The following is a 72,089-nucleotide window of genomic DNA, read 5'->3' as shown; positions in this document are numbered from 1 at the left end:
CTACCGAGCATACCACTTCAATATATAAATTTGATCCCATAATAGTTTCCCTTTTTCTGTCAAGCGATAATCCCTAAAGTATTCACGTTGATCCAACGTTACTCCCATTACCAAATTGAATGGGATTTTCTCTGGATTATCAAATTAGTACATAATATCTGTCACATAACGAGCATCGAGGGTTTTAGGAGGTTCCTCATCTCCATGAGTAGCAAGTACACCTAATTTGTTTGGTATTTTGTGTTCCATATCCATAACTAAAGATAAAGAAAAACTAAGAACAGCAAATAAAAATTACTTAGTGATAAAGCAAACAAGCACACACGAGAATATTCACCCCACGCTATTGCTCCCCGGCAACGGCGCCAGAAAAAGGTCTTGATAACCCACAAGTATAGGGGATCAATTGTAGCCTCTTTCGATAAGTAAGAGTGTCGAACCCAACGAGGAGCTAAAGGTAGAACAAATATTCCCTCAAGTTCTATCGACCACCGATACAAATCTACGCACACTTGACGTTCACTTTACCGAAAACAAGTATGAAACTAGAAGTACTTTGTAGGTGTTTTTGGATAGGTTTGCAGGAATATAAAGAGAGCGTAAATAAAAAGTAGGGGCTGTTTACATAAAGACACAACTAAATTAGTTTTAGTAAAGAGCTTTTTGTCACGAGAAAGTTATTTGTCCCTAGGCAATCGATAACTAGACCGGTAATCATTATTGCAATTTTATTTAAGGGAGAGGCATAAGCTAACATACTTTCTCTACTTGGATCATATGCACTTATGATTGGAACTCTAGCAAGCATCCGCAACTACTAAAGATCATTAAGGTAAAACCCAACCATAGCATTAAAGTATCAAGTCCTCTTTATCCCATACGCAAACAACCAACTTACTCGGGTATGTGCTTCTGTCACTCACGCCACCCACCATAAGCAAATCATGAACATATTGCAAACCCTACAGCGGGAATCCCTCACGCTTGCGCGACAAGGAGAGCACCATAGGACAACACCAATAATAAAACATGCAACTCAAACCAATCTTGATCATCAAATAACCCATAGGACAAAACAGATCTACTCAAACATCATAGGATAGCCATACATCATTGGGAAATAATATATAGCGTTGAGCACCATTTTTAAGTAGAGATTACAGCAGGTAAGAGAGAGGTTACACCGCTGCATAGAGGGGGGAAGAGTTGGTGATGATGGCGGTGAAGTTGTTGGTGAAGATTGCGGTGATGATGATGGCCACGGCAGCGTTCCGGCGCCACCGGAAGAGAAGGGGAGAGGGGGCCCCTTCGTCTTCTTCTTCCTTGACCTCCTCCCTAGATGGGAGAAGGGTTTCCCCTCTGGTCCTTGGCCTCCATGGCGTGGGAGGGGTGAGAGCCCCTCCGAGATTGGATCTGTCTCTCTGTCTCTCTCTGTTTCTGCGTTCTCCTCTGCTGCCCTTTCACCGTTTCGTATATATATGGAGATCCGTAACTCCGATTGGACTGAAACCTTGGCCGTGATTTTTTTTACCAAAAATTAGCTTTCTTGCGGCCGAAGAAGGGCATCAACCGCCTTATGGGTGGCCCAGGAGGGTCAGGGGCGCGCCCAAGGGGGCAGGGGTGCCCCCTGCCTCGTGGCCACCTCGGGCACCGTCTCGCGTGGATTTTTCTTCCGGAATTTTCCAAATATTCCAAAAATAAGCTCCGTCCGTTTTTATCCCATTTGGATTCTGTTTGATATGGATATTCTGCGAAACATAAAACATGCAACAAACAAGAACTGGCACTGGGCACTGGATCAATATGTTAGTCCCAAAAATAGTATAAAAAGTTGCCAAAAAGTATATGAAAGTTGAAAAATATTGGCATGGAATAATAAAAAATTATAGATACGACGGAGACGTATCACGGGGCGGCGCGGCGACGGTGTCGGGGCAGGGGCGGCGCGCGGCGACGGCGTTGGGGCAGGGGGCGGCGGCGCGGCGACGGCGACGGCGTCGGGGCAGGGGCGTGCGCGGCGATGGCGTCGGGGCAGGGGAGCACGCGGCGACGGCGTCGGGGCAGTGGGAAGAAGAACTGAACCGAAAATTTCACAAGTGTGGCTTATATAGACAGACCTTTGGTCCCGGTTCGTGGCAGCAACCGGGACCAAAGCACCCCTTTAGTCCCGGTTGGAGCCACCAACCGGGACCAAAGGTCGCTTTTCAGCAGCCCAAAGGGCGGGAAGCAGAGGCCTTTGGTCCCGGTTGGTGGCACAAACCGGGTGTAAAGGCTGCGCATTGGTACTAGTTGTTGGCATGAACCGGTACCAATGTACGCCTTTAGTACCGGTTGGTGGCACCAACCGGGACTAAAGGCCTTGTGCCGCCCGCATCGCGGCACGAAAGTTTAGTCCCACCTCGCTAGCTGAGGGAGCTCGAGAGTGGTTTATAAGCCCCACTCCCGCTGCCCTCTCGAGCTCCTCTCAATTGCAGGTTTCGGGCCTAAACACACTGTATCTGCCTGTGGGCCTATTGGGCCTTCTACGGGCCAGCCTGGCCCATGGGTGGGTTTCTAGTCGTATTCAAGCCGTGGTGGCCCAGTAGGTGGCGTTTTTTTATTTTTTCCCAGTTTATTTCTTTTCTTTTTTGCTTTATTTATTTTATTTTGTTTCTACTTACAACAAAATACTTATTTATTTTATTTTATTTTTTTTCTAATTACTTATTTATTTTATTTTATGATAATTCTTTTTGCTATTAAAGTTTCTAACAAAAAAGTTCTTTATGAAAATTCTTTTTGCTTTTAATGATTTTGAACAGAAAAAACTTTGATAATTTTAGTTGCATCAATTTTATATAATTTTAGTTTCAGTAATACTAGAGGTTGCTTATAATGTTTTGAACAAAAAATACGTTGATAATTTTAGTTTCATAAATTTTATTTATGTTATTAAAGTTTATTTTATTTTGTTTCTAGTTATATATTTTATTAAAGTTTATTTTATTATGTTTCTAATTACTTTTTTTTATGATATTTGTTATTTTTCATGCATTTACTGATTATTTTGAGCTATAAGACCCTGAAATTGAAAAGCACTACAAATGAACTCTGAAAAGTTTGAAAGTTGGCATGGTATCATCATTTCACCCACATAGCCTGTGCAAGAAAGTAGAGAGGGTTACGACAAAAACTGGATGCATTTCGTGTACAAAACGGACAATCTCTTTCGAAGTATGAGGGTTTCATACGAAAACTCGTCTGTTACAAAGGGATTTTATTTTTTAGAACTTATTTGAACTCCATAGTTTTTCTGTGTTCAAAATGCACCATTCAAAGCCACATCATCAATTTTCAACCCTTTCTGACTTCATTTGTTATTTTCCATGCATTTACTGATTATTTTGACCTATAAGACCATGAAATTGAAAAGCACTACAAATGAACTCTGAAAAGGTTGAAAGTTGGCATGGTATCATCATTTCACCCACATAGCATGTGCAAGAAAGTAGAGAGGGTTACGGCAAAAACTGGATGCACTTCGTGTACAAAACAGACAATCTGTTTCGAAGTATCAGGATTTCATACAGAAACTCGTCTGTTACAACAGGCATTTCAAATGAACTACGAAAAGGTTGAAAGTTGGCATGGTATCATCATAATAGTTGTGGAGAGAAAGTCTTCACTTTTTTCGCTTGTGTTCTTTGCTTATTGCGCCGTAATCATGGATAATCTTCATCGTTTATCAGGATGCTTGGGTCAGCCTTGACTTTGAAGGGAGGAATTTCATGAAACTTTTCATAATCTTTAGACATGTCTGTCTTGCCCTCCACTCCCACAATGTCCCTTTTTCCTGAAAGAACTATGTGGCGCTTTGGCTCATCGTATGATGTATTCGCTTCCTTATCTTTTCTTTTTCTCGGTTTGGTAGACATGTCCTTCACATAGATAACTTGTGCCACATCATTGGCTAGGACCGTCAGTGTACCCAAGATTGTTCAGATCCACTGTTGTCATTCCGTACTATGGGTCTACCTGTACCCCGCCTCCTGACAGATTGACCCATTTGCACTTAAACAAAGGGACCTTAAAATCATGTCCGTAGTCAAGTTCCCATATGTCCATTATGTAACCATAATATGTGTCCTTTCCCCTCTCGGTTGCTGCATCAAAGCGGACACCGCTGTTTTGGTTGGTGCTCTTTTGATCTTGGGCGATCGTGTAAAATGTATTCACATTTATCTCGTATCCTTTGTAAGTCAATACAGTCGAAGATGGTCCCCTGGACAACGAGTACAGCTCATCACAAACAGTGGTGTCACCTCTGAGACGTGTTTCCAACCAACTGCTGAAAGTCCTGATGTGTTCACATGTAATCCAGTCGTCACACTGCTCCGGGTACTTGGAGCGCAGACTGTTCTTGTGTTCATCGACATACGGGGTCACCAAGGTAGAGTTCTGTAGAACTGTGTAGTGTGCTTGAGACCAAGAATGCCCGTCCCTGCATATTATTGAGTCCGCTCCTCGCGTGCCTTTTCCAGTCAATCTCCCATCATACCGCGATTTAGGGAGACCTATCTTCTTAAGGCCAGGAATGAAGTCAACACAAAACCCAATGACATCCTCTGTTTGATGGCCCATGGAGATGCTTCCTTCTGGCCTAGCACGGTTACGGACATATTTCTTTAGGACTCCCATGAACCTCTCAAAGGGGAACATATTGTGTAGAAATACGGGGCCCAGAATGACAATCTCGTCGACTAGATGAACTAGCACGTGCGTCATGATATTGAAGAAGGATGGTGGGAACACCAACTCGAAACTGACAAGACATTGCGCCACATCACTCCTTAGCCTTGGTATGATTTTTGGATCGATCACCTTCTGAGAGATTGCATTGAGGAATGCACATAGCTTCACAATGGCTAATCGGACGTTTTCCGGTAGAAGCCCCCTCAATGCAACCGGAAGTAGTTGTGTCATAATCACGTGGCAGTCATGAGACTTTAGGTTCTGGAACTTTTTCTCTGGAATATTTATTATTCCCTTTATATTCGACGAGAAGCCAGTCGGGACCTTCATACTGAGCAAGCATTCAAAAAAGATTTCCTTCTCTTCTTTGGTAAGAGCGTAGCTGGCAGGACCTTCGTACTGCTTTGGAGTCATGTCGTCTTTTTCGTGCAAACGTTGCAGGTCCTCCCGTGCCTCAGGTGTATATTTTGTCTTCCCATACACGCCCAAGAAGCCTAACAGGTTCACGCAAAGGTTCTTCTTCACGTGCATCACGTCGATTGAAGAGCGTACCTCTAGGTCTTTCCAGTAGGGTAGGTCCCAAAATATAGATTTCTTCTTCCACATGGGTGCGCGTCCCTCAGCGTCATTCGGAACAGCTAGTCCGCCGGGACCCTTTCCAAATATTACGTGTAAATTAGAGACCATAGCAAGTACGTGATCATCGGTACGCATGGCGGGCTTCTTCCGGTGACCTGCCTCACCTTTTAAATGCTTGCCTTTTTTCGACATTGATGGTTGGTCGGGAGAAACCGACGATGACCCACGTACACATTCTTCCTGCATCTGTCCAGGTATATAGTTTAGGTGTCAGCGAAACAGTGCGTGCATGCGTGGTATCCCTTGTTTGTCTGTCCTGAAAGGTTACTGAGAGCAGGCCAATCATTGATGCCCACGAACAGCAACGCCTTTAGGTCAAATTCTTCCCCCATGTGCTCATCCCACGCACGTACACCTGTTCCATTCCACAGCTGTAAGACTTCTTCAATTAATGGCCTTAGGTACACATCAATGTCGTTGCCGGGTTGCTTAGGGCCTTGGATGAGAAACATCATAATGAACTTCCGCTCCATGCACATCCAAGGAGGAAGGTTATACATACATAGAGTCACGGGCCAGGTGCTGTGATTGCTGCTCTGTCCCCGAAAGGCTTAATGTCATCCGCGCTTAAAGCAAACCATACGTTCCTTGGGTCACTTGCAAACTCAGCCCAGAACTTTCTCTCGATTTTTCTCCACAGCGACCCGTCAGCGGGTGCTCTCAACTTCCCGTCTTTCTTACCTCACTGTGCCATCGCATCAACTTGGCATGCTCTTTGTTTCTGAACAGTCGTTTCAACCGTGGTATTATAGGAGCATACCACATCACCTTCGCAGGAACCCTCTTCCTGCGGGGCTCGCCCTCAACATCACCAGGGTCATCTCGTCTGATCTTATACCGCAATGCATCGCATACCGGACATGCGTTCAAATCCTTGTACGCACCGCGGTAGAGCATGCAGTCATTAGGGCATGCATGTATCTTTTCCACCTCCAATCCTAGAGGGCATACGACCTTCTTTGCTGCGTACGTACTATCGGGCAATTTGTTATCCTTTGGAAGCTTCTTCTTCAATATTTTCAGTAGCTTCTCAAATCCTTTGTCAGGCACAGCATTCTCTGCCTTCCACTGCAGCAATTCTAGTACGGTACCGAGCTTTGTGTTGCCATCTTCGCAATTGGGGTACAACCCTTTTTTGTGATCCTCTAACATGCGATCGAACTTCAGCTTCTCCTTTTCACTTTCGCACTTTTCCCTTGCATCAACAATGACCCGGCGGAGATCATCATCGGGCACATCGTCTGGTTCCTCTGGATCTTCAGCTTCCTCTTGATCTTCAGCTTCACGCGTTGCAGCATCACCGTATTCAGGGGGCACATAGTTGTCATCGTCCTCTTCTTCTTCGCTGTCTTCCATCATAACCCCTATTTCTCCGTGCTTCGTCCAAACATTATAGTGTGGCATGAAACCCTTATAAAGAAGGTGGGTGTGAAGGATTTTCTTGTCAGAGTAACACCTCGTATTCCTACAATTAGGGCATGGACAACACATAAAACCATTCTGCTTGTTTGCCTCAGCCACTTCGAGAAAATTATGCACGCCCTTAATGCACTCAGAGGTGTGTCGGTCACCGTACATCCATTGTCGGTTCATCTGCGTGCATTATATATAATTATGTGTGTCAAAAGTAAGAAAATTAGACAAGTATCTATCTAAAGTAAGATTTTTTTTCTTTCAGAAAGAAGATCAGAACAAGAGGCTCACCACGGTGGTGCCGGCGACGAGATCGGCGCGGGCGATCGACGGTGATGAAGACGAGGACGGGGCGTGACGGACCGCTTTACCTAGACAAATCTCGGAAAAAATGGAGCTCGGAGGTCGAGCTTCAAGAGGAGAAAGCTTAACTAGTGTGGCTCGGGCATTTCATCGAACACCTCACATGCATAAGATGTGAGCTAGAGCACCCAAATGCCCTTCCTCGCCGGCCAGCAAAAAACAGAGCACTGTGGAGTGCTCTGCTCGCCGGCGATGGGGTATATATAGGCAACTAATTTGTCCCGGTTCGTGGCTGGAACCGGGACTAAAGGCCATCCTTCTGTCCCGGTTCCTGCCACGAACCGGGACCAATGGTTGTGGGCCAGGAGCGAGGCTCATTGGTCCCGGTCCGTGCCAAGAGCCGGGACAAATGGGCCCAGACGAACCGGGACCAATGCCCACGAGGCCCCGGCCGGCCCCCTGGGCTCACGAACTGGGACAAATGCCTCCATTGGCCCCGGTTCGTGGCAGAACCAGGACTAATGGGTTGTCCAGGCCCGAACGAAAGCCCCTTTTTCTACTAGTGATGTTGCGACATGTCCGGCCATTTATCAGCCTTTATTCACCATAAAAACTCCATAAAATGTCGAAAACCCAAACAACTTGATGTGGTACCTTGAATTGGTCATACAAGGCCATGAAATAAAATTAGGCCATTTTAAGGATGTCAAGAAACAACATGCTCTCGGATGGAGCTTTCTGGCCTACCCGAACACTCCTCGTTCAATGAGGTATATTTTGGACATCCTTCAAATGACCCCAAATTTTGCAAGCAGGTGGGCCCATGGTAGGAATTCATGTCAGATTTTAATGATTTCCATACCGCATGCGAGTTGCGCCACGTCCGGCCATTTATCGATCTTTTCTACCGAGATTCAATTGGGGATTGGAGCCCAAGCGATAAAGAAAAACATTATGCTTAATAAATTGGGGACTGGGGATTGGGGGGGTGGTGCATGTGTTGGTTCAAACATAGCGTGTGATTTTGGGTTTGGTGTTTGAGTTTGCAAGTGGATCGTCGATCTATAAGTTTCTTCCCTAGTTATGCGAGAAGTTTTGAGATAGAGGTTGTTTGTAAATTGAAGAGTTGTTCTTCATCTAAATGGATTCTACTAATCGATGTGGTCCTAGTGCCGCGAAGGTTTAACTGGAAGGAGTTGTGGTGTATAAGGTGGGGTTGATGAGCAATGTAGGACACTCTTCAGCCTTCACCAGAAGGAAGAAGCGTGACTCTTCTTATGTAAGGGAGGCCGAAGAGGGGTCTTCGGCCCAACAGAGTCCGAAAAGGACATCTTCAGGCCAAGCAAGGCCGAAGAGTCACTCTTCAGGCTAAGGGAAGCTGACAGGTTAATGGAATTGTAATTTTAGAATTTGAACATATAGTTTCGGATTTTTTTTTAAGGAATAGTAATATTTTTTAAAAACATTCCAGCATCCAGCACAAACCCACTTGCATTAATTAGAGCAAGATTAATTATGGATCTGTCTAAAACTCAATCGACTTAGACTTCGCGAAGTCTAAGTCGACTGATGCCAGCGTTCTGCAGATGCCCCGTTCGATTTCTCTGCAGATGCCCCGTTCGATTTCCTTGTCGTTCCTTCGTTTCCCTTTGGACTTGTCTAAAGTGTACAGGGCTTTCTTTTTGTCTTTTTTTTCTTGTCTTCTTAGGTGGGCTGCTTTTGTCCTTTGTTTTGTTCTTCCAAATTGCTTGTCTCGTGTTGGGCTTTTTATTTCTTGCTTGTACGTGGGCAGCCTCCTATTGTTTTTTGTTCTCTTTCTTTTAGATTGGTTTATTTTTTTTCTTTGTTTGTATTTGTGCTGTCAAATATATGGGTGTCTGTGTCAGCTCTCCCAGTCGATTTGCACTGTAGTGTGTCTCAAACAAACATAATTCATACAAAAAGTTTAGTTGTTCTAAAAAAATATAGCGTGTTTGTATTTCTTTGAGCACATATTTTTGCCACAAAAAAGAAGAAAAATAAATTAAGAAAAAAATGAGTGGTCCACGTGTGCGCAAAATCGAGTGGCATTATTTTTTAGATAAATATCCAAAACATCACTAATTTAGAAAAGTAACACAAATCCAAAACGTAAAAATAAATAGAAATAAAAACAGAAACTACAAAATCAAAAATGAAAAATTGAAAATAAATTCACATACTGGAGTCTGGAGGGGCGCCCACGTCGCCGAGCATCTTGTCACCGGCGACTTCCGCCGCGGAAAGCTTCGATGTGCCCACCCCCGTGATGCGGCTTCCTTCCTCGCCCGTTCTCTCTCTGTCCCCGCTCGTCTCTCAGTTCAAACAGTACCGTTGGGGTGGCCTCTAGAAAGATGTTGAGCATGGATCCACATTCCAGAGACTTCAAACAGAAAAAAGAGCAGCACATCGTCTATCGATACTCCATTCCACCACAACAAACATTTATGTGTCCATGGATCTAGACAAAAGTAACTATTTCAGCTTTAATATGCTCTTTTGTCCACAAAATAAATTAATTTTTTGTTCTGGTTCCTTGGGAAAAAATACTTTCAATGCAAAAAAAAATTGTATATGATTTATAAAAAAATACAAAAAGATCAAAATATCTTGAAAAATGCCCACTCCCCACTGTGAGAAAATAACAAAGCTAGTTGTGAGATCAGTTGCGTGGCTATAGTTGGACATGCTTCTCTCTTGCCGCTGCCCTCTCTGACAAAACAAAGGTGCTTGCAAAATGCAACCAGGTTAGAAGACATGCAGTTGCGTGCCTATTCTGCGACATCCAACTGGCCCCTCACCTCATCCGACAAAAAAACAAAAATGTCGTGTTGCAACCAAGTTAGAAGACACATACGTAGTTGCAACCATATTGGAAGACATGCAGTTGCATGACTACATTTAAGCATGCAAGTGCCCCCTGTCACTTGTCATCGCCCCCTCCGACAAAACAATGGAAGCCGCTTACAGTTGCAACCAAGTTAAAAGACATGCAGTTGCGTGCCTAGCGCGGGACATGCAACTGGACCATCTCCTCATCCAACAAAAAAGTAAAAAAAAATGTCGAGTTGCGACCATGTTGGAAGACATGTGACTGGCCCCTCTCCTTGCCCAACAGAAGAAAAAGTTGAGTTGCGGCCAAAGTTAGAAGACATGCAATTGCATGACTACATTTGAGCATGCAAGTGCCCCCCCCCTCTCTCTCTTGATGTCGTCCCTCTGACAAACAAAGGCCCCAATTGCAACCAAGTTAGAAGATATGCAGTTGCGTGCCTAGCATGGGACATGCAAACTGGTCCCTCTCGTCGTCCGACAAAAACAAGACGGGTTGCAACCAAGTTTGAAGACATGCAGTTGCGAACATGTTGGAAGACATGCAATTGCATGACTATAATTGCCCCCCTCCCAACCCCCGCCCCACTCTCTTGCCGTCGCCACCTCTGACAAAACAAAGACGCTTACAAAAATGCAACCAGGTTAGAAAAGACATGTAGTTGTGTGCCTATTCTGCAACATGCAACTAGCCCCTCACCTCATCTGACAAACAGAAAAGGACGAGTTGCAGCCAAATTATAAGACATGCAGTTGCGACCATGCTCGAAGACATGCAGTTGTGTGCCTGGTGTGGGCCATGTAACTGGGCCTCTCTCTCTCTCTAAGAAAATTAAGGTCCCCAGTTGCGACCAACTTAGAAGACATGCAATTGCATGTCGAGTGTGGGACATGCAACTGGCGCCTCTTCCCGTACAACAAGAAATGGAAGTCGAGTTGCAACCAAGTTATAAGACATGCGGTTGCGACCAAGGTAGAAGACATGCAGTTGCATGCCCAGCATGGGACATGCAATTGGGCCCCATATCTCCCGACGCCTAGTATCGGATATGCAACTGCCATCCCTCTCCCGCCGTCCTCCGACAAAAACAAGACCAATTGCAGCCAGGAGGGAGACATGCAGTTGTAGATGGGGCGACACTAGTAGCTGCAAAGCCTAGTGTCGGACATGCAACTGTACCCCTCTTGCATAACCCACTTACAAAAAGAAAAAACAAAGGTTAGTTTCGATCGGGGTGTGTGGGCATGCAGTTGCGTGCCTAATGACAAACATGCAACTGCCTCCCTGAACAAAACAGCAGAGAGTTGCGGTGGGAGTGACACTTGCAGTTACGTGCCTAGTAGCAAACATGCAACTTCTCCCTTCCCGACAAAATATCACAAAGTTGCAGTCGCATTAAACACATGCAATTTCACTCGGGGACGACACTTGTAGTTGCATGCCTATTGATAGACATGCAGCTATCCCAATCTCCCGACAAACAAACCGTTGAGTTGTCGTTGCGTCGAAGACATGCAGTTGTAGTCGGGGACGACCCTTGCAGTCGCGTGCCTATTGACAAACATGCAACTACCCCCTCTCCAGACGAAAAAAGGAAAAAAGAGAGAGAAATATACGCAAAGGCCACTCCTTCACCAATTGCATGTGTAGTAAGACGTGTTTAGTTGTGCATGGATTAACGGACATGCATAATGTAAAGTTTTCCTTCGAGGCTAAAGAATAACGAATTAATAAAAAAAACATAGTTACACGCGGATATGATGTGTGCAGTCGCATGTGGATAGATGTACATGTAGCTGATAGTATGGCTACAAAATTGACGACAACAAATGTGAACAGTTAAGAATTAATAAAAGCCAAAAAGTAAAAATGAAAAAAGCACACGAACATATTTCAAAGAAGGAATTATGAGAGAAAAAGAGAACAAGAAAAGAATGAGAAGAATGAAAATAACTAATAATTTTCAAAGGACAAACAAAAACAAACAAAATCAAAAGGAAAACTAACCTGCAAATCCAAAATGAATTGGCTCAATCCATTTTGAAAAAAATATTACACAATGTTGCGACTGAAAAAAGGAAATGCAACACAAATTTGCACGAATCTTGGCGCATAGATTAAATGGTTTATCACATTACCAAATATTATACGAGCAAACCTTGACCCACATCGTGGAGGAAAATAAAAATGTTTATTGATTAAGACATGCTAAAAGATATAGGGAAAGATAGGACAACATGACGACACACTTTGCACTTTGCATGGTCTATTTCCATCCACAACCCAACAGACAAAAAAAACAGGCTGGCCGGCCGCGTCATCCTAGCAGGCCGATTAAACGTGACAAGCAACTAGCATAAAGAAAATCAATCGAGGGATCGACTGAGACTTCGTAAGAAATCAGTCGACTGAGTTTTAGTCGTTCCGATTGATTATTGGTAATGTATCAGCCGGCAGGATTGATTACTTGGGTAAATATACTGTATGACAGCAACTCCCCAACAGCTTTGCTTCGAAATGTACACCCTTGTACTACACTCGTTCCGCGCGCGTGCGAGTCAGCGAGCCAGGGTGAAATACATGTCGAAGACGACCACGATGGAGGTGTCCGTGGAGTTGAGGAGGCTGCTGACCATGTACCCGCGCGCGAAACGAAGCTTGCCCGTGCCGCCGACGATGCTCCGCTCCGCCGGGCCAGACACCCCGATGTGGCCCAGCGTCGCCAGCGTGCTGCCGCTGTACGCGCCGTAGTCGGAGAAGAAGAAGGTGATGGCCGTGAGCCCGCCGGACTTGTCCAGCGACGCGTGGAGCGCCAGGCCCTGCGCCCTGCCCACGAGCCGCGACGCCCGGTCCGGCCCCGCCCGCAGCGCGTTGTCGAACACGTTCAGGTCCCCGAACGTCGACGAGTTCCTGCGCCATATTATTCCACGTGAATATACATGTGATATGCGCCAGCAGATGCATACAAAGCTTTGGATGCTTACTTGTGCAGGCTGGCGACGTTGAGGACGGTGGCGTTGGGCGTGCCGGCGTTGACCTCATGGAAGTAGAAGTGAAGGTGGATGAGGCCTTCTTCGTCCGCGGCGGACGCAGCGCCACCGCCGCCGATGAGTACCACTACTACTACTACCACCACGCAGAGAGTAGGGAAAGAGGGGCACCAAGCAGCGGCCATGCTCTGGATCAGGCTCCTGTGAGAGGTTGAGCTATCCTGCTTGTTCACCCGCGGTGGTTGCTCTGTTTATCCCAAACGCACCCAACTGCTTGTACATGTTTTCAGTGGGGAGTCTCTGTCCTGACGTGTGTGGCTCTTACCAACCAAATGCACTATGTAAGTAAATCGGATGGAACCATCGACACATCATCAATCCCCTATGCAGATGGAGTTGATAACCACTGATATTGTTGGAATCAAAACAAGAGTGAGCCAGCCATGATATCTCACTCTCCGCTAGCTGGTCCAGTGACCTACAAAGCTACTCTTTTTTTGAGAAAAAATCTCGCCAACCTTTATTGATTCAAAGTAATGTCCATATGTACAACTGTTGGATCAAGAGGATTGCCAACCAAACATGTCTACCTATAGCAAGATTAAAAGCAAATTTGGTGAGATTACCTGTGCCGAGTCCTCATCTCCGTGACGCATGCAACTCTTATTACCAACCAAAATGCACTAAATCGTAATGAACCGGCACATCGGCAAGTCAGCTCTTCGAATGTTGCAACATCCGCCTTTGATACCTCACCCACAGAGCAACTCGATGCTACTTTCATGATAATGGAACTGGAGCTGTGGGAGTTGTTCTTCGAAACAGCATTGGAGAAGCAATTGCTGGTGTGGCAAGTCCTTTGTCTCAAGTCCTTGATGCGGCTACTGCAGAAGCCCTTGTGCTCCAAAAAGGTATTGAACTCTTAGAGTCTCTGGTTGTACGAATGTCACTATTGAATCAGACTATCTAGAGATCATCAAATTATGTGGAGGAGAGATGGAGGTGTTTGGTCCTTATGCAGCAATCCTCTCAGATTGCTTTACCCGAGCTCAGATGATTAATGGAGTTTCTTTCCAACATGTCCCAAGAGAAGTGAATCAGGTGGCGCATCGTTTAGCTAAATTTTCTTTTGAGAACCATGCTCATCTTAGTTAGGATGGTAACCCTCCTAATTTCCTGTTGCCTCATGTACTGAATGATGTAATCTTGTTGACTTCTCAATAAAATGCCACGAGGCAACCTTTAAAAAAAACTCTGGCAGAGTCGCCGCACCTATCGCCATATAATTGTCATTACGACGATTTTGGCTCAAAGCACACTCTAGCAGAGTCGACATCCTGTCCTCAGCCGTCTTTTTGGAGAGCAGTCCACATAGCCGGCGAGCCTCCATATTTCATTGTGCGGGTTATTTGGAGCGCTCTATATCAAGAAAAAGGCTTAACCGGAACGACATTTTCCATCGATCGACCAGATCTCGAGTAGGAGGATAGTTAATTAGCGGTACTATTCACCTAAAGAAGTAACCCCCACCCCCCCCCCCCTACCACCCCAACTTAATGTGAATCTGAAAGAAAGAAATAGGCCCATGTAAAAGCCCACTATAGTGAGTCATTTTCAAGCCTTGCGAAGGTCAGATTGGCCTCTGTTAAGTGCTTGGCATTCTCTCCGTGATTAGTGTATGCGTGCGGATTAGGGCTACGCCGCCGCCCTCTGCCCTTGCCAGCTCGCCTTTGCTCCCCCTAATGATCTGATTCACATGGCAATGCATGAGGATTTACTCGCGAATTCTTCAGGCTTCAACCAACTAGTAAAGGTTAATACATCACACTATCTGCTAATCTCTCTCAATTCTCTTGTTGTTCATCAGATTTTAATTATTATTATTATGCATTGCTCCCCTAGGGCCCAGGCATCCACAATCATTAGAAATTGCGGTAACTCGCAAAAAAGAAAAGAAATTGCAGGTATGTCAACGGCGACGAGCCGATCTACCTTGATCTAGTGGTAGAGGGGACTAGCAGGGGCTGGATTTGATTCTCTAGGTATTTCCTAATATAACAACAAAATTTCATAATACAACCAGTGATGATTTTCCAATCAAACACTAGTAGAAAAAGAGGCTTCCATACGCCCCCATTAGTCCCCAAAATAATCGAACCGCGACAAAAGGGGTCTTTAGTCGCGGTTCGGGAGGAGACCCGCGACCAACTATCTGGGCCCAGCGCGCTCGGTCGACAGCTGGCGGACGGGAGGGGCTTTAGTCCCGGTTGGCCTGGCCAACCGGGACTAAAGGTCCCCGAAGGCCTTTAGTCGCGGTTGGCCAGGCCAGCCGGGACTAAAGGCCCATCCAGCTGGCGGACGGGAGGGGCTTTAGTCCCGGTTGGCCTGGCCAACCGGGACTAAAGGTCCCCGAAGGCCTTTAGTCGCGGATGGCCAGGCCAACCGGGACTAAAGGCCCATCCCTATATATAGGACTCAGCTCACTTCACTTCACTCAGCTCACTTCACAATATTCAGAAGGGGGTGGTGGGTTTGCTTTTGGTTCCTCCTATGCACACAAGGTGTTCGATGAAATGCCCGAGAGCCTGAAACAAACATGATATGAAGTGTCCGAGCCACACTTGAGCTTTCTCATTTATTTTTCCTCCGCGATCGCGGTTAGCAACTTGAACCTTTCATGTGTCACTGATAAAATATGCATGTGTGTAGTTCATTGTTTAATTTGTATTATTTCTAGCTAGTTAGTTTAACAAATGCATGATGGTTAATTATATACTTTATATAATAATAATGCAGATGAATCGGCAATGGATGTACGGTCCCCGACTCTCCGGCGGGTTCACTACGGGTTTGAAAGATTTCCTCGTAGTGGCAAATGCGAACAAGCAGCAAGGTTTTATTATCTGTCCATGTGCTGTCTGTAAGAATCAGAAGGGTTACTCCTCCTCAAGAGACGTTCACATGCACCTGCTTCGGCACGGTTTCATGCGAAGCTATAATTGTTGGACCAAGCATGGAGAAAGAGGGGTTAGAATGGAAGAAGATGAAGAAGGGGATGATATTGATGACAACTATCATGATCATTTCGGTGATACTTTCATGGAGGATGATGCTGAAGGTGGGGAAGGGTTAGGTGAAGGTGAAGAAGAGGCACATGATGAGCCCGCTGATGATCTTGGTCGGACCATTGCTGATGCACGGAGACGCTGCGAAACTGACAAGGATAGGGAGAATTTGGATCGCATGTTAGAGGATCACAAAAAGTCGTTGTATCCAGGATGCGATAATAGTCTGAAAAAGCTGGGTTGCACACTGGATTTGCTAAAATGAAAGGCACAGGAAGGTGTAGGTGACTCATCATTTGAAAATTTGCTGAAAATGTTGAAGAATATGTTTCCGAAGAATAACGAGTTGCCCGCCAGTACGTACGAAGCAAAGAAGGTTGTCTGCCCTCTAGGTTTAGAGGTTCTGAAGATACATGCATGCATTAACGACTGCATCCTCTACCGCGGTGAATACGAGAATTTGAATGAATGCCCTTTATGCACTGCATTGCGTTATAAGATCAGAGGCGATGACCCTGGTGACGATGTTGAGGGCGAGAAACCCAGGAAGAGGGTTCCCGCCAAGGTGATGTGGTATGCTCCTATAATACCACGGTTGAAACGTCTGTTCATGAACAAAAATCATGCCAAGTCGTTGCGATGGCACAAAGAGGACCGTAAGTCCGACGGGGAGTTGAGACACACCGCTGATGGAACGCAATGGAGAAAGATCGACAGAGTGTTCAAAGATTTTGCAGCTGACGCACGGAACATAAGATTTGGTCTAAGTAGTGATGGCATGAATCCTTTTGGCGAGCAGAGCTCCAGCCATAGCACCTGGCCCGTGACTCTATGAATCTACAACCTTCCTCCTTGGTTGTGCATGAAGCGGAAGTTCATTATGATGCCAGTGCTCATCCAAGGTCCAAAGCAACCCGGGAACGACATCGATGTGTACCTAAGGCCATTAGTTGATGAACTTTTACAGTTGTGGGCCAGACCTGGTGTACGTGTCTGGGATGAGCACAAAGGAGAGGAATTTGACCTACGAGCGTTGCTTTTTGTAACCATCAACGATTGGCCTGCTCTCAGTAACCTTTCGGGACAGACAAATAAGGGATACAATGCATGCACGCACTGCTTACATGAGACTGAAAGTGTACGTTTGGTTAATTGTAAGAAGAACGTGTACATGGGTCATCGTCGATTTCTTTCCCGAAATCATAACGTAAGAAAGAAAGGCAAGCATTTCAACGGCAAGGCAGATCACCGGCCGAAGCCTGCGGAACGTACTGGTGCTGAGATATTTGATATGGTCAAGGATTTGAAAGTCATCTTTGGAAAGGGTCCTGGCGGACAATCAGTTCCGCGGGGAGTTGACGGGCACGCACCCATGTGGAAGAAGAAATCTATATTTTGGGAGCTAGAATATTGGAAAGTCCTAGATGTCCGCTCTGCAATCGACGTGATGCATGTTACGAAGAATATTTGCGTGAACCTGCTAAGCTTCTTGGGCGTGTATGGGAAGACAAATGATACAAAGGAAGCACGGCAGGACCAGCAACTTTTGAAAGACCCAGATGACCGGCATCCGGAATGGTTTCAAGGTCGTGCCAGCTACGCTCTTACCAAAGAAGAGAAGGTCATTTTTTTTGAATGCCTGAGCAGTATGAAGGTCCCGTCTGGCTTCTCGTCGAATATAAAGGGAATAATAAACATGGCGGAGAAAAAGTTCCAAAACCTGAAGTCTCATGACTGCCACGTGATTATGACGCAATTGCTTCCGATTGCTTTGAGGGGGCTCCTACCGGAAAATGTTCGAGTAGCAATTGTGAAGCTATGTGCATTCCTCAATGCAATCTCTCAGAAGGTAATCAATCCAGAAGATCTACCACGGTTACAGAACGATGTGGTCCAATGCCTTGTCAGTTTCGAGTTGGTGTTCCCACCATCCTTCTTCGATATTATGACGCACCTCCTGCTCCACCTAGTCGAAGAGATTTCCATTCTCGGTCCTGTATTTCTACATAATATGTTCCCCTTTGAGAGGTTCATGGGAGTATTAAAGAAATATGTTCGTAACCGTGCTAGGCCAGAAGGAAGCATCGTCAAGGGCTATGGAAATGAGGAGGTAATTGAGTTCTGTATTGACTATGTTCCTGACCTTAAGCCGATTGGTATTCCTCAATCGCGGCACGAGGGGAGACTAAGTGGAAACGGCACGATCGGAAGGAAATCAACGATATGTACGGACGGTCATTCTATGACTGAAGCACACCACACAGTTCTGCAAAATTCCAGCTTGGTGGCTCCGTACTTCGAGCAACACAAGAATATTTTACGCTCGGACAACCCGGGGAAGCCTGAATCCTGGATTAGAAAGGCCCATATGGAGACTTTCGGCAGTTGGTTGCGAAAACATTTAATGAATGGCAATGATGTTGGAGATCAGCTGTACATGTTGGCCAAGAAACCATCTTCGACTATAACGACTTTCCAAGGGTACGAGATAAATGGGAATACATTTTACACCATCGCCCAAGATAAAAAGAGCACCAACCAAAACAGTGGTGTCCGCTTTGATGCAGCAACCGAGAATGGGCAAAAGGTCACATATTATGGTTACATAGAGGAGATATGGGAACTTGACTATGGACCCTACTTTAAGGTCCCTTTGTTCCGGTGCAAATGGTTCAAGCTAACAGGAGGTGGGGTAAAGGTGGACGAGCAATACGGAATGACAATGGTGGATTTCAACAATCTTGGTTACCTTGACGAACCATTCGTCCTTGCCAAAGATGTCGCTCAGGTTTTTTATTTGAAGGACATGAGTAGCAAACCGAGGAAACGGAAAGATAAGAAAACGATCAGTACATCATGCGATGATCCAAAGCGCCACATTGTTCTTTCAGGGAAAAGAAACATCGTGGGAGTGGAGGACAAGACAGACATGTCAGAAGATTATAATATGTTTGGTGAAATTCCGCCCTTCAAAGTGAACACTGACCCAAGCATTAAGTTAAATGATGAGGATGCTCCATGGATACGGCACAATCGTAAGCAAGCAGGGACACAAGGGAAGAATTGATGTGTAATAATTTATTGTACCAAACTTTGTTGAATGGATCATGTGAATTTTTTTGATATATTATTTGTATTTTTAAGATTTTCAAATGAATTAGTTTTATTTTTCTGATTTTTTTGATATATTATTTGTATTTTCAAGATTTTAAAATGAATTAGTTTTATTTTTCTGATATATTATTTGTATTTTCAAGATTTTAAAATGAATTAGTTTTATTTTTCTGATTTTTGATATATAATTGTATTTTTAAGATTTTAAAATGAATTAGTTTTATTTTTCTGTTTTTTTGATATATATAATTGTATTTTTAAGATTTTAAAATGAATTAGTTTTATTTTTCTGATTTTTTTGATATATTATTTGTATTATTAAGATTTTAAAATGAATTATTTTTATTTTTCTGAATTTTTTGATATATTATTTGTATTTTCAAGATTTTAAAATGAATTAGTTTTATTTTTCTGATTTTTTGATATATTATTTGTATTTTCAAGATTTTAAAATGAATTAGTTTTATTTTCTGATTTTTTTGATATATTATTTGTATTTTCAAGATTTTAAAATTAATTAGTTTTATTTTTCTGATTTTTTTGATATATAATTGTATTTTTAAGATTTTAAAATGAATTAGTTTTATTTTTCTGATTTTTTGATATATAATTGTATTTTTAAGATTTTAAAATGAATTAGTTTTATTTTTCTGATTTTTTGATATATTATTTGTATTTTCAAGATTTTAAAATGAATTAGTTTTATTTTTCTGATTTTTTTGATATATAATTGTATTTTTAAGATTTTAAAATGAATTAGTTTTATTTTATATGAAAAAGGACCTTTAGTCGCGGTTGGGGAGGCGGACCGCGACTAAAGGTACCCTTTAGTCGCGGTTGGTGTCCCCAACCGCGACTAAAGGCTCTTTCTGCGCGGGAACGAAAGCGGCGCCAAAACCCTTTAGTCCCAGTTGGGGAGGCGGACCGCGACTAAAGGTACCCTAAAGCTCTGTCTATATATAGAGCACTTAGCAGTTTCCGCCACCTCCCATTCTCCTCTCGACGCCGAAGCCCTGCCCCGACGCCGATCGCCGCCCGCCGCCGCCAGGCTGCTGCCCCGACGCCGACGCGCTGCCCCGACGCCGCCGCCCCTGCTCCAGTGAGCTCCGCCGCCCCCCACTTCCCCTGCCCTGCGCGCCGCCGCCCCTGCCCCAGTGAGCTCCGCCGCCGCCCCTGCACTGCCCCTGCGCCTCGCCACCGCCCCTGCCCTGCCCCAGTGAGCTCCGCCGCCGCCCCCGCCCTGCCCCTGCGCCTCGCCGCCGCCCCTACCCTGCCCTGCCCCTGCCCGCCGCCCGACGCGCTGCCCCTGCCCCTGCCCGCCGCCCGCTGCCCTCGCCCTGCCCGCCGCCCGCCGCCGCCTGCCTGCCGTCCTCCGCCTCCCGCCGCCGCCTGCCGTCCTCCGCCTCCCGCCGCCGCCAGAAATGAAGGAAAAAACAAAAGAAAAGAAAATCAGAGAAAACAAAGAAAAACAAAAGAAAAACAAAAGAAAAATAGAAGAAAACAAAGAAAAACAAAGAAAACAAAACAAAAGAAAAACAAAGAAAAACAAAAGAAAACAAAACAAAAATAAAAGAAAAACAGAAGAAAAACAAAGAAAACAAAAGAAAAACAGAAGAAAACAAAGAAAACAAAACAAAAACAAAAGAAAAACAGAAGAAAACAAAAGAAAAACAGAAGAAAACAAAAGAAAAACAAAAGAAAAACAAAAGAAAACAAAAGAAAAACAGAAGAAAAACAAAGAAAACAAAACAAAGAAAAACAAAAGAAAAACAAAGAAAACAAAACAAAAACAAAAGAAAACAAAGAAAAACAAAAGAAAAACAAAGAAAACAAAACAAAACAAAAGAAAAAGAAAAGAAAACAAAACAAAACAAAACAAAACAAAAAGAAAAACAAAGAAAACAAAGAAAACAAAACAAAACAAAACAAAACAAAGAAAACAAAACAAAGAAAAACAAAGAAAACAAAACAAAAGAAAACAAAACAAAAACAAAACAAAACAAAAGAAAAGGAAAAACAAAAGAAGAAAAGGAAGAAGAAAAGGAAAAAGAAAAGGAAAATCAAAATACTTGGCAGTGCTCAATAATCTTATTTTTTAATTCCTCCTCCTCTATGTCCCCTTAATCTTATTTTTTAATTCCTTTATACTTAAAGAATTTTTACTACATGCAGGAGTGACATATGGCGGACGATAGAGCCGAGCCGCTTAGGGATCCGGAGGCTGAACGTTATTTAATGGGCATCATCAACAACGAGATTCCTTATGTGCCGGGCTCAGAATATGAGCAAGAAGAGGATGTAGTCTCTTCTTTTCTGAACCTTGACGGTGGAACAGACATTGTCGATGATCAAGAAGGTGAAGGAACGGACATTGTCGACGGAGGTCAACCGTCAACAAACGACGATCTCGAATTGCAAGTAGCAACCACCTCCGGCGAGGTATATATATACATTGAGCCTCTCGTGATACAAACTTACTGAAATGTGAATACATATGTATTAACGCGCGCGACTCTCTTTCTTTTTTTAGCCCTCGGCCGGATCGAGTACGACAAAGCGTGGCAAATCCAAGGCGATGAAAACAGGAGAAACATATGCCATTGAGTTTGTCAGTGAAACCGGCAAGCCCCTACAGCACACCTCAAAGTTTATCAACCAATGTGGAGTCGTTGTTAGAGACAACGTCCCGATCACCGTCCAGGAATGGAAGGAGCCAAAGAAGGCACGTCTTGGTTTCAGTTTTGTCGACAAGAGAACGAAAAAGGATTGCTGGAGAAAGCTTATGGAACATTTCATTCTACCTCCAGAATACAACAAAGTCGATGAATTCGGTAACGAGGTTCCGGGTGGACGTGAGAGGAGGAGGCTAGTTAAAGAGTTCGCTCTTCAGAAGATGGGCGAAGCATTCCGGAACTTCAAGAAAAATTTAACCCGTGACTATGTCAACAAGGGCAAGACTCCGGATTTCAATGGACAACATGAGAAACTGAAAGATGATTGGCCAGAATTTGTGAGGCAAAAGCAATCGGAGCATTTCAAGGAAATATCAAAAAAAATAAGGATAATGCGAGTAAGAAAAAGTTCCATCATATTATGGGGCCAGGAGGATACCGCCTTTCGGAGCCTAGGTGGCAGAAGATGGAGGAGGACCCGAGGGTGCGAGGAATCCCTCTAGGTACAGAGGGATGGGGCCCAAGGGCCAAAAGCTGGTGGTACGGGCATGGGGGATCGCTAGACCCAGAGACAGGGGTGTGTGTTCACCGGCAGAAAAAGTTTGCTCCCACCCAAGCCCTTATTGACGCAATGACCCAAGCTCAAGAGGGCTTGATCAAGTTCAACAGAGAGAAAGACGCACTGACAACAGCCCTCGGGAATGATGAACACGGAGGACGTGTACGAGGCAAAGGCAAAGTTCCGTGAAAAGTAGGGTTTTCCCAGGACAATGACCCATACTGTTACAGAAGCCGTAAGAGAAAGACGGACCGGGATGCAGATCTTATGGCGAAGTTTGCATCGGAACTCCATGAGTTGAAGCAGACCGTGCATGAACTAGTAAAAGAAAAATCGGCTGCAGGGCCGCATGAAGATCATGAAGCGGATCGCGGAAGCCAGCAGCGGAGAAGCAGCGTGGCTTCCACGGATGCCCCGCCTGGTGCTAGTGCATCGATGATCGAGATTCGTGCACCGGAGCCTCACTACCCCGTGGATGATGTAAAGGAGATGAAAGAATGTGATCTGCATTATCCCGTGGGGAACGTTTCCACGAAGGTAGCTAGCGGCAGTGCTTTACCCTGTACACCTGGAGCACTCCACCACAACAACCCCATTGCATATGGCTATGCTCGTGTCACGGTGGAAGACATAGTCCAAGGGTTTGAGGACCTGGAGATTGACAAAGCTACACCCGAAGGGGAGAGAAGACTTGGAGATGTCAAGCGCCAGATCATTCTATGGAAAAAGAAGTACATAGTGTTTCCAGGCGAGGCGCCAAGGCTAGCAAGTCCACCCCCCTCCGATGGTGGTGGTGGTGGCGGTGGCGGTGGTGGCGGTGGTGGTGGTCGTGGTGGTCGTGGTGGTTCACCTACACCTCCTTCACGCCATTCGACGTCGTTCCCCGATCCACAACCTCCGGCGGGTACGACGCCCCCCAATCCTCCTCCGGCGGGTACGACGCCCCCCAATCCACCTCCGGCGAAGAAGCAGAAGCAGGCGGACAGCAAGGAAACCCGCTCCTGGACTATTAACCTGGACCCTTATGTACCTAAGACCACAAGGGTACCGGAGCCATCACTGAAGCCTCTCCTCCCAAGGCCTTGGGAACTTAGTGAAGCTGAAACCAAATTGGCCGCGTCTGCTGATTATGAGAAATGGAAGGCGGATATGAAGGCGATAAAAGAGCCTGAGCCCAAGCAAGTATTCACTGAGAAGCAAAAGAAGTGGGCTAAGGATTTTTTGACGACACCGTCCCAAGCCGAGCTGAATATGCCTGACGACTATGGACATGAACTTCGTAGGCAAGCAAAAATATTGAAGGAGGAGAAAGAAGAAAGTAAAAAAAGCGGGAAACAAGTTGACCAGCTCGGGATGCAGAAGAAACAATCGATCCCCCAGCTCATAGTGAAAGCCGGTCCGGAAGAGGACCCCGAGATCATAGCAGCTGCGGCGGCACTTGGATTGACTGTAGCGAGTGCCATGAAACAAGCGTCCGAGATGGGTTTGACTCTTCGTGCCTTCTTAGGCCTTGAGGATGCGCCAGTATGTGAGATAGCATTACAATATGTGCGGAATGGGCCTCTCGTCGAGCCTGCGCGGGAAAAGAGTCTACCACCACAAATGCGAAATCTGCTACGTTGGTACAAGCAATTCATAACATGGGCCGACAAAGAATATGTTTATGCGGATGTTACAGAGGAGCATCACACCAAACGGTACTCTGTACAAGTTCATATGAGTGAATTATTCCAGCTGTTCAATCTGCGCGACCTCGACAAATCTATGCTGAGTTGCTACGTTCTGTAAGTGATTTATTTCTACCTCATCTCGTTCTTCATTGCCTGCACTATATATATATATATATATATATATATATATATATATATATATATATATATATATATATATATATATATATTGTTGAGTACGCTATTATGTTGTTGCGTACGCTATTATGCAGATTGAAGATTTGGGAATGCAAAATAAGAAACATCCATGATGTTGGGTTCATTGACCCACATATCGTTAATGGACATGTGTTACAACATCACCTCGAAGACGTGGAGAAATACTTGTACAAGTTTCTTAGAAAGCATCAACTCAAAAGTTATATTCTATTTCCTTACCATTTTGGGTGAGTGTTTCTCTCTTGTGCCCATTCTCTTTTGTTTACTCCATGCATGGTATGTCTAATCGATGAGTTATGCATGACTGTGCATGTAACGTGTCCGCAGGTTCCATTGGATTCTGCTAAATATTGAACTTCACACCTCCAGAGTTCTAATCATGGACTCTATGGATTCGGATCCAAAGCGTTGGGCCGACATGAGAAAAATGCTGCAAAAGTAATTATTTTCAATCATTTGAGCTCTATATCGATCGGTCTCTTTCGTTCATTTCCTAATATCAAGTAACTAATAACTCCCTTGTTCATTTAATTTTCTTTGCCCTGTAGGGTTTGGAGACGGTTCTCAGAAGAAATTGTCGGTGAATTCAAACATGAGCTAGATTTTAGAAGGTTAGTTAATGTGGATAAGCAGCCACCGGGGACCAATCTATGTGGATACTATGTTTGTGAGAACATCCGGAGACACACCTCTGAGCGGAAGGCATCGGATAGCGTGCGCAACGCGACGGATAACTTGCGGAGGAGGCTTAGTCCAGAAGCTCGCTTCCGACCAATTCAAGATGAATTAGCAGGATTTTTCATGAGGGAAGTCATCAATCCTAAAGGAGAACACTATACCGAGGACGAAGAAATTTATATGCATACCCGAGATTGAAACTTGTTCGAAGTTGTATATGGTCATCTATCCTAATTGTGTATGGAAACTTGTTCGAAGTTGTATATGGTCACCCGAGATTGAATATATATTATATATTCCTCTTGAATTCTTCTTGTTTGAAATTTCATATGCATGTATATAGTAGCGTAGAATATGTGTACTGAAACTTCATCAAAATTAAAATAAAACACAAAATAAAATATAAAAGAAATAAAACACTACAAATTAAAAAGAAACCAGGTTTAGGGGGGCTAAAACCCTAAACCTGCGGAGGAGAACCGGGACTAAAGGTCCTCCGCCCCGACGGACCCCTGACGCCCACGTGGACGGGCCTTTAGTCCCGGTTAGCCACGAGAACCGGGACTAAAGCCTTTAGTCGCGGTTCGTAAGAGGCGCGACTAAAGGGGGATCTTTAGTCGCGCATATTTAGTCCCGGTTGCACAGCTGGAACTAAAGGCCTTTGCGAACCGGGACTAAAGGCCTTTTTTCTACCAGTGAAACCTATATAATTGCAAGCTAAATGCCAATCGTTTCATTATACAATGATCGTTTTTGATATATTTTAATTTTCCATATGATATTTCTTGTAGCAAGGTATTTTATGTCATATTTTGGAGTAATTTGATTATCAACTTCGTCTACTCGTTGCGTATGTGAAATTATTGACCTATATTAGCTGTAGCTAGACACCCTCTCCAGCTGCAAAAAAAAAAGAAGTGTGTGTCTACGCATGAAATGTGAATGATAACTGAATACAAAATTATTGGGTAGGTTCTTTGAGGCCAATTTTTATTTTTTATTTTTTTTTTTGCCTTCACAGCGTCACTTGAACGCATGACGCTCTGCCACCGAGCTAGTAGCACACTCTAGGGGTAGGAGTACGACGTGCACGTGATCGGAGTAAGCAAAGCAAGCAGAGTAATATTCCTTGGTTCTTGGCTTGCTCGCACATCTTCTAATGGTGGCCGGGGTTATTTCTATTCATGGTCAATATCTCACTTCCCACTTGCGGCCTTGTGCAGGAAAAACTATGACGCACCCCACCAGTTACCAGTTCTACTATGGCGTGAAGCTCGTAATGAACATGTGAGGTCGCCGGTGCTCATGTTACTCCGGTCTAGGAAGGCCACCACTCTTTCCCTCCTGTTGAACCCAAGCTTAGCAGGCTCATCATTGTCGGGCGATTAGTCGCAAATAGACTGCGGAGGTGGAGCTTAATTTTTCGGGGCTCTTAGTTAGCCGGACATGAGGAACGGGCAACAATGGTCATTTTAGGGTCTAGTTTCAAATATTTCAAAAACCATCCGATTTTATGTAAACAAAAATATCCAAGTATGGATGCATATCGTCTGGGTTGTTTAAGTATGCATCAAATTTGTTTAATTTCATTAAATTCCAACCGAAATGCAACCGGACATATGCGGCTAGCTTTGGACGGTTGGCTCACGCATCAATATCCGTGGACTAGTCCTCCGATCGGCGGCTGGATGCAGTGTCCGATTTGCTGGTCTACATTGGAGATGCCCTGAACTAGTATCATGAGAGGTCCAAAGGATAAATCAAAGTAAGCAAAGTTGCTCAAGCATATGTAATCATGTGAGCAATATAAAGCATTGCTAAAATGCTCGCTCTCGACCATCATTGGCGGTGACGAAGCAACAAGATTCACCGATAGGCAGCAGTCTCCAAAGCTGACTGGAACTACGTAGGACCCGTACGTGGACGAGCGCGCGTGCCTAATCCCGTGCAGTAGTACTTGGTACGTCGTGGGATCGGCGCTCGTCCTACTTGCCTTCGGGCCATGCCACAAGGTCAGCTGATTAAGCATTCAATCAAGGCTTGATTAACTTGTGTCGCCTCAAAAATTGCTATGGCGCACAGGGCCTTGGGGTCGATCGGGGCATCATTCAAATGCCTGCCGCTCTGCCACCGATGGAGCTACTACACTCGAAGTCGAAGAGTAGGAGTAAAAGCTATACACTTGGGGGCCTTGCACATCTTGTAATGGTCGCGGGGGCTATTTCTGGCAAAATGGTCACTATCTTACTGCCCCCTTGTGGCCTTGTGCAGCAAAAGCTATGACACACACGTCCACACCAGGCACTACGTCGTGAAGCTCGTAGTGAGGTGCCCTCCACTCTACTGTTGCGACATTATTACTGGCTATATATGTCGAGGCCTGCACGTTCGTAGTACAATTCCTTTTTCGAAACCTGCATTGCAGGGCTGGGCAGGCACGTTACGGTCACCACAAACTTGTGGCCCCACGAGTAGATCGATCGGTGCATTCTCTACTTCTCATTTCCGTGTGTAGTCCTCCGTATTCTTTCTTTTTTAGGGGAATTTAGGCCAACTCCACCGTATGACCCCAAACAGATGTCCGTTTTATCCGGATTTCGTCCGTTTGGGGCGGCAATGAAACGAAAACGGACATGCGTGTCCGGCTTGTGTTCGAGGTCCCCCCGTGGCATAGAGACCCAAAACGTCCGCCTGCTCGCTCGTCCCCGCCTGCGCGCCGCGCTCGCCGCCGCCTCGTCGCGCCCGCCCGCCGCGCCCCGCTCGCCCCGCCGCAGCCTCGCCCGCGCCCGCCCGCCTGCCGCTCCCGCCCCCTGCGCCGCAGCCTCGCCGCCGCGCCCCGCTCGCCCCGCCGCCGCCTCGCCCGCGCCTGCCCAGCTCGCCCCGCCTGCCGCGCCCGCCCCGCCCGCCGCGCCGCAGCCTCCGCCCGCCGCTGCCCACCGCCACGCGCGCCCCGCGCCCCCGCTGCTGCCTGGCCGCGCTCGCCGCCCAGCAGTCCCGCGCCCCTCTTGCCGCCGCGTGCGCCCCCGCCTGTCGCCGCTCGCCCCACTCGCCAGCTCGCTCGCCCTGCCCCCCCCCCCCCCCCCCCCCCCGTGCCCTCGCGCCCGGCCGGTGCCGCAACCACTGGCGGCCGCGCGCGCTCGCCGGGTGCGGCCTCGCCATCGCCGGGGCCCCGCTTGCCCCGCCCGTGCCGCTTCGATTTTTATTTGTATGGGTGGGTGGGCAGATGGGCCTATTTTATTTGTATGACAGGCGGGCCACACTGCACATGCAAGTGGACCGAGGCGGACAAGGAGTGGCCAGAGAGTGTCCGTCTGTGTCCACTTTGGCCTCAAAACGAGACCAACTTTGGTCCAGAGATGGGGTGAAACGGACACGAAACGGACGAAAAATTAAAATGGGGTTTGCCACTGGGTCGTCTGGTATATCCGTTTTATTCCAAACGGACACATCCGGACAAAATGGGTCGCGCGGTGGAGTTGGCCTTAGAGAGCTTTATTCAAACAAACGAGCTCCTAGGATCACTGGACAGGAGGCTAAACTGATGTGGCAATAACGTACATTATTTACATGTATGACCATGTTACATACGTGACTGTGACCCAATAGGGTTACGTGGAAATCACTCTGGTAGGTTTTTACAAGATTATTATTTTATTTAATTACATGCGTATGCATGCATGTCCTTTGATGCATGGCAAGGTTTCTTGGACGTGTCACCCTACTGGACCGCTCGGGAGCACGAGCGAGCATTGGAAACCTCTCGATCTGGCCTGGGACGTGCTGTTGTAGCAAGCGTGGTGCTGCATTGCCTCTAATGAACTACTTTGTCCTTTATATCCATTTTGTCTCGTCGGTCACGTCAGAACTCTGACTGCCATGGTCATGGTGCACAAGGGGTGAAGCAATAACTCTCGATGGAGATCGATGGTGGTGAATATTCCATCCGTACGACACGACACGATACGATAGTGTCCCACTCCCACGCTCAAATAGACACTACATCCTCGGAATTAGCTCTCCAACTGGCCATTGCCATCTTCGCCCCGCCCCCCTAATCGCCTCTCCAACACCCGACTTCTCCATCGTCTGCAAGTCCGGCCGGTGGCACGCCAGCCATGGGCTGCTTGCCGACGCTGGCCATGCTGGCGGTCCAGGCGGGCTTCGCCGGCATGAATGTGCTCTCCAAGCTCTCGCTGGACACGGGCATGAGCCCGTTCGTGCTCATCGCCAGCAGGAGCTTCGTCGCCGCCGGAGTCCTCGCTCCCATCGCGCTCTACTACGAGCGGTACCAGTTTTCCTCTCTCTCTCTCTTGTCGATCCCTCAACCTTGCGATCTCACGCCCAGGGAAATCTTTCCCTCTCTGAGATGGACCTTGGCTGGCCGTAGATGAATGGTGCAGGAACCTCTGGGCGATGATGAGCAGGAGGGTGATCCTGGAGATCTTCATCTCCTCCACTCTCGGGTATGTACTCCGTAATTACTTCATTGCAGCAATGGCCAGCTGATGTACTAGCTAGAAAGAATAAAGTGTTCCAAATTACAGTGTCAATGCTCGACTGTTACTTTGATTGATTGGGGACTAGCGTGCGCGTACAGAATGTCACTGAGCGAGCTGCTCTATTTCCTGGGCTTCCAGTCGACAAGCCCCACGGTGGCGTCGGCGCTGGGCAACCTGGTGCCCGCCCTGACGTTCGTCATCGCGGCGACGGCCAAGATGGAGACGCTGAGGCTCAAAACGTGCGCCGGGCAGGCCAAGGTCGCCGGCACGATCGCCTGCCTCGGCGGATCAATGGTGATGCTCTTCTGCAAGGGCCCCCTGCTCAAGATCTGGGCCTCGCCGCTCCACTGGAGGTTTTTTTTTTTTAGAAATGGAGGATGACCCCCGGCCTCTGCATCTGGGAGATGCATACGCCGAGGAGATCGCCGCCGCTGCGGCAGCGAAGGCCACCGGCGCCCGAAGCCCCGTGTCGGTCGGCGACGTGCTCATCATCCTCAGCTGCGTGGCCTGGGCCGGATGGCTGATTCTACAGGTACGCAACCGTAGCCATGCATGTACTCATAACCAGTCAATCAGTAATCTACTCCTAATTAACTTTGCATTTTGGCCGGTGATGAAATTTTTGCTTGTACGTAGAACAAGACCTCGCAACGGTTCGCAGCGCCTTACACCAGCACCATCATCATGTCTCTGATCGTGGGTGTGGAGTTCGCGGTGGTGAGCGCCGCCGTGGACCAGCGCGCCTCCGTGTGGGAGCTCGGGTCCGGCATCCGGCTCTACTCCGTCCTCTACATGGTATGGAAATCTCTACTTTCCATCCATGATTGCGACAATCATGTTCCTAACCAAAATTCGTGCATATGTATGCAGGGGGTCGTGGGCTGGGGGGCCACCTTTGTGGTGATGACGTGGTGCATTAAGCTGCGTGGCCCACTGTTCGTCTCCATGTTCAACCCCGTGGTGTTGGTGGTCTGCGCCGTGCTGGGCTGGGAGTTCCTCGGCGAAAGATACACCTCGGAGAGTAAGTGTTTGCTCTAGTCCCATTTTCTTTAACATAAACATGGTCTGAGCTTTAGGAGATCAATGAGGTGTTAAGCATATGTTATTGTATGTACTAGGAGTAGCAAACCTAATATTAGTTGTTTAATTTAATGCTTGTAAAAGAACTCATTTGCTATTTGTCATTTTTTCTTAGAATCTTATCTTAGAACAAGTATCAAAGATGCTAATCTTGCACCTAGTACCCCTATTGCACCTAAGATGCTTAGTGCATATATAGCGTATACCCTCGAGATTATTTTTCTTTAACAAGCTTCATCCTCTTATGCTGACATGCATTTTCTTTTGGTGTGGTGTCACTGCCCAGTGCGGTTGGATCGGTGCTCATCGTGGCCGGCCTCTACATGGTGCTATGGGGAAAGGCCAGGGAGGCGCACGAGCCGCCCCACATCGAGGATGGTGCCGGCACCAGTGTGTGACGCGGAGGCCACCAAGGGCCGCCTGGAGGACAACAGCCAGGTCTAAGCAAGATCGCGCTACTAGCGCTACTCCTATGCATCTTCTGTGGATGGACTAGTGTCTTTCGTTAGTATGGATGGACAACTCTCTGAACTAACTTATGTGTTTGCTTGATGGACAACTATGTTCTGAACCCTTTCGTCACTGTTCTGGTTCAGAAGCGTAGCTATGTATTTGTCGGTGCTTTTAGAGCAGAAAACAATAGATTCATAGGTGCACCGCCAGTATGATGCCCTGTTGATGCTGCAGGTTTTGCTCTGTCAAGCACATCATTTTTGACTGATGATCCTATCTCTAAATTGTCCCTCCCCATACAGATTTATATATATATTATAAAGAGAGCTCTCCTCCGATTTCATTTAACTGAAACCATAATATCTTCACAAATATTTACCAAAAGAAAAGCTTAGAAAGAAACTACATGAAACAACTAAACCAAAGCGAACATATAAACCTCTGAAATACGGGCGTCCACAGATCGCATCCTCCCTCCCCACTCCACATTCTCGCCCTTCTGCCGGAATAAATTCACGTAATAATCCATTAATCTCTACTCCTAAAGGAGGAGTTGGTAGTCTCGCCTCTCTCCCATCACCCCTCGGCAAATCCTATATTACGCACGCGAGCGTCTTATAGACGATCTTTCGCTCAAGTGCAACCAATTTGGGCGGGCCCATTTGACACGTGCATTAACTCAATCAAATCGACACTTTTCCAAAACAACTTTCAAATTAATCTTAAGAAAATCTCAACTAAACCAAACTTTCCTTGGCTTTCACTACTCATACACAAATCAAATACAAATCTTACCAAAACATAAATCAAAGTTGGTCATCCATTTGATGCGTGCGCGCATTTTTATTTTTCCTTTTCTATATGTTTTGTTTTTTCTGGTTTCCTTTATTTTTTCTATGATCAATAGGTTGGTTTTTGCTCGGCATATCAGAATCGACATAGACCTGTACAGTGTCGCCTCCATTCCGGTTAAACCTCACCCACTGATTTATTTTCTATTCCCCCATTTTATTTAAACTGATTTTTATCCCACTGATCTATTTATCTGGCAAATTAGTAATGTTGTTATGGAAAAGAATCAATCACGGTGATCCCGAATCACTCTTTAAAGACCAAATCTGTGGAAAGAAATCAATGTTTGATAACACAAAACACATTTGTGGAAAGGGATCAATGTCAAATGCATCACGGATACATTCTTAAATTCTTTGATTTAAGATTTGTTATCTCTTGATATTTTATTATGGTTGCCAATATATCCATTCACATATCACTCTGAAAAACATTTTTTGTTGGGAGAAAAAATAATAAAGAAATAAAAGGAGAGTGATTTGCCGGTAAAAAAGAAGTCACGACGGCAGCCTGCTGTGCAAGAAGATTTTGAATATGTATGCAAGATATCATTAATGTTAAATTACTAAAATATATATGCCCTCGTTGCAATGCACGGGTAATTAGCTAGCATCAGTGGTAGGTTACTTAAAGTGTCGGTATTATGTTTCGGTACAACAGTTTAGCTGAATCCAACATGATGTTCATTTTCTGAATCATGAACTTTTTTCATACATGAGCGCCTTTTGCTGAAAATTTGTACTACTCCATCCTAGAGCACATAGGTTTTCTCGCGCCCCTTGCACGCTTGATGATACTCTGCATCTCCTTGCGTCAGATGCAAAACGGATTATTATTATTTTTGCTTCAGATCCATACGTACTGGTAGATTTGTTTGCTGTTCGGTATTCGCAGCAATACGAGTGAGCTCTGACTTAGACACATGCATGTTTCTTTCCATTTCATTTGTTTGTATATACAGAAAGAAAGAATCAAAGCGTGAGCTTAGCTTAGCTTGGCTCTGCCTAGTTCTTCCTTCTTCCATTGCTAATTCAGTTCAGACTTCAGATCCTAACGAATGAAGCAACACCAGTGAGCAGATGGCGGCTGTCCTAACTGATCGACCGGATGGATCGATTGTTCTTGGTCACTGCATCCTCGCGAGACCGCCGGCGCGCTCCGCCGCGGCCCGCATGACGCCGTCCACCAATAGCGGCATGGACGGCAGGTTGGCGCCGCAGCCGACGCCGGAGATGTACCTGCGCACCTCGTCCCGGATCATCTCGTGCATCAGCTCCGCGAACTCGGGGCTAAATGGGTGGGATGCCGGCGCCGGAACGGGCGGCGGCGACGGGGAGGACGACGGCTGGTGGAAATGACTGTGGGAACTGTCGTGGTGGAACCCCTGGACGTCCGTGCCCGGGAGGGAGAGCGAGAGCGAGGTCAGCGGGTCCTCCTGTTCCTCCTTCTCCTCGTGCCGCCGGCTCATGGCGCAGTCCGCGGGCTCGAACCCGCCGGCCCGCGCCACCGGGCGAAGGTAAACCTGGCCGAGCCCGAACGCGCCGCCATGGCTGAGGTCGCTGCGGTCCGACCCGGAGCCAGACCCCGACCCCGATCCGGAGGTGCTGTCCGGCGTGACGCTGGCGCGCTTGCACGGCCGCTCCTCCAGCTCACCCTCGGCGACTCCATAAGCGCCCAGGTCGCCGAGCCTGCGCTTGAGGGAGCAGTTCCAGTGGTTCTTGACGGCGTTGTCGGTGCGGCCACGGAGGAGGCGCGCGATGGCGGCCCATCGGTTCCCGAGCCTGGCGTGGGCGCGTGCAATGGCGGCGTCCTCGTCGGCCGTGAAGGGCCTGCGCTCCACCCCGGGCGACAGCTGGTTACACCACCGCAGGCGGCACGACTTGCCGGAGCGGCCGGGCACCCCGCGGCCGATGGCCGTCCAGTTGCGCGCGCCGTCGAGCTCCACCAGCCGCCGCAGCGCGCCGTCCTCCTCCGGGCTCCACGGGCCCCTGATCCGGTCGCACCGCTCCATCGAGATTGATGGTTCTGGCTAGCTGGCTTTCTGATGCTACGACGAGGAGGATCGATGAACTGGGATGGGAGAGTGATTGATGGGTTGGGTTGTGGGCGGCGGCGAGCGGTTGGTGGTTGTCGGGGGGAGGAGATGGGAGGAGTGTATTTGTAGCCGGGGACGGCCGGTGATGTGGGCGGCAGCAACAGCTGGCCGCACGAGGCCTCGTCCAACTGCAACTGCATGCAACGTACGCAACGGAAACGAAACCTCCTGCCTGGTCCGGTCCAATCCTACCCGCGGCGCTTGTCGTTTTCGCTAGCTGGATGCCATGTGGGGCCGGATCGAGGAGGGCCCACTTCTTGATTTTCGTTTTGGCCACCGTGTATTTCATTCAAATTTTGAACAATGCCCCTACGGAGCCATAAAAACGACGATGGGATACTACGTATTAGCTTAGGAAATCATCAAAAGATGATGTCTTACATCTATTGCATGGTTTGTAATTAAAAAGGGAGTGTAAATATAACAAAAGGTCATGTTGTAGTCACTGATGATTTGTAAGCGACTATTGTAGGAATGTAGGTCCTCTACAAGATTTATAGTGAGATAACAATTTAAGACATAGGCGAATGGACGAGTAATTTGAATGCATAAGATTGGTAGGAGGACAACGTCTATGACCACGTTGAAATTGCAATGTGTTCGGCCTCTTCTACTATCCTATAGAACTAGAAGAATTGATTGGGTAGAGAAATTAAAATAAACACCATGATTTTGAATTGGAATCGTATGTATTTATAATATATGTTTTTGTAAGAGTGTTATTCTCACATTAGGGTAGCACTGTATTTGTTTATCTGGGATGGGATAGGTCTCACAATAATAATAATTGTTTATTATATCTTTTGAAATGTTGCGAGTCTCACATGTGGGTACAAGTGTATTTGTTTATTTGTATAATCCCACATGTGAACTCATCATCAACTTTTTAAGCAGAAAGGATACGAGGAGCAGTGGGGGGGGGGGGGGGGGGGGGTGTTTGTAGAAGATGAATGAATCTGCAAATCCGATCTCTATGCTTCTCCTTTCAACTCGGATTTTTGAAATTTAGAGTAGCTACAACTGGAATGTGGTAATTTGAGTCCCTATATGATTGCGGACAACGTCCGATCACCCCTCAAATGTCTGTGTTCGTAGCTACCCTTCATATTAAACTCTCCAAGTTCATGCAAGATGGAAATAGAACCACATATACATAGTACTCCCTTCGTCCCACAATATAAGATGTTTTTGCAAGTTGTTTTAGCTTGTAAAAACGTCTTATATTGTGAGATGGGGGAGTAGAATTTATGGAACCGGACAAAGTAAGTTCAACATAAAACTAGCCATAGATTGTTCTGTAGGAAAATACGATTTAGAACTACTCCATCTGTTTCTAAATATAAGTCTCTTTAAATATTTCAATACAAAATACACACAAGAGAGTAGATACTAGTGGACAGGCGTCGACGTGGTAAGTGAGGTGTCGTTGTCGAATGGAGAGGATAAGGGGAACCCGATAAGGTATAGGGCTGCACGGGCCTTCTCTTTGGGGAGGCACACGGCTTTCACGGTGTTGGTCACCCTCTACCGAGCAAGCCATTCCAACTCCTCAATGCGGAGCCATAGTGCCTTCGCATTTCTGCGGCAACGGCGAGCGTCTGTCTCCGTCGAGGTCAAGGTTCGATGGATGGCCTCGCGGAGTAGGTCTCCCTCCAAGTTAGGAGGACGGCTTGATGGCCATGGACTGGCTAGATCCGACCTCTACAGCTCTCTTCGTTGCTTCTTGTTGTGTGCAACGACCTGCACTTGCTTTCGATTGGACGAGTATTGGAGAGCCTGAACGTTTTGGACTGGACGTAGGGTGTTTGGTTTGGTTGCATTTTTGTGATAAGACGATGACCGGATTGTCGGCCTCAACGTTTAGGGCATCTTCAAGGCGGACCCGCAAATCATCCGCATCGTTCGGATCATGTTGTCCGAACCGCCGACGTCATTCAACACAAGCCTGTATCGGTCTGTAGGGTGTTCGGGACGCATTTTCTCCCGCAAACCGGAGACAAACATGGGGAGCTTTGCGGGAGTCCGGGTGTCAGACACGTAGGACTCCGACACCGTCAGCCCACCCAAAACCCCTCCTGGACTCCACGCGTCCATCCTCCCCATTTTTTCTTCTTCCTTCTTACTCTCTTGCCTTCGCCGCAGCTCCACCACCCCGGCCTCGCCCCACACCCTGCCGAAACTCTATGTCCCCTTCACCTCTAGCGCTTCCAGCAGGGCTCCATCCCGCTACTCCTTCGTCGCCGTTCAACCACTGTCCTCCGACCGCCCCGCCGGGTACCATCTGCTCCTTCTATACTCACCATGCCCGGCAACGGTTCAACGAATCGCCGGAGCTAAAAATAGTTTTGTCAGCACCATCTCTAACCCAGTTGGCCGAAAAAAGACTCACTTTGCCCAAATACAAGAAGTAGCTAGAAAGGATGTCCAGAGGGCATTTGGTGTTCTGGATGCACGTTATGCAGTTGTTCATGGACTTGCTAAATAATGGGATCTAGAGACTTTATGGGAGGTGATGACATGTTGTGTGATCATGCATAACATGATCGTCGAGGATGAGGGTGAGGATGCTGCCGCAGCTCTAGAATTTGAGAACATGGGTGATCCTATCCAGCTTCCTAACCGGAATCCGTACACATTTTGAAGAGTTTTTTTGGATGCATCAACAAATTTGGCATCGACCAACTCACGAGCGGCTGGAGGAAGATCTGATTGAGCATTAGTAGATGGTTAAAGGTGAAAACAATGTTGGAGGATATTTGAACTTCTTTAAATTTTAACTACTGTTGCATGCGGCTATTTAAAAGTTTGTATCCTATGTATACGGCTATTTGATCGTGCGGGCAAAAAATAAAATAAAATTTCAAATGTACGTGGCTATGACTAGACGGCGGCTTCCCGCGTCCGTGTTTGTGGACGGATGCGGGAGGAAATTTGCGGGTCGCCATAAGAAATGCCCTTAATGAGAAATTGTTTGGTACGATTTTTATGTGCTCTTACTTGTCACGTTCACGGATTCTAAAAAAAAAACTTGTCACGTTCACGTGTCACCTCTCACTCACCTGTAGGAGCCAACCGAAGCTCTACACAGACCAGAAGGTCGGCGGATGGGACGCTTCGTTTGGAGCCACCTTGGATCAGAATTGTTGTTGTTTTCCGTCGTTTTTGCGGACAGACAGACACGACCAGTGAGCAAGGGGCGGTGGAGTGCGCTCGAAACCAACCAGCGTACTACGTTGGGCGACCCGGCCCGAGCTAGGCGGTGCCGATGGATGCGTGCGTGCGAGAGATCCACGCCCCGCGCAACCGCACCCGACCCGCGCGGGCACCCTCCACCTCAACCTCGCTAGTCGCTACACGCCGTACCCGATGCATGCATGCACAACCGCACCGTACAGCTGCGGGTACTGCTCCCTCCCCTGCCCCACTGCCGACGCCCGGTGGGTCTACCCGCACGTTCGCCCATCCGTCGGGCTCCTCGGTCAGCGCGGACAGGCTGGAGCGCAGTGTTCGAAGACCAGGCGCGCTGCTTCCTTGCGGGACGTGGCCATCTCGCCGGAAGCGACGGTGCCGATGGGCTCACGGAGCGGGCCGGGGACGTGGCCACGCGGGTCTCGAGGCCAGGCTGGCCGAGGTTGGGGCGGCCCCCCGTCCCACCGACAGGTACCGGCGGGTACGTTACGTACGTACTGCCCCAGCTCCCAACCGCAACCGCCGTTGCCAACCAACGAACCAGAGCACGCGCCGGCGGACGGACGTCTTGGATCCGCGCGCGGCGGGGAGGGAGGGAGGGAGGCAGCTTCGTCGCAGCTTCCTCGGACGGTCCCGTCGCTTAAACAAAACCGATGAGATCTTTGCCCGCTCCATCTCCTTCAACAACTGCTGCGGCAAGCCATGGCCGCGCTGTAATGTCCGTGCAGGTGCGTCGATCGCATCCGCCCGTGCAATAGGATATTCGCCGCCCTGTCAGAGCCGCATGACCGCACGAGGCGCCCGTTGTGGCTCGCCTCATCAGTGCTCACACTAGCTCGTCGTGATGCACTTCTCGCTCGCGGAAAGAAAGTACGGTGGACCGGGCGGGCAAGACCGACGACCTCCACGGGCTCCATCCTCCGGCACTTCCCATGGCTCTCGCAACTCCTCCACGCCCCGCAACTCTTTTATTCAGCAAAGATAGCTAATCTTCTTTGATCAGTGGCAACGTTTACAGGGATCACATCAGAGCATGCGGTGATTCTAGCAACAAATGTCTATCCCTAGATGAGCGAGACGCCATATCTAGCTATCATGTATGCTTCAACATTCAAGGCGCGAAGTTCTTTGGCAGAAATTACAACTAGAAAAAAAAAAAACAGTTTCTCTAATTTTATAAAAATGACGCGAACACATTTCGGAAATACGTGAACACTTTTTAAAATGGTATAAAACTACTTTTAACTATGCGAACATTTTTTTAAATGTCACAAACACATTTTGCTTAAATGCGTGAACAAAATTTTGAAATGGTTTAAAACTCCTTTTAACTATGCGAAGATTTTTTTATTGGCACAAACACATTTTTTTCAAATGCGCTAACACTTTTTAAAATGGTAGGAAACTTTTAATTTCTCTAAATTACCTGAATATTATTTTACCTTGAATTAACTTTTTTATATGACATAAACATATTTTGAAAATGGACGAATATTTTTTAAATAATATGCATTTTTATTATATAACTTATGGAACAATTGTTTTACATAAGATCAATATTTTTTAATGTGATGAACATATTATTGAAACACGTGAACATATTTTAATTGTCATGAATATTTTTCTGAATGACTGTCACGACCGGTTTTTCAATAAAATAATTATTGAGAGATCAATCCCTTTTACGGACCAGCGAGGAAGAATTCCTTCTCACTGGTAGACAATATCTTGGTGACAGAAGAAAAATACCAGGAGTACTAAATATAATACAAGGTTGAGCAGAGACTGCCCAACAATTTATTACATGCGCGCCGTTAAAACAAGACGGCGGATAGGGTGGCAAACTACTAACTCACGATAATAACGGTGGTGGAAATATCATCGCGAAGCGAGTGATATGATTCCAGAAGACTACAACTCTTCGAGCGTCGGAGTGAGGCTCGAGAAGACTTATAGCGGGTGGCGGAAGCGTATACAAAACAAGTGACCAAAATCCGGGATCGCGCAGGACTGACTGGGACTCCTCTAGGCATCGGACGCGCTATCAAACTCTTCATTCAAGAGATCGCCTTCGTCAACATCTGGCCAAATCAACAAGCAAGGTGAGTACTATGAAAGTACTCGCAAGACAGTTCGGACATAAGGTATAACGAATGCAAACATGAAACATATGAACAAGTTAACCAGTGCGATCAGACATAGAGATAATAAATACTGGGTGCCAAGCGAGGGTCTGAATGACGCCTCGAGCGAAAACTGCAGAATAGTAATACTGGTGCCAAACGAGTGTCTGAAAGACTCCTCGAGCGGAAAATGCGGAATAATAATACTGGTGCCAAACGAGTGTCTGAAAGACTCCTCGAGCGGAAAATGCGGAATAATAATACTGGTGCCAAACGAGTGTCTGAAAGACTCCTCGAGCGGAAAAATGCGGAATAATAATACTGGTGCCAAACGAGTGTCTGAAAGACTCCTCGAGCGGAAAAATGCGGAATGATAATGCCACAGTCGGGCGTCGGGGCGACACCACATAAAGGGCTTATAACAGAAAATAAAGACAGTGCATGCCACAGTCGGACGTCTGCGCGACGTCACATAAAGGGCTTATATTTAAAGTGAGAAACGAGTACACGCCACAGTGGGACGTCTGCGCGACGTCTCATAAAGGGCTTATATTGTAGCTCAATAATACAATAGTTCGGGAACATAATTTATCACAAGCATGAGACAAATATAAAGTTAGTCCATCCACAGGAATAACAATAAATCTGAATTTACCACTTGAGCTTGTTCACCGAGGACAAGTTTCACACGGATAGATATGGATATAATGTTTACACTACTTGATCATGGATGCGATGATTTGGAAAGAATTGACTCTGCAGAGTTTGTACTTAACCACAGCCAACGGATTTCAGTAGTCACGGGGACTAGTTCCGTCTACGGTGTTTTGGAAGAAACACGTCTAACCAGTACACACCCAATTCAACCATCCGAAGCCAGGGATCACCCTCGGCAATATTCAAGAAAAACCTTGAGACGGGGAGGCTACAACCTCGCGTAGCATGGGATCAAATTTCTGTACGCGCGCTTTAAGGGGGTGCCCCCCTCTCGGTCCCAACCGGAAACACCCATGCCCCCTGACCGGATGACTGGCTTTAATCCTGGGCCAAGGTACCATCATCCCGGCCTCTCTGTTTGGTGTGTACACGGGAAGAGGTTACCAACTTACTAAACCGCATCCTGGCAATGAGACATGTGGTAGCACGGAAGGGGGAAAGAACGGTAACACGGCTCCAACCATGTTAACGTCGGAAAAGTCGGATGACGCAAGGCTGGTATGCTACAACAGTACCACCTTGCTGCCCTTCATGTCACCACATGGTTAGGCCATCTCTCATCAGAGATCATCGCAACTTTGGAACATGCGGGAAAAGAACGATAACGTAGCTCCAACCACGTTAACGTCGGGGAAAGTCGGATGACGCAAGGCTGGTATGCTACAACAGTACCACCTTGCTGCCCTTCATGTCACCACATGATTAGGCCATCTCTCATCAGAGATCATCGCGACTTTGGAACAACCGGGTCGTTGCCTTACAAGCAACGAGGTATTTACCGACACTCATATGCCACGCACAAACTCTCACGTGAACATGTAAAACACCTGTCATATCAAATGTTTAAAACATGCTTGCCTGGTTCGGAGAAGTCGGAGTCTAGCTCGGTGAAGTTCGCGGCTCCTTCACCTCTCCCGGAACCTACGGCAATCACGAAACGGGTACTATCGTGAAAACCAACACATGCACAGAAACTTTTCCAAATATTTTCCAAATAAATCCCATAAAAAACTAGACAAAATTTGAAAATTGTCAGAAAAAGAATCACTCAAAAATCCCTTTTTATTAAAAAGTTATAAAGGTTTCTGTCCAGGGACTTATCTGTAATGAAACAGAAAAGTTCCAGGGTTTTAACTGAGAAAACAGAAAACGCTTCGGTTGGGAATGCGCAAGCGCAAAGGAGAAAACGTATTTTGCCCGAAGGCGCCAACAGAAAACGGTTCGCGAATAAAAGAACAGAGGCTGACACGCGGGGTCCACATGTCAGGTTTGAAAAGCTCGCCGGCGCCCGAAGACTGCGGTGGACGCCGGCGTCGAACCACGGCGAGTTAGGAGAAACGGAGGGTACCAAGAGCTTCAGCGTCTTCTTCCGCATCGGTGGGTGGTGGACTCGTCCAACGGGGAGCACCACGTCGACGGCGGACGGCGGCTCGGGTGAGGATGGGGAACTCCGGTGGAGGGCTGCAAACTACGAATTGAGGCGCGGGTCAGAACGAGTGATGCAAGGTGAAGCTACTGGCAAGAGAATGGAGGCGGAGGAGCGCACACGGGGGCGAATCGGGCTGGATCCCGTGGCGGGTCGCGGCGGCCGGAGTCGAGGAAGGAGATCTCCTCGGGGCTCTACCAGTGGCTAGGCTTGCTCTAGGGGGAGTGCAGGGATGGTGGGTGCTCGAGTTGAAGCTCAGGGCCTCTATTTATAGGCAGATCGACGGGGTGGCCGTGAACGGAGAATCTTCGGCGAGCGATTACGGCGGAGCAGTGGATTGGCAGGTGGTTTGAGCGGCCAGGCAGCATCAGTGGAGGTTACTGGAGTCGTTTCACAGCTAAACGGAGATGGTCTTGGCGTAATGGCGTCGGTCCACGGTGAGGTGACCGCACGGGCTCAACGGCGGCAGAGAGCGCGCTCCGCGCCCTGCGGTTCACGACGAGAGCGGTAGCGCATTCGGGGGAGTGGAAGGCCACGCGGCGAGCTCCGGTGGTTTGGGCGGCGCTGGGTGGCGTCGTCGGCGCCGTGTCTCCCGCTGGCGCCCGCAAAGCCGTCGCCGGCGTCGGTCACGGGGCGGCGCACCTTCTGCTGCTCGTCGCCGACGCCCGCAAGGCGCCAGGCGTTCGTGCGGTGCAGGAACAAGAGGGCGGGGATGAGGAGCAAGGCGACGCGGTGGCACTGGCGAGATCGACGTCCTTCTCTGAAGAAAACGACAGCAACCACTGCAGTGTTCTCTGAACTTTCTGAACTTGACAAAGATAGTGCACTGCAGGTGTTCGACAGAAGGTTTTGGCTATGAGATAAATTTTTCTGGAGCTGTAACTTGGTGAGATGACCACTCAAAGCACCCAGGGGCTGCCTGATTTTACTTGGAATTTTTGGAGAAGGTTTTGAATGAATTTCACCAAATTTGTCAAATCTGGTCCAAACTTGCAGCAGGTGTAGTTTGAAAATTTTGAACTGAAGACCAGTGGATCTTCATGGTTCTAGGTTGAGGGTTCAAAGGACTAGGAGGGGAAAAAAGTTTGGTGGCAAAAATCAAGACAGAAAGTGGAGTTCCTTTGTAAAACTCCAAGTGCTAGAAAAGGAGGCAGAAAATTATTTGAATAGAATTTAAATGGAAATAATCACATGGGGAGGTTCAACTTGCTGGATTTGATGCAAATCATGATCCAAAGGTGAGGAAGTGGTTAGGAGAGAGGATTTGCACTAATGCCAAGGTAAGAGAGAAAAGTTGAAAGTGGCAAAGGAGTTTTCCAAAAGCCATAGTGCATTTCCAAAAAGATTTTCAAAAGTTATTTTCCCAAATGAAAAACATTTTGTCTTGAGTCCAAAATAAAAGCAAGAACTTCCAAGACCAAAGGCAGATCTTGGGTGAATCCAAACAAGACTTTTGCCATAAAGAAAAATATATGAGAGGGAGAGTTCTCTTGAAGAAAAATTTAAATCACTCCCCTCAAGTCAAATAAAATCTTTTGAAAAAATCCAAATAAAAACTTGGGTGTCACAATGACCGATGAACTTTTTTTTACATTGCATGAACATTTTTTAAACGGCCAATGAACTTTTTGCAAACAATCTTTGAATTTCACGAATGCTTCTTGAATTCATGTTTTTATAGTTCACAAACATTTGGGAATTCTTAAATATTTCTCAGACTCACAAATATTCAAAAATTAATGAACATTTTTTTAAATTCACGTCCAGAACATTTTCCGAATTTGTGCCCGTTTTTTCAATTTAAATTCATGAATTATGAATTGTTTTCATACATGAATGCCTTTTGCTGTAAATTTGTTTTGTCCACCTTTTTGTCTAATTGTTCAGCTTCTCCATCCTGGAGCATAACTTTTGCCACGCCGTTTCCGACGCTTGATGTTGTTCCTCACGTCCATGCGTCAGATGCAGGACGAGGGATTTTTCGCTTCAGATCCATATATAGAGATAGATTTTTGCTTTCGGAGGAAAACAAATTTGACATGAGTGAGCCCAAAGTTGGACACATATGCTAGTTTCTTTCCATTTCATTTGTTTGTATGTACAGAAAGAAGCAGATCGTCAGCTTTCCCTAGTTCTTCTTTCTCCCATTGCTATAGACTCGGCTGTCCTAGAGTGATTGGTCGAGTCGAGCCAGCCAGGCATTGCTGCCGGTCTACTCGACCGGATCGAATTGATTGATCATCGGTCACCGAGTCCTCGAGACCCCGCCGGCGCGCTCCGCCGCGGCGCGCATCACGCCATCCACCAGCTGCGGCATGGACGGCAGGTTGGCGCCGCAGTTGACGCCGGATATGTACCTGCGCACCTCGTCACGGATCATCTCCTGCATCAGCGCCGCGAACTCGGGGCTGAACGGGTATGATGACGTCGGCGGCGCGGTGCTCGACGCCGGAGCGGGCGGCGGTGACGAGGAAAGAGACGGCTGGTGGAAATGGCTGTGGGAGCCATCGTGGTGGAACCCGTGGGCATCCGTGCCGGGGAGGGAGAGCGAGAGCGACGTGAATGGGTCCTCCTGCTGCTGCTCCTCCTCCTCGTGTCGCTGGCTCATGGCGCAGTCCGCCGGCTCGAACCCGCCGGCCCGCGCCACCGGCCGGTAAACCTGGCCGAGCCCGAACGCGCCGCCATGGCTGAGGTCGCTGCGGTCCGACCAGGAGCCAGACCCCGATCCGGAGGTGCTCTCGGGCGTGACGCTGGCGCGCTTGCACGGCCGCTCCTCCAGCTCACCCTCGGCGACTCCGTCAGCGCCCAGGTCGCCGAGCCTGCGCTTGAGGGAGCAGTTCCAGTGGTTCTTGACGGCGTTGTCGGTGCGGCCGCGGAGGAGGCGCGCGATGGCGGCCCAGCGGTTTCCGAGCCGGGCGTGGGCGCGGGCGATGACGGCGTCCTCCTCGGCCGTGAAGGGCCTGCGCTCCACCCCGGGCGAGAGCTGGTTGCACCACCGCAGGCGGCACGACTTGCCGGACCTGCCGGGCACCCCGCGGCCGATGGCCGTCCAGTTGCGCGCGCCGTGGCGCTCGACCAGCCGCCGCAGCGTGCCGTCCTCCTCCGGGCTCCACGGCCCCCTGATCCTGTCGCACCCCTCCATCTAGTACGAGTCTACAACGGGAAGACGATTGATTCTTGTGGGTGGCGGTGAGCGGTGGTGATGGTTGTCGGGGAAAGGAGAAGGGACGAGTGTATTTGTAGCCGGGGGGCGGCCGGTGATGTGGGCGGCAGCAACAGCTGGCCGCACGAGGCCCCATCCAACTGCATGCATGCACGCAACGGAAACGAAACCTCCTGCCTGCTCCGGTCCTATCCCACCCGCAGCGCTCGTCGTTTTCCCGGGCTGGATGCCATGTGGGGCCGGGTGATATGAGACTGATATATTGATATATTGATATGAGACTGATGTCTACTACGCAACCTTCTCCTTGTACACATTGTTGGGCCTCCAAGTACAGAGGTTTGTAGGACAGTAGCAAATTTTTCTTAAGTGGATGACCTAAGGTTTATCAATCCGTGGGAAGTGTAGGATGAAGATGGCATCTCTCAAACAACCCTGTAACCAAATAACAAAGAGCCTCTTGTGTCCCCAACACACCCAATACAATGGCAAATTATATAGATGCACTAGTTCGGCGAAGAGATGGTGATACAAGTGCAATATGGATGGTTGATATAGGTTTTTGTAATCTGAAAATATAAAAACAGGAAGGTAACTAATGATAAAAGTGAGCGTAAACGGTATTGCAATGCTAGGAAACAAGGCCTAGAGTTCATACTTTCACTAATGCAAGTTCTCTCAACAATAATAACATAGATAGATCATATAACAATCCCTCAACATGTAACAAAGAGTCACTCCAAAGCCACTAATAGCGGAGAACAAACGAAGAGATTATGGTAGGGTACGAAACCACCTCAAAGTTATCCTTCCTGCTCGATCTATTCAAGAGTCCGTAGTAAAATAACACGAAGCTATTCTTTCCGTTCAATCTATCATAGAGTTCATACTAGAATAACACCTTAAGACACAAATCAACCAAAACCCTAATGTCACCTAGATACTCCATTGTCACCTCAAGTATCCGTGGGCATGATTATACGATATGCATCACACAATCTCAGATTCATCTATTCAACCAACACAAAGTACTTCAAAGAGTGCCCCAAAGTTTCTACCGGAGAGTCAAGACGAAAACGTGTGTCAACCCCTATGCATAGGTTCATGGGCGGAACCCGCAAGTTGATCACCAAAACATACATCAAGTGGCACGTGATATCCCATTGTCACCACAGATAAACACGGCAAGACATACATCAAGTGTTCTCAAATCCTTAAAGACTCAATCCGATAAGATAATTTCAAAGGGAAAACTCAATCCATTACAAGAGAGTAGAGGGGGAGAAACATCATAAGATCCAACTATAATAGCAACGCTAGCGATACATCAAGATTGTGCCACATCAAGAACACGAGAGAGAGAGATCAAACACATAGCTACTGGTACATACCCTCAGCCCCGAGGGTGAACTACTCCCTCCTCGTCATGGACAGCGCCGGGATGATGAAGATGGCCACCGGTGAGGGATCTCCCCCTCCGGCAGGGTGCCGGAACAGGGTCCCGATTGGTTTTTGGTGGTTACAGAGCCTTGCGACGGCGGAACTCCCGATCTAGGTTATGTTCTGGAAGTTTGGGTATATATAAGAGGTGTTGGCGTCGGGAACAAGTCAGGGGGGTCTCCGAGGCGGCCACGAGGTAGGGGGGCGCGCCCAGGGGGTAGGGCGCGGCCCCCGCCCTCGTGGGTGCCTCGGGACTCTTCTGGTCCATCTCCGATACTCCGTGGGCTTCTTCTGGTTCAAAAATAATCTCCGTGAAATTTCAGGTCAATTGGACTCCGTTTGGTTTTCCTTTTCCGCGATACTCAAAAACAAGGAAAAAACAGAAACTGGCGCTGGGCTCTAGGTTAATAGGTTAGTCCCAAAAATCATATAAAATAGCATATAAATGCATATAAAATATCCTAGATGGATAATATAATAGCATGGAACAATAAAAATTATAGGTACGTTGGAGACGTATCAAGCATCCCCAAGCTTAATTCCTGCTCGTCCTCGAGTAGGTAAATGATAAAAACAGAATTTTTGATGCGGAATGCTACCTAACATATTTATCAATGTGATCTTCTTTATTGTGGCATGAATATTCAGATCCATAAGATTCAAGACAAAAGTTTAATATTGACATAAAAATAATAATACTTCAAGCATACTAACCAAGCAATTATGTCTTCTCAAAATAACATGGCCAAAGAAAGTTCATCCCTGCAAAATCATATAGTTTGGCTATGCTTCCATCTTCATCACACAAAATATCCAAATCATGCGCAACCCCGGTTTCAGCCAAGCAATTGTTTCATACTTTAGTATTTTTCAAACTTTTTCAACTTTCACGCAATACATGAGCGTGAGCCATGGACATAGCACTATGGGTGGAATAGAATATAATGATGGGGGTTGTGTGGAGAAGACAAAAAAGGAGAAAGTCTCACATTGACGCGGCTAATCAACGGGCTATGGAGATGCCCATCAATTGATGTCAATGCGAGGAGTAGGGATTGCCATGCAACGGATGCACTAGAGCTATAAATGTATGAAAGCTCAACAAAAGAAACTAAGTGGGTGTGCATACAACTTGCTTGCTCACGAAGACCTAGGGCATTTGAGGAAGCTCATCGTTGGAATATACAAGCCAAGTTCTATAATGAAAAATTCCCACTAGTATATGAAAGTGACAATAATAAGAGACTCTCTATCATAAAGATCATGGTGCTACTTTGAAGCACAAGTGTGGAAAAAGGATAGTAGCATTGTCCCTTTTTTTTCTTTTCTTTTTCTTTCTCTTTTTTTTATTTGGCCCCTTTTTTAATTTGGCCTTTCTCTTTTTTTTCTTGGGACAATGCTCTAATAATGATGATCATCACACTTCTATTTATTTACAACTCAAAAATTACAACTCGATACTAGAACAAAGTATGACTCTATATGAATGCCTCTGGCGGTGTACCGGGATAGGCAATGAATCAAGAGTGACATGTATGAAAAATTATGAATGGTGGCTTTGCCACAAATACGATGTCAACTACATGATCATGCAAGGCAATATGACAATGATGAAGCGTGTCATAATAAATGAAACGGTGAAAAGTTGCATGGCAATATATCTCGGAATGGCTATGGAAATGCCATAATAGGTAGGTATGGTGGCTGTTTTGAGGAAGATATAAGGAGGTTTATGTGTGATAGAGCGTATCGTATCACGGGGTTTGGATGCACCGGCGAAGTTTGCACCAACTTCTCGAGGTGAGAAGGGGCAATGCACGGTACTGAAGAGGCTAGCAATGATGGAAGGGTGAGAGTGCGTATAATCCATGGACTCAATATTAGTCATAAAGAAATCACATACTTATTGCAAAAATCTACAAGTCATCAAAACAAAGTACTACACGCATGCCCCTAGGGGAAGGGTTGGTAGGAGTTAACCATCGCGCGATCCCGATGATACGTCTCCGTCGTATCTATAATTTTTGATTGTTCCATGCCAATATTATGCAACTTTCATATACTTTTTGGCAACTTTTTATACTATTTTTGGGACTAACATATTGATCCAGTGCCCAGTGCCAGTTCATGTCTATTGCATGTTTTATGTTTCGCAGAATATCCATATCAAACGGAATCCAAACGGGATAAAAACGGACGGAGAATATTTTTGGAATATTTGGAGAATTCCGGAAGAAGAATCAACGCGAGACGGTGCCCGAGGTGGCCACGAGGCAGGGGGGCACGCCCCTGACCCTCGTGGGCCACCCGTAAGGCGGTTGATGCCCTTCTTCGGCTGCAAGAAAGCTATTTTTTGGTAAAAAATCACGGCGAAGGTTTCAGTCCAATCGGAGTTACGGATCTCCATATATATACGAAACTGTGAAAGGGTAGCAGAAGAGAACGCAGAAACAGAGAGAGACAGAGAGACAGATCCAATCTCGGAGGGGCTCTCGCCTCTCCCATGCCATGGAGGCCAAGGACCAGAGGGGAAACCCTTCTCCCATCTAGGGAGGAGGTCAAGGAAGAAGAGGAAGAAGGGGGGGGGGGCTCTCCCCCTCTCCTCCGGTGGCGCCGGAACGCTGCCGTGGCCACCATCATCATCACCGCGATCTTCACCAACACCTCCGCCATCTTCACCAACATCTCCATCACCTTCCCCCCTCTATCTACAGCGGTCCACTCTCCCGCAACCCGCTGTGACCTCTACTTGAACATGGTGCTTTATGCTTCATATTATTATCCAATGATGTGTTGCCATCCTATGATGTCTGAGTAGATTTTCTTTGTCCTATCGGTGGTTGATGAATTGCTATGATTGGTTTAATTTGCTTTTGGTTATGTTGATGTCCTTTGGTGCCCATCATATGAGCGCACGCGTGGATCACACCATAGGGTTAGTTGTATGTTGATAGGACTATGTATTGGAGGGAAAGAGTGACAGAAGCTTCAACCTAGCATAGAAATTGATGCATACGGGATTGAAGGGGGACCAATATATCTTAATGCTATGGTTGGGTTTTACCTTAATGAATGTTAGTAGTTGCGGATGCTTGCTAATAGTTCCAATCATAAGTGCATAGAATTCCAAGTCAGGGATGACATGCTAGCAGTGGCCTCTCCCACATAAAACTTGTTATCGGTCTAGTAAAGTAGTCAATTGCTTAGGGACAATTTCGCAACTCCTACCACCACTTTTCCACACTCGCTATATTTACTTTATTGCTTCTTTATCTAAACAGCCCCTACTTTTTATTTACGTGCTCTTTATATTCTTGCAAACCTTTCCAAAAACACCTACAAAGTACTTCTAGTTTTATACTTGTTCTAGGTAAAGAGAACGTCAAGCGTGCGTAGAGTTGTGTCGGTGGTCGATAGAACTTGAGGGAATATTTGGTCTACCTTTAGCTCCTCGTTGTGTTCGTCACTCTACTTATCGAAAGAGGCTACAATTGATCCCCTATACTTGTGGGTTATCAAGACCTTTTTCTGGCGCCGTTGCCGGGGAGCAATAGCGTGGGGTGAATATTCTCATGTGTGATTGTTTGCTTTATCACTAAGTAATTTTTATTTGCTGTTCTTAGTTGTTCTCTATCTTTAGTTATGGATATGGAGCACCAAATACCAAAAAAAATTAGGTGTACTTGCTACTCATGGAGATGAGGAACCTCCTAAAACCCTCGATGCTCGTTATGTGACAGATATTATGTACTACTTTGATAATCCAGAGAAAACCCCATTCAATTTGGTAATGGGAGTAACGTTGGATCAACGTGAATACTTTAGGGATTATCGCTTGACACAAAAAGGGAAACTATTATGGGATCAAATTTATATATTGAAGTGGTATGCTCGGCAAGTATGCTTGAGTTATGATTATACTTGTTGCTCTAGGATGAAGGCTCCACACCTTCCCTTTTCATGCAAATTTAATGATAATAAAACCTTAGCTTGTTATGCTAATGGTATATATGATTACTATGATGTGGAACAAATAGAAGAATTTGTTGCGTTTATGGGTGCTTACGAAATTGAATCTATGTTTAAAGAGTTTGAAGATTTTGATGATGCTGTTTATAGACCTGAAAATTTAGCTATCCTCAAATATTTCTATGAGAATTATGAATACAATTCCGATATTAATGCACTTTTTGAGAAAGTCCCCGCTGTCCAAGAAGAGACTAATATTTTGCAGGAATCTATGGAAGAAGAAGTTGATGAAACTGCGAGCTCATTGGATGAAAAAGATGAGGAGGAGAGCGAAGAACAAAAGGAGGAAGAGTGGATTGATCACCTGTGCCCACCTTCTAATGAGAGTAACTCTTCAACTCATACATTGTTTAATTTCCCTTCGTGCTTACCGAAGGATGATTGCTATGATGACTGTTATGATCCCGTTGATTCTCTTGAAATATCCCTTTTTGATGATGCTTGCCATGCTTGTGGCCAAGATGCCAATATGAATTATGCTTATGGAGATGAACTTTCTATTGTTCCTTATGTTAAACATGAAATTGTTGCTATTGCACCCATGCATGATAGTCCTATTATCTTTTTGAATTCTCCCGACCACACTATATCGGAGAAGTTTGCCCTTATTAAAGATTATATTGATGGGTTGCCTTTTACCGTTGCACATGATGATTTTGATGAATATAATATGCATGTGCTTGCTGCTCCTACTTGCAATTATTATGAGAGAGGAACTATATCTCCACCTCTCTATGTTTCCAACATGATAAAATTGCAAGAAACTGTTTATACTATGCATTGGCCATTACTTTGTGTGCATGAATTGTTCTTTTATGACATGCCGATGCATAGGAAGAGAGTTACTCTTCGTCATTACATGATATATGTTGCTTTGTGCTCACTACTAAATTACAAATCATTGTTAATTAAAATTGGCTTTGATATACCCTGGGATCCGGGTGGATTCATTACTTGAGCACCTTATGCCTAGCTTAATGGCTTTAAAGAAAGCGCTGCCAGGGAGACAACCCGGAAGTTTTAGAGAGTCATTTATTTCTGTTGAGTGCTTTCATATAGTTTAAAAACAACAAAAATAAAGAGGGGAACCCAAAACTTTTTCAAAAAGGAAAGTGAAAGTGAGAGAGACAAGCATTGTTGAAGTGGGAGCTAGCCTTGAACTTTGTTCATGCTCACGGAAACTTTGTGAATCTTGATTACAGAAACTTTTCAACAAAAATAATTATCCCCTTTTACAATTCCGTTGTATTATAAAAATAATGCTCCAAGGTTTGCCTTTAGGATGTTTACAATGCTTGTTGGTTTGTACGGTGCAGGACAGAAACTTTGGCTGTAGTCCGCGATTTTTCATTTTTTACTGGAACGTCAAATGGTTCTGATTCTTTTTGTACTGTCTTGCTATGCAAATTTCTTATTTTTCCTAATTTTTGCAGAATTTTTCATGCATCATAAGTATGGTCAATGTTCAGATTATTACAGACTGTTCTGTTTTATACAGATTCTGTTTTTGATGCATAGTTTGCTTGTTTTGATGAAACTATCAATTTATATCAGTGGATTAAGCCATGAAAAAGTTATATTACAGTAGACATAATGCAAAAACAAAATATGAATTGGTTTGCAATAGTACTTAGAGTGGCGGCGGCGGGATTCCGGCGGCGGCGGCGGCTTCTCCGGTGAGATCCGCCGCGGCGGGTGGCTGCGGGGCGTGGCGTGGGGCGGCGGTGGAGCGGCGCGAGGCTGCAGCGGGCGGCGGCGGCGGCGCTGCTGCTGCGGCTGCGGGGCGGGGCGGGCTGGTGGCGAAGTGGGGCAGCGGCGGTGGCTATTTAAGAGGGGGAAGAGGGCGGCTTGGGGGAGGGGGCAAGGCGGCGGCGGCGAGAGGCCGACTCGACCACGGCGCGGCGGCATGCGGGAGGCGGACAACGGCTCGGGGTCGGGGGCGGCGCTGCGCTGGGCCGGCTGGGCCTTCGGCCCAGTTCGGTCCGAAACCCTTTTTTTAAATAGATTCTGCCGAGAAAAATCCTAAATAAATAAAAATCTAAAAACGCCAAAAACAATTTTCACCGTCTAAATAAAATATTTAGAACAAAGTGAACATTTTCTTGGCCTAAAATGCAATTTTTGAAATATGCATATTTTTTTCCTCCAATATTTCCTTTATTTTGGAGAAGTCATATTATCTTCTCTCATATATTTTATTTTTGGAGAGAAAAATAATAAAAATCAAAATGATCCCCGTTTCAATATTTAAGAGAATTCAAATATGAAAATCGTGAAATCCCCAACGCTCTCCGTGGGTCCTTGAGTTGCTTAGGATTTCTAGGATCGCAAAACAAAAGACAATAAAATATGATATGCATTGATGACCTATGTATAACATTCCAAATTGAAAATTTGGAATGTTAAAAACCTACCCCCCTTAAGATGAATCTCGTCCTCGAGATTTGGGTTGGCAAGAAAATAGGTGTGGGTGGTCTTTGCGTAGATCTTCCTCTCGTTCCTAGGTGGCTTCATCCTCGGTATGGTGGCTCCACTGAACTTTGCAAAATTTGATAACCTTGCTGCGTGTAACTCGGCTGGCACATTCGAGAATCTTGACTGGTTTCTCCTTGTAGGTCAAATCACTATCCAGTTGAATTGCTTCCAGGGGCACTGTATCTCTCAGAGGAATATCGGCCATTTCGGCATGGTACTTCTTCAATTGGGAAACGTGAAACACATCATGAACTCCTGACAGTCCTTCGGGTAACTCCAACTTGTAGACCACCTCTCCCATACGCTCCAAAACTCGGTATGGTCCTACAAATCTCGGGGCTAACTTTCACTTAACACCAAGGCGTTTAACTCCTCCCAGTGGTGATACACGGAGATACGCTCTGTCTCCGATTTCATAGACTACCTCCTTGCGTTTTGAGTCTGCATAGCTCTTCTGCCTGGACTGAGCTACCTTCAGCCTATCTCGAATCAGCTTAACCTTCGCTTCTGACTCTTTAATCAAATCCGGTCCAAACAACTGATGGTCTCCAACTTCATCCCACATCAACAGCGTTCTGCACCTCCTTCCATACAGAGCTTCGAAAGGTGCCATCTTCAAACTGGCCTGGTAGCTATTGTTGTATGAGAAATCCGCGTAGGGAAAATTGTCATCCCAACTAGAGCCATAATCTAGCGCACAAGCTCTCAACATCTCCTCCAGAATCTGATTGACTCTCTCGGTCTGTCCATCTGTCTACAGATGAAAGGCTGTACTGAACTCTAGCCTGGTACCCAAAGTCCGGTGCAGCTGGTGCCAAAACTTTGAACTGAACTGTGTCCCTCTATCTGATACGACGGTCCTCGGAACTCCGTGCAGACATACGATCCTGGTCATATCACTACTAGGAAAAGGCCTGCTAGTGGCGCACCTGTTTTCGCTACAAATGGCGCACTGCAGGTGCGCCACTTGCATCACGCCATTAGAATTTAATACTAATGGCGCACCCCTGGTGCGCCATTAGTATACCAGATACTAATGGCGCACTAGGGAGTCCGCCATTAGTATATCACACAGTGCGCCATTACTATCTGACTTAGTAATGGCGCACCACATAGAAGTGCGCCATTACTAAAAAAAATCAAATTTTTTCAGAATTTTTTTTCAATTTTTTTTTCATTTTTTTCTTAATCTCGGGTCACTATGGCTTATTCTCGGGTCAATATGCTTAATCTATCCAACCCCAGCACCACCTCACTTAACAGGCACTTGTTGATATATCTATCATATCAATCCTATTAAACCTTGTTGATGTCTACAACTTTGTTCATGTTCATGAGTATGATGAAATTTTGGAAAATATTTCAAACTTCCCGGTCATATTACGTATCATTTTTTGAAAAAAAATTCAAAAAAAAAAGTTCGAAACCAATTTTTTTCTGTTACTAGTGGCGCACCTAGCAAATGGTGCGCCACTAGTAAGTTTGCATTTTTTTTCATTTTTTGCCCTCTAGATCTTAAAATCCCCGTAACTTTTTTTCTGTTAGGTTTTTGAGGATTTTGAAAATGTTTAACGGGGCTCCCCTGTTAAATTCGGATGTAACTTTTCGAGTACATGATTTTTCATATAAAAAAACTTTTTAATCCGAGTTCGTATGCAAAAGTTATGCCCATTTTACAAATTCCAGAGAGATTTCGCAAATAAAGTCGAAATTCATATTTGTAAATTTCCCAACAAGTAGACCACATATCACATGGGAAACTTATTTTCTTTTATTTTTTGACATTTCCATCAATTTCTTTTATTTTTTTAAAAACTGAAAAGGCGGTCCAGGGGGTGCATCCGGTGGAATTTTTGGGCCAAGTTAGTAATGGCGCACCATGGGAGTGGTGCGCCATTACTAGTTCAACTAGTAATGGCGCACCACACACACGGTGCGCCATTACTAGTTTTGAAAAAAAAATTGAAAAAAATTACTAGTGGCGCACCGTGGATGTGGTGCGCCATTACTAGTTTAACTAGTAATGGCGCACTATCCACTGGTGCGCCATTACTAGTTTTGAAAAAAAAATTGTTACTAGTGGCGCACCATGGATGTGGTGCGCCATTAGTATTTGGACACTAATGGCGCACCAACACATGGTGCGCCATTAGTATATAGTAGTGGCGCACCACATGTGTGATGCGCCATTAATGTCCATATTATCTATAGCCCTTTTCCTAGTAGTGTATATATCTTGGCCAACTTTGCACTTGTATAGGTGGTCTTCACTGGGATAAAGTGAGCTACTTTGGTCAAACGATCCACTACTACCCAAATAGAATCATATCCCGATCGGGTCCTGGGTAATCCGATGATAAAATCCATGCCAAGCTTATCCCACTTCCATTCGGGTATCGGCATAGGCTGCAGTAATCCTGCTGGCTTCTGATGTTCTGCCTTCACTCTCTGACATACATCACATACAGCTACATACTCGGCAATGTCCTTCTTCATTCTAATCCACCAGAAACGCTCCTTCAAATCCAAATACATCTTGGTGTTTCCGGGGTGTATCGAGTATGGCGAGTCATGAGCCTCTTGAAGTATCAACTTCCTGACCTCTGCATTGTCACTAGTAGAAAAGGGGGCTTTTGTCCCGGTTGGTAAGGGCCTTTAGTCCCGGTTTTTGAACCGGGACTAAAGGGTCGTTACTAATGCCTCCCCCCTTTAGTCCCGGTTCTTACACGGACCGGGATTAAAGGCCGTCCACGTGGACGCAGCCTGGAGCTCCACCTTTAGTCCCGGTTGGTGTTACCAACCGGGACTGAAGGAAATTTTATGAAAAAAAAAATTTGAAAATTTTTTTTGCGATTTTTTTCTAAATTTTTTTTTGATTTCCAAATTTCTGAATTATTTTAACCTCTAATCTCTAATGACCATCCCTCATCACTGCTCAATTCATCCTCTAATCTCTAATCACCCCTCATCATTCCAAATCATCTAACTTTCTGGACGGTCACCCATCCTCTCACTACTCCAGCCTGAGCACGCTTAACTTCCGGGTTCTATTCTCCCTCGTTTCCAAGTCTGCACTTGTTGTTTTCCTGACAATAGTAAGATGTCAATTCTATTAACCCTCAGGAATTTAGCTTGAGCATGAAGTGACACATTTCACTGTTTGAGTTTGAAACTATTGTTTTAAAAAACAATAATTATTTAGTAACACTAATATTTCTGGAATAATTAGTTTGACCATTGTTTGACCACTGTTTGACCACAGTTTGACCACAGTTTGACCAGATTTGACCAAAATTCAAAAAAACTGAAATAATTATTTAGTAACACTAATATTCTAGAATAATTAGTTTGACCATTGTTTGACCACAGTTTGACCACAATTTGAATTTTTTTGAATTTTTTTGCCTCTCCAGATCTTAAAAGCCCCGTAACTTTTTTTCTGTTAGGTTTTTGAGGATTTTGAAAATGTTTAACAAGGTTTCCCCAGTTAAATTCGGATGTAACTTTTCGAGTAGATGATTTTTCATATAAAAACTTTTTCATCCGAGTTCGTATGCAAAAGTTATGCCCATTTTAAGAAATTCCAGAGAGATTTTGCAAATAAAGTCGAAATTCATATTTGTTAATTTTCCCAACAACTAGACCACATATCACATGGGAAACTTATTTTATTTTATTTTTTTTGACATTTCCATCATTTTCTTTTGTTTTTTCTAAAACTGAAAAGGCGGTCGACGAGGGGGGGGGGGGTAGAGTTTGATGGGCCCTTTAGTACCGATTCGTGCCATGAACCGGTACTAATGCCTCAAAGCCCATTAGTACCGGTTGGTGGCACCAACCGGGACTAAAGGTCGGGCATCGCACCCTTTAGTCCCGGTTCGTGGCACCAACCGGGACTAAAGGGCCCAGGTGAACCGGGACTAATGCCTTAGCCGCACGAACCGGGACCAATGCTCACATTAGTCCCGGTTCGTGACTGAACCGGGACTAATGTGAATATTGCCCTGTGACGAAAGCCCTGTTTTGTACTAGTGTATTGGGCATATAAACACGGTCCTCAAACCACAAGGTGTCATGCTCATCCTCACGAAAACCTTTGGCTTTTCCTTTGCTCATTCTCTCCTTTATCTCGGCAATTTCCTTGTCATCGTTCTGAGCTTCTCTAATCCTTCCCAATAATGTTGACTGAATCTCCAATGCTGCAACAAAACCTCTAGGAACTATCTCCAAACGAAGCTCCCTGAGATCTTCTGCTAATTCCTTTGGTAATCCTCCACTCACGAGGTTATTGGCATAACTCTTCGGGCTCAAAGCGTCTGCTACGACATTGGCCTTTCCTGGATGATAATGCAACTTCATGTCGTAGTCCTTTATGAGCTCCAACCATCTCCTTTGCCTGAGGTTCAGCTCCTTCTGCGTGAAAATGTACTTCAAACTCTTATGATCCGTGTACACATCACAACGGTTTCCAATAAGAAAATGTCTCCAGGTCTTGAGTGCATGCACTACTGCTACTAACTCCAAATCATGCGTGGCATAATTCAACTCATGCGGTCGAAGCTGTCGTGAGGCATATGAAACCACTCTTCCGTCCTGCATAAGCACACCTCCAAGTCGTAAGCGAGAAGCGTCGCAATACACTTGGAAATCCTTGCGTATATCCGACAAAATCAGCACTGGGGCTGTAACCAAACGTTTCTTCAACTCCTGGAAACTGCCTCACATTCATCTGTCCATTTGAACTTGGTGTCCTTCTTCAACAACTCCGTCATTGGCTTCGCAATCTTAGAAAAATTCTCAATGAATCTCCGATAATATCCTGCAAGTCCAAGGAAACTGCGGATCTCTCCAACTGAGGTGGGTGCTAACCACTCAGTGATTGACTGAACCTTGATGGGGTCTACTGCTATACCTTCTCCTGATATAACATGTCCAAGAAATCCAACTTCCTTTTGCGGCTCTCAATCTGCTGTTGCTTCCCTTCAATCATAAGAGCCCAGTCTACCAACTCCTGGTAGTTAGCGAATGTTGCTACCATCAACTGCATGCTCATCTCATCATTCAGCCCTTCCATAAACTTCTCCTGTTTCATGGCATCGGTGGCCACATCATCCGGGGCATAGCGCGCTAACTTACTGAACTCATCCACGTACTGCCCCACAGTACGATTTCCTTGGCGTAAGTTGCGAAACTCCCGCTTCTTCATGTTCATAGCTCTAGTTAAGACATGTGCAGTGCGGAATGCTTGCTGGAACTGATCCCAGGTGATATTGGCTATAGGGAAAGTGGATGTATAATTCTCCCACCATGAGGCTGCGGGTCCATCCAATTGATGTGCGGCAAAACGCACCTTCTCAGCATCTGTGCAACTTGCGGTGGTCAACTCCCTTCCAATCCTGCGTAGCCAGTCATCAGAAACTATTGGCTTGGTGCTACTGGAAAACACCGGCGGCTGCAACCTCAGAAAACGGGCTAAGTTGTCAACAGGAGGTGGTGGCGGTGGGTTGTCGTCGTCGTTTTTGTTGTTGTTGTTGTTGTTGTTGTTGTTGTTGTTGTTGTTGTTGTTGTTGTTGTTGTTGTTGTTGTTGCCTTGGTTCTGGACTAGTAGCCGCATCAAGGCATTCTGCTGTTGGATCAGCTGAGTGAGCTCCGGTGGGAAGACAAATCCGGGGTCACGTCTCGGAGGCATCTGATGGGTTTAGCAGGGAGAGATTAGAATGGAATGAGGTCTAATGAGAAAGCACTACCCATATGCACCTGAGACAAACACAATCATATCACACCAAATCAATTCAAGCAAGGGCATACAATCGGTCTAGAACTATCGTTACAAAAGTGCTCGGACTACTACTATATACATGGGGGAATACTACTAATCATATGGTGGTCTACTAGGAATTTTGATCGGTGGAAGACTCCATGATATCCGCTCCAGCTTCTTCTTCATAATCATCATCACTATCGTCGGGGTCAGAGTCGGTGTCGTCGATGACGATGTAGTCCTCGGGATGGTCGTCCTCTCCTCCTGGCGCGGGGTATCCCATGAATACTCCTAGCTTCCTTGTCAGGTCGTCATTCTTCTCCACATTGTATTGCGATTTCCTCCTCATATCCGTCGCGTGTAGACTTGAGTTCCTCTTCTAGCTCCATGTTCCTGGTCAACGCCTTCTTCAAATCTATCATGCTTGCGCACATCTGGTTCTCCTGTCGACGGATGTGCTGGTTTAACTCCTGGATAAAGGCTGCAATGGACCTGTCCCTCCTGGTGCTGATCATCTCCCATTGCTCATCTCGGCGCCCACATATCTGGTAGATAGTGTCCTTAAGATCCTTGTGGTTAACTTCGCCAATGCGTCCCATGGCGATGTGGGCTGCCATGCTCCTTCCTAGACTCCAGGTCGGTGCATCAAAAGAAAACTCTATGGGCTCATTAATTGGCGTGAATGTCCTTCCTGGAACTTGAACTCGAATCATCCATCGCTCTTCTTCTGGTAAAGTCTCGGTGTAGGTCCTGGTGAAGCTTAGTATTCCGATGTTCAGGTACCTAGTGACTTCCTTCAAGTGTCGTTCAAAGGGTGTGTCTTCATCCGGTTGTGCAAACTTGTTCCTTAAGTCCGCCATCCTAAACAGTATAAAATGGAGAGGAGTCAGAAATGAGTAGAGAAGAGTGACCTATGGCTCATCTTAGTGGTCGTGTCCTACAATCAGCGTGTGCTCTGATACCATCTTGTAGCGATCCGACCTCAAACGGTCAAATCTCTGTGCTTCAGTGTCATCCCTGGATCGGTAATGCTGACACACACAGTACTTGAAGGATTTATAACAGAGTGCAATCACACACTTATTACATCGAATGTCTCAAAAGAGAACTTATTACAATAAATATGGCTTACGGCCATCTAAATAAGATAACCGCGGAAGGCTTGGAAGATAAAGTGAGTCCATCAACTCCAACGGCATAGCTGACTGCATGACAACGACCTAGCGCACCTCACTCTTCGTCTAAAAAGTCTGCAATATGATATGTTCCAGCCCGAAACGGGTCAGCACATGGAATATGCTGGCAATATAACACAGTAGAGCAATGAACGGATAAAAGCTATCATCTACATGCATATATGGCTGGTGGAGGCTCTATGGTTATATTGTTTTGCGAAAAAGCCAAATTTTTTCCTACAACAAAGGAATATATTTTATTTAACTATCATGGTGGTTGAAACATTGAGAATGGTACCCCCATCTCAATCCCAATTAAAAAGTAATTATCGCCCAACAAATTAAATTAGAGTGATGAGATCAAATCAATAATTCAAGTACCAGATACTCAAGATGTCCATAACCGGGGACACGGCTAACCATGATTAGTTTATACACTCTGCAGAGGTTTGCGCACTTTTCCCCACAAGACTCAATCTCCTTCGTTAGATTTCTCACACTTTATGGTGTTTGAGAAATGGATGACCGAGACACAGTCTTTCAGAAGCATTAACTCTAACCCCGGGTAGACAGTACCAACCTACATCCCCTACATCTTCTAGCCTATGATACGTCTCCGTCGTATCTACTTTTCCAAACACTTTTGCCCTTGTTTTGGACTCTAACTTGCATGATTTGAATGGAATTAACCCGGACTAATGTTGTTTTCAGCAGAATTGCCATGGTGTTATTTATGTGCAGAAACAAAAGTACTCGGAATGACCTGAAACTCCAGGGAACTTATTTTTGGAAAATATTAAAAATACTAGAAGAAGAATCCAATTCAGGGGGGCCTCCACCTGTCCACGAGGGTGGGGGCGCGCCCCCTGCCTCGTGGGCCCTCTGTTGCTCCACCGACCTCAACTCCAAGTCCATATATTCGTGTTCGGGGAGCAAAAAAATCAGAGAGAAGGATTCACTGTGTTTTACGATACGGAGCCGCCGCCAAGCCCTAAAACCTCTCGGGAGGGCTGATCTGGAGTCCGTTCGGGGCTCCGGAGAGGGGAATCCGTCGCCGTCGTCATCATCAACCATCCTCCATCACCAATTTCATGATGCTCACCGCCGTGCGTGAGTAATTCCATCGTAGGCTTGCTGGACGGTGATGGGTTGAATGAGATTTATCATGTAATCGAGTTAGTTTTGTTAGGGTTTGATCCCTAGTATCCACTATGTTCTGAGATTGATGTTGCTATGACTTTGCTATGCTTAATGCTTGTCACTAGGGCCCGAGTGCCATGATTTCAGATCTGAACCTATTATGTTTTGATGAATATATGTGAGTTCTTGATCCTATCTTGCAAGTCTATAGTCACCTACTATGTGTTTTTTTTGACAGAAAGATTGTAAGGGAATCCCCTACAGTATAATTGTTGCAACAAACCCAAATTGCAAGTACCGTGCGTTGAACCTGGGTGGGTGGGAAGGCATCATCCCCTTCCTACCACTAGGCTATGCCTTAGTCTGCAAGTCACCTACCATGTGTTATGATCCGGCAACCCCGAAGTGACAATAATCGGGCCACTCCCGGTGATGACCATAGTTTGAGGAGTTCATGTACTCACTATGTGTTAATGCTTTGGTCCGGTACTCTATTAAAAGGAGGCCTTAATATCCCTTAGTTTCCGCTAGGACCCCGCTGCCACGGGAGGGTAGGACAAAAGATGTCATGCAAGTTCTTTTCCATAAGCACGTATGACTATATTCGGAATACATGCCTACATTACATTGATGAATTGGAGCTAGTTCTGTGTCACCCTATGTTATGACTGTTACATGATGAACCGCATCCGGCATAATTCTCCATCACCGATCCAATGCCTACGAGCTTTTCACATATTGTTCTCGCTTATTTACTTTTCCGTTGCTACTGTTACAATCACTACAAAACCCAAAAATATTACTTTTGCTACTGTTACCGTTACTTCCATATTACTTTGCTACTAAATACTTTGCTGCAGATACTAAGTTATCCAGGTGTGGTTTAATTGACAACTCAACTGCGAATACTTGAGAATATTCTTTGGCTCCCCTTGTGTCGAATCAATAAATTTGGGTTGAATACTCTACCCTCGAAAACTGTTGCGATCCCCTATACTTGTGGGCTATCGAGACCATTTCTGGCGCCGTTGCCGGGGAGCATAGCTCTATTCTTTGAGTCACTTGGGATTTATATCTGCTTGTCACTATGAGGAACTTGAAAGACGAGAAAACAAAAATTTATCCCTCAACTACGAGGGGAGGTAAGGAACTGCCATCTAGCTCTGCACTTGATTCACCTTCTGTTTTGAGTAAGCTTGCGACACCTCAACCTGCTTCTGCTATTAATTCAGATATGTCGCATGTTATTGATGATGCCACTTCTGCTATGCATGTTACTTATGATGAAACTACTTCTATGCTTGATACTACTGTGCCACTTGGTGAATTTCTTGATGAACAACTTGCTAGGGCTAGAGAGAATGAAATTATTGAAACTGATAATATTGATGAGAGTGATGATGAAGACTCTCCCAATAAATATGAATTGCCTGTTGTTCCTGAGGGCTATGTTATGGATGAAGAAGCTGCTAGAGCTATTTTAGCTTGCAATGATAGATATGATCTTAAGAAGTTATTAGCTAAATGGAAGCAGAAATCTCTTAATGCTAGAATGAAACCTGACCCTGCTTTTGCTACTTCACCTATCTGTGTTACTGATAAGGATTATGAATTCTCTGTTGATCCTGATATAATTACTTTGGTTGAGTCTGATCCTTTTTATGGCTATGAATCTGAAACTGCTGTAGCACATCTTACTAAATTAAATGATATAGCCACCCTGTTCACTAAATATGAGAGAACTCGCTACTTTTATATCCTTAAAATATTTCGGTTCTCATTAACGGGTGATGCTAAGATATGGTTTAATTCTCTTGATCCTGGTAGTGTGCATAGTCCCCGAGATATGATTTATTACTTCTCTGCTAAATATTTCCCTGCTCATAAGAAACAAGCTGCTTTAAGGGATATATACAACTTTGTGCAAACTGAAGGAGAGAGTCTCCCACAAGCTTGGGGGAGGCTTCTCCAATTACTTACTGCTTTGCCTGATCATCCTCTTAAGAAAAATGAAATACTTGATATCTTTTATAATGGACTAACTTATGCTGCCAGAGATTACCTGGATAGTTGTGCTGGTTCTGTTTTCAGGGAAAGAACACCGGATGAAGCTGAAACTCTATTGAATAATATGTTGACCAATGAAAATAATTGGACACTTCCTGAGCCAACTCCTGAGCCTATTCCTAAACCAACTCCGAAGAAGAGGGGTGTTCTATTTCTCAGTCCTGAATATATGCAAGAGGCAAAGAAATCTATGAAAGAAAAGGGTATTAAAGCTGAAGATATTAAGAATTTACCTCCTATTGAAGAAATACATGGTCTTAATTTATCGCCTGTTGAAGAAATATATGATCTTAATCCATCACCTATCGAAGAAACTCATGGTCTTGATAACCCGCCACAGGTAGTAAAGGTAAACTCTCTTTATAGATTTGATGAAGGTGATATTCCTCGTTATAAGTCTGCTAGACAATGCTTAGATGAGTTTGACAAATTTATTGTTAAACAAGAAAACTTCAATGCTTATATTGGCAGACGATTGAAATATAATTCCGATACGCTTGAATACTTGGGTGATTATATGTCCAGAGTTAAAGGTGAACTTAAACTCATTAGTAAACATGCTTCTATGGTTACCACTCAAGTAGAATAGGTACTTAAAGCTCAAAATGATTTGCTCAATGAAATGAACAATAAGAACAATGACTTTGCTGTTAGAGTGGCTACTAGAACTGGTAAGATGACTCGGGAACCTTTGTATCCTGAAGGCCATCCTAAGAGAATTGAGCAAGATTCTCAGAGAAATAATATTGATGCACCTAGTCCTTCTAAGAAGAAGAAAAAGAAAAACGATAGGACTTTGCATACTTCTAGTGAACCTATTGCTGAACCACCTGAGAATCCAAATGATATTTCTATTTCTGATGCTGAAACGCAATCTGGTAATGAACATGAACCTAGTGATAATATTAATGAAGATGTTCATGATGATGCTCAACCTAGTAATGATAATGATATAGAAATTGAACCTGCTGTTGATCTTGATAACCCACAATCAAAGAATCAACGTTATGATAAGAGAAACTTTGTTGCTAGGAAGCACGGTAAGGAAAGAGAACCTTGGGTTCAGAAACCCATGCCTTTTCCTCCCAAACCATCCAAGAAAAAGGATGATGAGGATTTTGAGCGCTTTGCTGAAATGATTAGACCTATCTTTTTCGTATGCGATTAACTGATATGCTCAAAATGAATCCTTATGCTAAGTGTATGAAAGAAATTTTTACTAATAAAAGAAAGATACCGGAAGCTGAAATTTCCACCATGCTTGCTAATTACACTTTCAAGGGTGGAATACCTAAGAAACTAGGAGATCCAGGAGTACCAACTATACCATGCTCCATTAGAAGAAACTATGTTAAAAGTGCTTTATGTGATCTTGGAGCCGGTGTTAGTGTTATGCCTCTCTCTTTATATCGTAGACTTGATTTGAATAAGTTGACACCTACTGAAATATCTTTGCAAATGGCTGATAAATCAACTGCTATACCTGTCGGTATCTGTGAGGATCTGCCTGTTGTGGTTGCAAACGTTACTATTTTAACGGACTTTGTTATTCTTGATATTCCCGAGGACGATAGTATGTCTATTATTCTTGGAAGATCCTTTTTGAACACTGCAGGGGCTGTTATTGATTGCAACAAAGGCAATGTCACTTTTCATGTTAATGGCAATGAGCATACGGTACATTTTCCGAGGAAACAACCTCAAGTTCATAGTATCAACTCTATTGGAAAAATTCCATCGATTATATTTGGAGGTTTTGAATTTCCTCTTCCTACTGTCAAGAAGAAATATGATATTCTTATTATTGGGGATGTGCATATCCCCGTTGAGGTAACATAGTGTTATTCGAAATTTCTCCGGTTCCATGTTATTCGGAATGAGTTTGTTAACAAGACTTGATCAACCTTGTTAGTCGATTCCTTTTGATGAACATGAGATGGATGAAACTAGAAGGCACAACCTTCTGTACCCTCCTTTTACTTTCTATTATTTAGTTGAAATACAGTAAAAATAGTATTTTTCTGTCTGTTTTCTGAATTATCCGTGCAATATAAAAAATACCCTGAAAATAAAAGTTCTCCAAATGCCCTGCCAATTTAATATGATTTTTTCTGGAATATTTGAGAATATCTGGCACTGAGATCACAGCAGGGGGAGCAAGCACCTGGCCACGAGGGTCCAGGGCGCGCCCCCTGCCTCGTGGGCCCACGGTGGCTCCCCTCCACTTATTCCTGCACCCACACACTTCTTCTTCCTCCCAAAAAATCACCATCCAGCTCAAGCACGAGTTCTAGCTCATTTTGCTGCGATTTTCGATCTCCTTGCTCAAAGCACCTCTCACAAAACTGCTTTGGGGGATTGTTCCTTGGTATGTGACTCCTCCATTGGTCCAATTAGTTTTTGTTCTAGTGCTTTATTCATTGCAAATTTGTGTTGCCTAGGTGACCATGTTCTTGAGCTTGCATGTCAAATTTATATGGTTCCAAGTAGTTCTAATGCATGATGTAGTCTCTAGACACTTGTCGGAGTAGTTTCTACCAATTTTGTTGAGTTTGGTTCACTTTTATTTGAAGTTACTAAAAAAATTCAGAAATTTTTCAGAGGAATAAATATGCTTAGGAAAATGTACCAAGGTGGTTCTTCAAGGAAGCAAGGACCCAGGCTTGCAATGCGTGATGCTGACGATGAGCCACCAAGGAACGCTCCAGTGCGGCCTTGTGAATGGCCTTTAGAGGACATTATGGATCGAGCGGGAATCAAGGAAGAATTTAACACATATTTGCGTAACGCTGATCTTGTGAGCTTCGAGGAGGAAAGGTGCCGCCAGTACCACTATCTCACTAGTTCCTTTGTGACGAGGTTTGAATTTTCATCTTCACGCAATTCTCAAACTGTCCTGTTTGATCTTTATGAAAATTCTTATACTATGGACTTAGAGGATTTTACCGCTGCTTGCAAACTTCCACAATGGGGTAGTGCTAGTGAACCTCGCAAATCTGAATTTAGAGATTTTCTTGCTAGTATAACTGTGGGGGAATCTAGAGACATAGCACAAGCTACCATAGGGAGCATTCATTTTCCTGCTATACATTATTTTGCTCTCTTCATAGGTAGGTGCATAAATGGTAAAGAGGAAGCATGTGACATGTGTGTCCCTGACCTCAGTATTCTTAGAAGTGCTGTGTTAGGAGATAAATCTTATAATTTGGGAGCCATTGTTGCGCATACGTTGCATCACATTAGATTTAATGGAGATTTCCTTGGTGGAATTTATGAAACCCGCTTAGCTGATTTTCTTGGTGTAACCATATGTGATGATGATATTGAATTGCCTCCTACTTATCTAGACTTTAATGCTATGGCTCACCATCAGTTTGTCGAGAGGAATGAACCACCTCTCCAGTACCGACTAATCTTTGACAGGCGTCACGCTGTCAATATTGTTCTCCCTGCCCGTACTCTCTTTGACTTTCAGGCAAAAGGGAGACATTTTATAACCAGAGAGGAGGCAAATGAGTACGAAAGGAGGAAGAGGGCAGCTCGCCTCCAAGCCGCAGCCCATGATGCAATAGCCGCTGCATCTCAGTACGACCCCAACTACAACTATGGATATCCGCCAGGCCATCCGTGGCAATAGACCAACTTAGGCCAAAAGCCTGAGCTTGGGGGAGTACGTATTTCTCACCGACATTACATTTATGTCTACACACTCATTGCTAGTTGTCGGTGCTCATACTTTTTCACTGTAATATCCATGCTAGTTTATTTTCTTTTTTACGCTTTTTTCTTGTGTGTTTAATAAACCTTAAGAAAAACCAAAAAAAATTAGTGTAGCTTTTAGTTAGTTTACTTTTCTTGCTGTAGTAATAATTAAAAAGAAGACCCAAAAAGATTTCCTGTTCTTCTTTTGCTTGTTGGGAGCTTTCCTGTCTAAATAGTTTTATTTCTTTTCTTCTCTTTGGGGGTCGATAGGAGAAGACCATAATGAAATTGTTTAAGTGGCTCTTATATGCATTATTGTTGATTTAACCAAGAGCCCATATTGCCTTGTCTTCTCCTGTTTATTGAATGCTCGCAGATTCCAGCTTAGTACAATGCACGTGCACTCTTATTATTTTCACATCGTTCGGTCGTGCAAGTGAAAGGCACTTATGATGATATATGATGGACTGATTGAGATGAGAGCAGCTGGTATGAACTCGACCTCTCTTGTTTTTGTAAATATGATTAGTTTATCGTTCCTGATTCAGCCTATTATGAATGAACATGCTTGCAATGACAATTAGAGATTATAGTTACTTATGCCATGCTTAATTAGCTAGGAGTTTATAATGGTTTACCTTGCGTGCCAACATGCTATTAAAATGGTTGTGATGTGGTATGATGGGGTGGTATCCTTCTTTGAATGATTCAAGTGACTTGACTTGGCACATGTTCACACATGTAGTTGAAGCAAATCAACATAGCTTCACGATATTTATGTTCATGGTGGATTATATCCTACTCATGCTTGCACTCAATGTTTAATAATTTTAATGCATGTTCATGACTGTTGTCGCTCTCTAGTTGGTCGCTTCCCAGTCTTTTTCTAGCCTTCACTTGTACTAAGCGGGAATACTGCTTGTGCATCCAATTCCTTAAACCCCAAAGTTATTCCATATGATTCCACTATACCTTCCTATATGCGGTATCTACCTGCCGTTCCAAGTAAATTTGTATGTGCCAAACTCTAAACCTTCAAATGAAATTATGTTTTGTATGCTCGAATAGCTCATGTATCAACTAGGGCTGTCCGTATCTTCCATGTTAGGCGGGTTATTCTCAAGAGGAGTGGACTCCGCTCCTCACTCACGAGAAAATGGCTGGTCACCGGGATGCCCAGTCCCATGCTTTATGCAAAGTAAATCAAAATAACTGCAAACAAACTCCCCCTGGGACTGTTGTTAGTTGGAGGCACTCGTTGTTTCGAGCAAGCCATGGATTGATGCTTGTTGGTGGAGGGGGAGTATAAACTTTACCATTCTGTTTGGGAACCGCCTATAATGTGTGTAGCATGGAAGATATCGCCATCTCTTGGTTGTTATGTTGACAATGAAAGTATGCCGCTCAAAATATTATTTATCTCTGCTTTAAAATCAAGCTCTGGCACCTCTACAAATCCCTGCTTCCCTCTGCGAAGGGCCTATCTATTTACTTTTATGTCGAGTCATCACCCTCTTATTAAAAAGCACCAACTGGAGAGCACTGCTGTCATTTGCATCCATTACTATTAATTTATATTGGGTATGACTATGACTGGATCTCTTTTACCATGAATTACAATGTCTAGTCAGTCCTTGATCTTTAAAGGTGCTCTACATTTATGTTTTGCGGTCTCAGAAAGGGCTAGCGAGATACCATCTTTTTATATCATATCATGATTGTTTTGAGAAAGTGTTGTCATCCGAGATTTATTATTATTGCTCGCTAGTTGATTATGCCATTGACATGAGTAAACATGAGACCTAAATGTTATTGTGAATATGGTTAGTTATAATCTTTGCTGAAAACTTGAATGTTGGCTTTACATATTTACAACAACAAGAGCAAACCGAGTTTGTAAAAGTTTTTCTTTATCACTTTCAGTTTATCAACTGAATTGCTTGAGGACAAGCAAAGGTTTAAGCTTGCGGGAGTTGATACGTCTCCGTCGTATATACTTTTCCAAACACTTTTGCCCTTGTTTTGGACTCTAACTTGCATGATTTGAATGGAATTAACCCGGACTGACGCTGTTTTCAGTAGAATTGCCATGGTGTTATTTATGTGCAGAAACAAAAGTTCTCGAAATGACCTAAAACTCCACGGAAGTTATTTTTGGAAAATACTAAAAATACTGGAAGAAGAATCCACGTCAGGGGAGCCTCCACCTGTCCACGAGGGTGGGAGGCGCGCCTGCACCCCTTGAGCGCGCCCCCCTGCCTCGTGGGCCCCCTGTTGCTCCACCGACCTCAACTCCAACTCCATATATTCGTGTTCGGGGAGAGAAAAATCTGAGAGAAGGATTCATCGCGTTTTACGATACGGAGCCGCCGCCAAGCCCTAAAACCTCTTGGGAGGGCTGATCTGGAGTCCGTTCCGGGCTCCGGAGAGGGGAATCGGTCGCCGTCGTCATCATCAACCATCCTCCATCACCAATTTCATGATGCTCACCTCCGTGTGTGAGTAATTCCATCGTAGGCTTGCTGGACGGTGATGGGTTGGATGAGATTTATCATGTAATCGAGTTAGTTTTGTTAGGGTTTGATCCCTAGTATCCACTATGTTCTGAGATTGATGTTGCTATGACTTTGTTTTGCTTAATGCTTTTCACTCGGGCCTGAGTGCCATGATTTCAGATCTGAACCTATTATGTTTTCATGAATATATGTGAGTTCTTGATCCTATCTTGCAAGTCTATAGTCACCTACTATGTGTTATGATCCGGCAACCCCGAAGTGACAATAATCGGGACCACTCCCAGTGATGACCATAGTTTGAGGAGTTCATGTATTCACTATGTGTTAATGCGTTGGTGCGGTACTCTATTAAAAGGAGGCCTTAATATCCCTTAGTTTCCGCTAGGACCCTGCTGCCACGGGAGGGTAGGACAAAAGATGGCATGCAAGTGCTTTTCCATAAGCACGTATGACTATATTCGGAATACATGCCTACATTACATTGATGAATTGGAGCTAGTTCTGTGTCACCCTATGTTATGACTGTTACATGATGAACCGCATCCGGCATATTCTCCATCACACATATTGTTTTTCGCTTATTTACTTTTCCGTTGCTACTGTTACAACCACTACAAACACCAAAAATATTACTTTTGCTACCGTTACCTCCATATTACTTTGCTACTATATACTTTGTTGCATATACTAAGTTACCCAGGTGTGGTTGAATTGACAACTCAACTGCGAATACTTGAGAATATTCTTTGGCTCCCCTTGTGTCGAATCAATAAATTTGGGTTGAATACTCTACCCTCGAAAACTGTTGCGATCCCCTATACTTGTGGGTTATCAGCCTACCACTGGAAGAGGTCATGCAACATACTCAACTATGCTAGAGCCCATAATAGCTTGTGGCTGGACACGGAAGTTTCTAGCATGAATAATCTTATGATCCCTTTGAGCCTGGGTGGCGGACCATAGGAGGATCACACGATATAACCCCGAGATCTCCTAGGACAACACTGGTATAACCCCAGGTGCCCAAACCAACAATCCACCCAGATGTGTATTAAAGTTGCCACCTTAAGTTGAACCATTAATTAAACACTCACATCTGTCATAGATCTCTCAAACCAAACCACGTCTACGAGCATAGCATAGCAATATAAGCATCACGTAAAAGTAACTCCCAAGGGTTTAGTAATAAACGGGGCAATAGGTTCTACCTCATCATCTACTTCCCAATACCCACAATTTAATCACATCCTAATCATGCAGTGTTTGAGGATTGCAACTAATGCATAAAAATTGGGTATGAAAAGAGTATGATCAATGTGTTACTTGCTATGCTGACGATCCACAAACCCTAGAGACTCGTAGTAGCACGCTTCGCACTCCGGGAATTCTGTCGCAATCAAACAATAGCATGCATAAGCAATCAAGCAAAGATGCACGGGTAAAACTCAAATAAGAAGATCGAATCTGAAAGCTCAACTGAAGAGATTCGATTTGCAAAAAGAATCAATCAAATCGGAGCTACGGAACTGAAACTACGGTCAAAAGAACTTCGAATTCAAATCTGCTTAAAACTAAATTTTAAATTGTCAAAACCTTGTTCAAGTTGCTTAAACACAAAGAGAGACTCGAGACGAAGCTTTTGGCGTTGGTTTCACTGGATTTGGACAAACGGTTAAGAAATGGCGAGGGTTTGAAGATCAGGGGCTAATCGATGATAAAAATAATCGCGGATAGGTCCCTGGCCAAAAATAAAATAAAAAGAAAAGACCAACGGACGAACGTTCGCTAAATAAATAAACCGAAGAAAAACCGATCTAGAGAAAAAACGCATCTAGGGTTTTTCTAAAAAAAGATCGGTTTTACCTAAACCGAAAAAAACCGGGGCGAAAACCGACGAGGTCAACGGCGGGTCTTCGGCGAGATCCGCGGCGGCGGGTTGCTGCGGGCGTGGCGTGGGGCGGCGGCGGAGCGGCGCGGCGGGGCGCGGGGCTGCAGCGGGCGGCGGCGGCGCAGCTGCGGCGGCTGCGGGGCGGGCTGGTGGCGAAGTGGGGCGGCGGCGGCGGCTATTTAAGAGGGGGAACAGGGCGGTTGGGGGAGGGGGCAAGGCAGCGGTGGCGAGAGGCCGACTCGGCCACGGCACAGCGGCGTGCGGGTGGCGGACAGCGGCTCGGGGTCGGGGGCGGCGCTGCGCTGGGCCGGCTGGGCCTTCGGCCCAGTTTGGTGAGAAACCCTTTTTTTAAATAGATTCCGCTGAGAAAAATCCTAAATAAATAAAAATAAAAATCTAAAAATGCCAAAAAACAATTTTCGCCGTCTAAATAGAATATTTAGAACAAAGTGAACATTTTCTTGGCCTAAAATGCAATTTTGGAAAAATGCATATTTTTTCTAATTCAAATAAAATAGCAATAAAATCCAAATAAAATTGTTTATTTGATTTTAACATTTTCCCCCAATATTTCCTTTATTTGGAGAAGTCATATTATCTCCTCTCATATATTTTAATTTGAAATATTTTTGGAGAGAAAAATAATAAAAATCAAAATGATCCCCGTTTCAATATTTGAGAGAAATCAAACACTACTGGAATTTGCTTATTTGCCGTGTGCCTATTCTTTGCCGTCCGCTGGCGGACGGCAAAGAAGCTCTTTGCCGTCAGCTTGCGAAAAACGGATGGCAAAGAACTGGCTGATGGCAAAGAACGTCTTTGCCATCAGCCAATTCTTTGCCGTCTGCTAGCGGACGGCAGAGAATCTTTGCCGTCGGCTGGCGGCCGGCAAAGAGAGAGGTGGGCCCCACTAACGAGCTGTTTAAAAAAAACCTAACGGCCCCCCTCTTTGCCGTCCGCTAGCAGACGGCAAAGAAAGTGGCCAAGCTAACGCCCGTTAGCTAGGATCTTTGCCGTCTGCTGGCAGACGGCAAAGAACCGTGCCCTAACTAAAATCAACATCGACGCCCGCCTGCGCCCCACATCTGTCCCGCTCTCTCTCCGCCCGCGCCCGAGCCGCCGCCGCCCCGCACCATCCCGCCCCCGTGCCGCCGCCGCCCCGCGCCACCCCCGTCGCCGCGCCGTCCCAGCAGCCCCGGTGACCCCCTTCCCCGCCCCAGCAGCCCCGGTGACCCCCTTCCCCGCCCCGCGCCATCCCCATCGTCGCGCCACGCCGCCCGTGCCCGAGCCGCCGCCGCCCCACGCCACCCACGTCGCCGCAGCACCCCCTCCTCCACCCCAGCGGCCCCGGCGCCCCTCTGCTCCACCACCGCAGCCGCCCCGCCGCTCCAGCGC

General features: G+C 45.5%; 3 protein-coding genes and 1 pseudogene across 3 annotated transcripts; 1 reads left to right on the top strand and 3 right to left on the bottom strand.

Annotated features, from left to right (window-relative positions):
* Window positions 1–12,109: 12,109 nt before the first annotated feature.
* On the bottom strand, window positions 12,110–13,211 carry LOC109777007 (pterocarpan synthase 1). Its single transcript, XM_020335672.4, has 2 exons — window positions 12,922–13,211; window positions 12,110–12,847 (listed from the first exon to the last, which is right to left on the bottom strand). The coding sequence occupies exons 1-2, from the start codon at window positions 13,110–13,112 to the stop codon at window positions 12,496–12,498; spliced, it is 543 nt and encodes a 180-aa protein (XP_020191261.1). The 5' UTR covers window positions 13,113–13,211; the 3' UTR covers window positions 12,110–12,495.
* A 15,808-nt stretch (window positions 13,212–29,019) lies between these two features.
* LOC109747611 (WAT1-related protein At1g09380-like) lies at window positions 29,020–30,977 on the top strand (annotated as a pseudogene).
* Window positions 30,978–32,698: 1,721 nt separating this feature from the next.
* Window positions 32,699–33,903, bottom strand: LOC109747614 (transcription factor MYB44). Its single transcript, XM_020306644.4, has one exon. The coding sequence runs from the start codon at window positions 33,797–33,799 to the stop codon at window positions 32,915–32,917; it is 885 nt and encodes a 294-aa protein (XP_020162233.1). The 5' UTR covers window positions 33,800–33,903; the 3' UTR covers window positions 32,699–32,914.
* A 9,468-nt stretch (window positions 33,904–43,371) lies between these two features.
* LOC109747615 (transcription factor MYB44-like) lies at window positions 43,372–44,551 on the bottom strand. Its single transcript, XM_020306645.4, has one exon. It carries the CDS (start codon window positions 44,478–44,480, stop codon window positions 43,584–43,586), a length of 897 nt encoding a protein of 298 aa, XP_020162234.1. The 5' UTR covers window positions 44,481–44,551; the 3' UTR covers window positions 43,372–43,583.
* Between the last annotated feature and the right edge of the window lie 27,538 nt (window positions 44,552–72,089).

This window comes from Aegilops tauschii, chromosome 7, assembly GCF_002575655.3.
Source record: "Aegilops tauschii subsp. strangulata cultivar AL8/78 chromosome 7, Aet v6.0, whole genome shotgun sequence".
NCBI lineage: Eukaryota > Viridiplantae > Streptophyta > Magnoliopsida > Poales > Poaceae > Aegilops > Aegilops tauschii.
The sequence above is the reverse complement of the archived record's forward strand: the minus strand, read 5'-3'. Positions and strand labels throughout refer to the sequence as shown.

What these genes read in the sequence shown, in the direction of transcription:
- LOC109777007 (XM_020335672.4), bottom strand. Translation starts at nt 13,112, where the DNA reads ATGGCCGCTGCTTGGTGCCCCTCTTTCCCTACTCTCTGCGTGGTGGTA. An exon ending in AACGTCGCCAGCCTGCACAA is followed by an intron (nt 12,848 to 12,921) that starts GTAAGCATCCAA and finishes AATATGGCGCAG; the next exon opens with GAACTCGTCGACGTTCGGGG.
- LOC109747614 (XM_020306644.4), bottom strand. Translation starts at nt 33,799, where the DNA reads ATGGAGCGGTGCGACCGGATCAGGGGCCCGTGGAGCCCGGAGGAGGAC.
- LOC109747615 (XM_020306645.4), bottom strand. Translation starts at nt 44,480, where the DNA reads ATGGAGGGGTGCGACAGGATCAGGGGGCCGTGGAGCCCGGAGGAGGAC.